This window comes from Corylus avellana, chromosome 5 (genome assembly GCF_965113065.1).
Source record: "Corylus avellana chromosome 5, dhCorAvel1.hap1.2, whole genome shotgun sequence".
Lineage (NCBI taxonomy): Eukaryota > Viridiplantae > Streptophyta > Magnoliopsida > Fagales > Betulaceae > Corylus > Corylus avellana.
Window position 1 is genome coordinate 18,392,689 of NC_142494.1, and position 65,956 is coordinate 18,458,644.

General features: G+C 34.4%; 2 protein-coding genes across 5 annotated transcripts; both read left to right on the forward strand.

Moving 5' to 3' along the window:
• Positions 1 to 5,319: 5,319 nt before the first annotated feature.
• Positions 5,320 to 16,239, forward strand: LOC132180362 (choline-phosphate cytidylyltransferase 2). The gene is made up of 8 exons (XM_059593155.2): positions 5,320 to 5,578; positions 6,332 to 6,445; positions 6,694 to 6,789; positions 7,149 to 7,191; positions 7,278 to 7,433; positions 7,549 to 7,629; positions 15,467 to 15,565; positions 15,715 to 16,239. The coding sequence occupies exons 1-8, from the start codon at positions 5,421 to 5,423 to the stop codon at positions 15,925 to 15,927; spliced, it is 960 nt and encodes a 319-aa protein (XP_059449138.2). The 5' UTR covers positions 5,320 to 5,420; the 3' UTR covers positions 15,928 to 16,239.
• Positions 16,240 to 23,299: 7,060 nt separating this feature from the next.
• On the forward strand, positions 23,300 to 25,633 carry LOC132180364 (uncharacterized). Of its 4 annotated transcripts, XM_088516421.1 has the most exons (3): positions 23,300 to 25,025; positions 25,065 to 25,097; positions 25,218 to 25,633. In XM_088516421.1, the coding sequence occupies exons 1-3, from the start codon at positions 23,315 to 23,317 to the stop codon at positions 25,535 to 25,537; spliced, it is 2,064 nt and encodes a 687-aa protein (XP_088372547.1). In that variant the 5' UTR covers positions 23,300 to 23,314; the 3' UTR covers positions 25,538 to 25,633. The 4 variants fall into 4 exon arrangements, with proteins under 4 accessions (XP_088372547.1, XP_059449139.2, XP_059449141.2 ...); XM_059593156.2 differs by having other exon boundaries at positions 23,300 to 25,400; positions 25,440 to 25,633; XM_059593158.2 differs by having other exon boundaries at positions 23,300 to 25,097.
• Positions 25,634 to 65,956: the final 40,323 nt, after the last annotated feature.

The window sequence follows — 65,956 nt, forward strand, 5'->3', positions numbered from 1 at the left end:
CAACATTATAGTACAGGTCCCTCGAGACAGTGCCAACCCTACTGAGAAGGGTTAATATCTCGGGTAGACCATACATGAGAGTTATGACCTATAAAAACATTATTCTTCTTGCATTAAAATGTTTAGGCGATTGCTACCGGTAGTACACCATACTTTTGGAAACCAAAATGCTATTTTATGGTGTATTAACGGAGATAACACCTCATTTTAAATGTTTACTAAACTGCACGTTTATTTATGTTTAACTGGACTCATATCATACCTAATTGTGAGGTTTACTTACTAAGTTGTTAGACTTACGTTGTTATTACCTTTTTAAGATGTTTGTCATTAGAACCCAGGAGTGGCCCGGTTGCCACTACGGACTTTGCTTAGAACCTACATGCAGTCAATAGGTTGGTATATTATTGTTATTAGTTGCTCAATGTCTTAATTTTGAGGAATATGCTTGTCCATTTTATGATTGAATAGTTTTCTCAGATTTATATCACCTTCCTATGCATTAACTCAGATAATGCTTAGAGGGGCGATTCTTCATTTAGCCACAAGTTGGTTTAATTAGGGTAATTGCCAGTAACCATGCCAGGTGAGCCAAGGCTAATTTTGGGGGCGTTACAGTACAGTATCAGAGCATTTGTTCTTGTCGACCGGAACTGCTAATCTGAGAATAGGACGTAATGCCTTACGGATGATCTTAAAGAATGGAGCATAGGATTGACCCAGAGTCTTTGATTGTTGTTTGTTTGATGGTGCGGGCTATAGTAACAGCCTTCTTGATTGCTTAGTTTAGAGTTGAATGGGATTGCATGTTCCACATTACAAGAACTTGATCCTGCTTCACACATAGATGCGTGATGGGTGTCACCGCTGGGCAATTGTTCAGGAATGGACAGTTGAGTTCGGGCCTTATGCGCCTGGATACAAGCCTCGCCATATCGAGCACAAGGTTTCCACTTGACCCTTTCAAAGGCCGAAGTCCCCATCACGGAAGATGGTTCAAGAGGAAAGAGCCCAAGCAGATTTCAAGGATGTCCAGACTACAACAAAATGGAAAGGACGCAGCGTGTCGGCTGTACGAGATGTTCCACCTATTCCCAGAAGATACAACCCCTACCCTAGCACGAAGAAGAAGTGGAAATGCATGCACTACTGACTGAGATTGCAGATGAGTACACACAGATGAATCTAGAAGAGATCTGATTGCTGAAGGAAGGAGCATTGCCCAAAGGGTCCGACTGACAGAAAGCTGCTTTCCTCGCCAACATCGATAAGGATTACGAGGCACTAGTCAAGGATGAAGATGACCCGTTAGAAGAATCAGACGAAGGGTGCTAGACCTGGGAGTTAGGTAGCTTTTGAATGAGTAGGGCACTAGGTAGTTGGATTATGTATCGTGTTTACAAGCGCGTTTTGTATCCATGTTTTTTTTTTTTTTTTTTTTTTAAAAAAAAAAGGATTTCGAAAGAAAATGAATTTTCACTTATACCTTGAGTTTGTGAAATCAGTTTATTGTGAAGATGGAGTTTATCTTTTTACTCTTGCTAATGAATGAAAATCATGGTTTTGAGTGACACTTGAATTTTGGATAGCATGAACTTGTGCATAATTCTTATGGGTAACATTTCTGGAAAACCCTCAAGAGACTTCACTCGTCCTTTAGGGAATTCCTAGGGGTTTGAAAGGCTTGTTGCATATGCTAAATGCAATCATACATCCCACAAAAGATGAATTTATCTTTTTGTTTTATGTTTTTTCATTTAGTTTTTAGTTTCGTATTGCTAAGGGACTAGTAATATGTAAGTTTGTGGGTGTGTTAAGTGCCAAAATATTCATATTTTAACCCTTAAACTTATATGTGTTAATTCCTTAGTGTTGTTAGTTTATGCCATTTTTATTTCCTTTTTGTATTTTCTGTGTTTTTGTAGGCTTCTGAAAGAAAATGAAGCAAATATGAAAGTATTGAGCTTAAAGAGCAAATTTGGGAAAAGCTGGAGGCTTTGGTAGTGCGATCGATCATAGGGGAATTGCTATCGAGCGCACTACAAGCAAAAGGATCAGATGAGCGCAAGGCGTGCGCTCGTGTGAACAAGCAGCATCCTCAACTGCACCTGCGATCGAGCACCCAACACCAGAGATTGATCGCAGTCCTGCGATTGAGCACACATAGGCTGCGATCGAGCGTATCCGTGCGTGAAGAGCAAGTCAGCTGGGGCCAGAATTCTTTTTCCTTCTATATTAGGGTATTCCAAGTCCTACTTGTAATAGGACTAAACTCTACGAATTTTGTAGGTTTACTAGTTTAACAAGGACTTTTAAAGGCCTATAAATAGACCTATTTGCTTCTAGGAAAAAGGTGTAGAGAAAGAGGCATAAGCTTTGGAAATGAACGGAAGGCTAGATCAAGAGGAGTTTGAGTTTTTCTTCTCTTCCACAATTTATTTTGTTATGTAGTTTATATTTTAATTGGGGCAAGATCGAAGCCCTAATCATGTCTTTTTAGGATTTCAATATTAGCGCCTTTACTACAATTATATTTTGGTGTATTTAACTTGATTAATTCCTGTTTTTTTGAATTTCTCATATGTATTTGCCTGATCAACATATGTATGTGGTATGGATTAGTTAATTAAATCAATTTGGATGACCGAGTCCTGGGTTTAATAAAAGTAACAAAAGAAATTCACACCAGGTTCTTGGGTTAATCAACATGGAAAACCGGGAGTATACACCCATGCCCTAAGTTCCGTGTGTTTGTTGATTTTCATATATTTATGTTTTCTTAAAAAACAACTTAGTATACACCCATACTAAATCCTTTAAGAAAGAAAACAGTTAGAGTATACACCCGTGCTTAACTTGTTACTTAGGGAAATCTATAGCTTAAGGAGTATACACTCATGCCCTTAGATTGGAAAACATTAAATATACCAGTGTGATTGGTGCATTGGCATATTGTTATCTTAATTGGTCTGATTAGTGGTGGATATCAAAACCCTAATCCTTTTTAGTTTTAGTTTATATTTTATTTTATTTCTTTATTTAATTCAATCGTGACAATTGAATTTTATCTATTTAATTAAATAGGAAATTACTTCTAAACATAATTTACCAATCCTCGTGGGAATGATCTCGTATTTGCCTGTTATACAATCTTGAGCACTTGCGAGTAAAACGTACCAAGTATTTTCCTATTAATTTAGGTGGGTATTTGACACAACAGGATCCTAGTAATTTCCCAATTCCTGCATCCACACGTTTTCCTCTTCAAATCAACAACATACTGTCTATTTTTTGCCTCTACTTCAAACAACCCATCCCCAACATATGTTGAAAGGCAGTGGATTGTCTCTTCTCCAATTACCTCAAGCTTAGCTGCAATTCTGAGGCACAACTTACCCTCTAATGTTTGTGCCCCACTTCTTTTCAGTTGATACCTCCTCATAAGCTGCTTTCTAATCATTTCCATCATTGTTAATATGGGCTTGAAAGCAGCTTTTAAACGCTAGAAAATACGATCCGAGCTTTTAATTCTTGAGATATAGTAATTGCCAAGAATCAAGTGTTGGGATAGACCATGTCGTATAACTTATGTGCCTTGAAGTTCTTCCTAGCACATGACTCATATCTAAACAAATTCTAAACACACCAAAGATACAAGTTTTTGCGCCAACAACACTAATATCACAACACTATTAGAGACCTATTCAAACCCACTCACATATCACATGAATATGAAGATAAACAACCTCATAAAGATAGATAGTTATCTTGTGATCATGTATTTGAAATCTCTTATATAGATAAGATAGATTGTTATCTCGTGATTGATAATCACCTTGTATTTGATAAGTCTTATGTATTGAGTTTCTCTCAAATTCAAACTCTTGTAATCATCTCTTTATAAATAGAACGTCTTAACCTGTATTACGGTAAGGTAGCAAAGATAATTACAGCATCTTATATGGTATCAGAGCAAATCTGACTTACGTCTTACATCTTTTTTCTTCCGATCCTCCGTTTTTTTCCTCTTGGCTGCTATTACCTCCAAACATCGCCAACCCCCTCCTCTAGTTACCTTCACAAACTTCAATCCCATCAAGCTTACTAGGGATAATTATCCTCTATGGCTTCCTTAGATTGTTCCACGTCTCTGAGGTGAAAATTACACTTTACGTTAGATTATTATTATTATTATTATTTATTTTAATGTACTTTTGTTAGTTTCAAATTCCAACAAATTAATACAAAGCTTGTGCTATCAAAACTTAGGGTTGGTCTGGCGTTTGCGATTTGGAAGCATAATTTTTTAAAACACAATTAAGTGTTTGACAAAATTTTAGTTTGACCTTTAAAGTTATACATTTTTAAATAAGCTTATCTTTACCTGTAATTTGAAAACGCATATTTTTTACGTTTTAAAAATGCAATCTTAAACAATCAATTTTTTGTAATTTGATTTAAAATCACACTTTTTTGTATATAAAATTGCAATGTCACACACGCCGTTAATATAAAGCTTATGCTGTTTTACAATTTTTTTTTTCTTCTTTTTATAGTATTGTTCACTTATCAAATATGAATTATCATCAAGCTGGAAACATACATAGATAAGACTTTGAAGCTTATACAGTATACAGAGATAAAATCACGGAGAAGTATACATACTTTATTCAAACTATTACTTTATTGTTAATGTTCCTTCACACAAAAAGATGGATAAAGTTTTGTTCTAAATTAGGTTGGAAAAACCTCCGCTAATCTAGTCTATAAAAATGCTGTATGTTTATTTTGGGTGTCAAAAACAAATGCTTTTTAAGTAGTAAGGATAAAGTTGGTAGAACTTTTATTATAAAAGCGCGTCTCTTCCAATTTTGTCTTTGCTATTTAAAATACATGTGTTTCTCACCTACAAAATAAATACATGTCATTTTTATAGATTAAGTTAAAAAGTCCCTTCAACTTAATTTGGAAGAAATCTTTGTCCTTTAGGCATGGCGTAACAAAATATATTGAGGATTAGATGATTGGTAACTTGTTATTGGTTGTGTCGGGCAATTTTATTAGGATTATGTTTGTTAATACATTTTAGATGGTGTTTTTTTTTTTTGTTTAAAAGAAAGTGTTTTGAGTGTTTTGTGATTGTTTTATATTTAAGGTTATTTATTATTATTTAAAAAAAAACAGAAAAAAAGTGAAGAAGAGTAGAAATTTATTGTTGTAATTTTGAGTTTTTGTAACCCATTCTTATTTGTTAAAAAAAAAACCTTGACCGACTTTCACAGTAAAAAGAAACAAAAGTAGCAAAAAATAGGAAGCGGAATAAGCGCAAGGTGTGAGGACCACACAAACGAGAAATACTCAACAAAAAACACTCCAGCAGCGAGGGTTGGCGCTGGTAATTGGTAATTCCAGCCATTCCAATGGAGGAGCCTAAGCCTAAGGATGCTGCCACCGTTTCCTATTCGAATGGGAACTCCGATGATACGGCGTCGGGCCGCCCTGTTCGGGTCTATGCTGATGGGATCTACGATCTCTTCCACTTCGGCCACGCTCGCTCCCTTGAGCAAGCCAAGAGACTGTCTCTCTCTCTCTCTCTGTCTCCTTTTCTTTTTTATTTTCTTTGCGGAATGATTGTTACGTTCTGTTTTGATCCATGAATTTTTGTGGGTTGCTCTTGTTTTCTCGCTTTTCTTTAGGTATGTTCGTGGAATTTGTCAAATATTTGATTGAATTATGTTATTTGAGGATTTTGAAAGTTTTTCTGATCTTATTTCTGGGTTTCTCTTATGTGGTAAAATTCATTGCATACTTGTCATTATAAATTGCATCTCTTCTTGGTTCGTATCAGTGTAATGGATTTAGTAGTCATCTATTATTATTCCCCCCACCCCCCCAGTTTTTTTTCGTTATGCTTGCTGAAATTAATTTTGGTGATATAGACTGGTATCAAATTATGCTTATTTCAAAATCTGGGCGTAGTTTGTAGTAGATCTTCTTTTCCTTGGTGGGTTTGGTCGGTCTTTGCTGTAAAATTCTATATATATATATATATATATATTTTTTTTTTTTATAGACAATATTCTAATTTGATTTGTAGCTAAAATATACAAGAAATTTCCATGTTAAAATCGTAATTTTGTTTTTTGTTTCCAACCTTTTATAAGTTCCCAACTGAGAAATTCTTTTTGTATTTCCAGTATTTGCCTTTGTGCCCTTGGCTATGTTCGATCTTCTGTTACACTGGGTTGGGTTTCTATGTATCATTTGCTTTTCTGTTTTGTGTGCCATGCTCTTGTACAACTTTCTTATATGATTGAATTTGTAAATTCAGGTTCCCAAACACCTATCTGCTTGTTGGATGTTGCAGTGATGAAATCACCCACAAGTATAAAGGCAAAACTGTTATGACGGAGGATGAACGCTATGAATCTCTTCGCCATTGCAAGTATAAGTTTTACCAATCACTTGAGTTTTTGATAAAGTTTGACTATACCTTGAAAGTTTGTAACAAAGATGAACGTATACTTGGCATTTTCTTTTGAAATAATTACGTCATGGAGATACTATTTTTTGGTTTGATCTATGGTTTTTTCAGTGTACCAATAAATGATTTCACTTTTTAGATGAGGGTATTGTGTATTCTTGTGTTATCAAGAGGATCAAATGTGGGGCTTTCTTGTACATTTTGTGCAGGTGGGTAGATGAAGTCATTCCCGATGCTCCTTGGGTGATCACACAAGAATATCTTGACAAGCACAACATTGACTTTGTGGCCCATGATGCTCTTCCGTAAGGATAATCAACCGAAAATTTCAAGCTTAAGAGTTATGATATAATTTTGTGGACTAAGGAGTTTTAGAACAATGATGAACTTGTTTCAGTTTCTCTTGCTCAATAATCTATTTGAAAAATATGGTATTTCCTATATCTTGTATGAGAGAACAGTATTGCTGATCTGATTTAACAGTATTTTTCTCTTTTATATATATATCTATATATATATATATATATATATATATATATATATATATATATATTTTATTTATTTCATGTTTCCCATTTTATCCATTTTGTAATGCTAATTTTAGTGGTTCAAGGAATTAGCTATATCGTGTGATCTTTTGTACTTTGCTGTAAATCTATTGTAGTTATGCAGATGCTAGTGGAGCTGGGAATGATGTCTATGAGTTTGTAAGTCTGAGAGACAATTTCTCTTCCATTGCGATTTCTACTTTTTCCTCTAACATTGAATTATCTGAAGCAAGCCACTATTGTAGGTTAAATCTGCTGGGAGGTTCAAGGAAACAAAACGGACTGATGGGATTTCTACGTCGGACATTATAATGAGGATTGTAAAAGATTATAACCAGTATGTGATGCGTAACTTGGATCGTGGGTATTCAAGAAAAGAGCTTGGTGTCAGCTATGTTAAGGCAGGATTTTTAGTTAAATTTGATTTATTATTTGATTTGAGGTTCTGAATACGTAGTTCTGTTTTAGTGATATCTTTTCCTGGTGAACTTATTCTGCTTCGGTTGATGTATGCAGGAAAAGCGACTGAGGGTGAACATGAGATTGAAGAAACTACAAGAGAAAGTGAAGGAGCAACAAGAAAAAGTGGGGGAGAAGGTATGTTGATGCTTAGCCTAAAACATGAAACTGTTGTTTATTACTTATCTCAAAAAAAAAAAAAAAAAAAAAATTTTATACTGCACTTTATTTATATATGATGTTATGGAAGATTCTTTAAGGACTTGTTTTGGTTTCATAGAATGGTGATAACATTATAATCTCTTCACCCCCCTTGTTTTTTGTATCACGTGATGGTTTGTTTCTTCTAGGCACTTTTGGTGTTGCCATTTACATAAAATTTTCAACTTTTGTTGTACAAATAACAGGAGCATGTGTTGGAAATTATCTTGACTTGTATTTGATTTTATAGATTCCCTTAAAATATATCTTTACTTCAAATAACATCATTAATGTTATCCGTTGCAAAGCTCAATTTTATTTGCAATGTTTATAGTTTAATTAGAGTTTGTATTCTAGGAGTTTTTGGAGTTCCATTGTTTCAAGTATAATTATGGAACTTTATTATCTATTATTTTGTTCTGATAAGTATGGAGCTCTTTCATTTAGATTTGTTTTTGTATTTTTTTTATAAGCAAAAATCTCTTTAGAGAGCGCAATGAAGTACAACTCAAATGCACAAGAAGTATGCAAGATAGACCTCCAATTAGGGAGAAAAAGAACGCAAGTTCAAAATATCAGTAAAACTAGAAAAGCGAGGCTAGCCACAATCCAAGCATAAAGAAATTTGTACATAACACCTTTTAACTCTAATACTGACATCTCGCATAAACTAGATTTATGAATTCAACTATTTAACACCTTTTAACTCTAATACTGACATCTCGCATAAACTAGATTTATGAATTCAACTATTTATTTGAGAAAGGAAAAGATTATAAAGAATATGATTAAATCCTTCCCAATATTTTAAATAAGTAATCAAATTCATTAAAAGTGCAAGGGTGTGCAACTCAAGTACACATGATATATACAAGAGAAATACCCATCCAGAAAAAGAAAAAAAGACTTAAGAAAATCTTGAAAACTAGAAAAAAGAAAGTGATTGTAGGCAGCTGTCTAGTGGTACAGAGTGTTAAAGAAAAAAAGCCTTTAATTCTACAACTGTCCTCGCTTGATCTTTAAAGCCTTAAGCATTTCTGTCTCTAGGTACACCACAGTATGCAGGATATAATCATCTTCCATAAAGCTGGACTATGAAAACTACCAAATTGACCTCTACAACAAGTGAAAAGATCTACCATCCGTTTGGGCATGCCCCAGTCTAACCAAAAAGACTAAAATTAGAATCCCATAAGGCACTAGCAACCTTATAATGGAGCAAAAGGTGATCAATGGATTGCCTACTTTTCTTACAACACCCATCTACTACTATGATATGTTGCTTCCTTAGAATATCCGTAATGAGTATCTTTCCTAATGTGGCTGACCAAGCAAAGAATGCCACTCTCAATGGAACCTTATTCTGCCAAAGACTCCTCCAAAGAAAAAGATTGCTATTGTTAACGTATTTGATTATATTATTAAATTTACCTTTTTTTATCAGTTTAAGTTTTTGGAATAAGTGGTGATTTAACATGGTATCAAAGCAAGAGGTTATAAATTCGCATGCGTGCATATGCGCATACACATGCATGCAAAAACGCATGTACATTCGTGCGCCTGTGCACATTAACTTACACATACGGAAACGTAAACCTAATCATTCCCAAATGGTGTGGTCAATGGTTCTAATTAGTTGTCTCTTGTACTTGATTGTTATTGCATTGAGCTTTTTGAAAGTCATTTCCTCTGTGAGGGGCAATCATTTAGAGCTGAGTGCTTATATAGAGGGGTATGGATTTTCATTACCATGATTTCTTTTGATTTTAATATTAATAAACCTCTACCTTTTTTTTTTTTTTTTTAATTTCCTTTTCACTCTTTTCCTTCATTTAGTTGGGTAGTTCATTTCTACTTTTTTTTTTTTTTTTGATAAGAAATTTAATCTCATTAGAAAAGGGCATTTGGGCACAACCCTAGTACAAATGAAGCATACAAGAAAAACCCATATTAGGTAGAAAAATATGAACAAAAGTCCAAAAACTGATGAGAACTAGAAAATAGCATACTATTAAATGTTGTAATCCATGTGTGAAGGGATTTTAACATAATATTTTTTAGCGCAACTGTCGAAATCTCTCGATATTCAAAGCTCTTTGCATTCCGCTCTCTCCAAATACACCACATTAATCACAAACGAGTCAACGACCAAATTTCCAAAACGTTATGGCCTACTGCCTGACCTCGCCAACTCACCTAAAACTCTCTTACCCTTTCGTACATAACTCAGTCAACACCAATCAAATGGAAAAGGGAACTCTATAATTCTGTTACTACATAGCGAAGTAAAAGGTGATCAACGAACTTTTCACTTTTCTTGCAAATACAACACCAATCCACCACTATGATGCTCTTCTTTCTCAAGTTATGGGGTATGTTTGCTAACCCTTCCCTCTTTCCTTTTTCATTTCTACCAAAAACTCAAAACATTAATGGACAACTTTCCTCACAAAGCACTTAAATAAACTCAAAACTCCTTTCACCTTTATGTCATTTCAAAACACTTTTTCAACAAAATAACATGATCAAGAGTACACAATAAGTACCCCTAAAAATGATCAAGTTACCCCTAAGTTTAGGGAATATGTCTAAAAAATCACAAAAAAATCTCACAGCAGACTCCCGAAATGAGCTCTAAACATTAGGATTGCTACAGTGGAACCCAATATTTTGGGTTCCACTATTACAATCCTTATGATTATTTAAAAAAAAAAAAAAAAAAAATTGAAATTCTCTTCTCTCCTCTCATGTCTGACAATTCTCTCTCATCTCTCCTCTCATATATATAATATAATTAAAAAAACAAATATTTTAATGATATAGGAAATAATTAAAGGAAGCTATTGCGGTATATTTTGACATAGGGAAATAAAAAGTAGTTTGGATCTTTAAATGTAGGGAAAATGACGAGGAAGCTGTTGGGAATGCTCTTATGTTTTGAGTATGTTTCAAGCTTGTATTCTTGGTTGTAGAGTTGCATCCTTGTTGATAAAGTACTTGAGTCTTCCTTTGGGTGCTTCTTATAAGACTACTTCTATTTGGAATGGCATTATTGAAAAAATTGAACACCATTCGGCTAGTTGGAAGAGGCTTCATCTGCCTAAGGGTGGTAGATTGACTTTGATAAAAAGCACTCTTTCCAATTTGCCTATTTATTATTTGTACTTGTTTCTGCAGGCATGGCTAATAGGCTTGAAAAACTTAAGAGGAATTTTTAATGGGGTGGAATTGGTGATGAGTTTAATTTTCACTTAGTGAATTGGTTGAAAATTTATACTCCTATAAAATCCAGTGGAGTGGGGGTATAAAAACCTAATTCAGTTTAACCGAGCTCTTTTAAGGAAATGGTTATGGCATTACGCTACAAGAAGTAGGCTTTGTAGAGATTGGTGTTGGAAACTAAGAATGATGGCTTAAGGGGTGGTTGGTGTTCTAAGGAGGTAGCATGGCCCTTAAGAATGGGAGTGTGGAATATATATGGGGGGGATGGGAAGAGTTCGTCTAGATCTATTAGATATGAGGTGGAAGATGAGTCTAAGGTTAGGTTTTGACATGATTTGTGGTAAGTGGAACAGTCTCTAAAGATTTCTTATCCATCCTTCTTTAGTATTGCAAGTTGTGAAGATGGGTGAGTAGCGGATCATATGCAGTTCTGAAATGAAAATATTCAATGGAATATATTTTTTACCAAGCCAATGCATGATTGAGAGGTGGATTTGGTCTCCGATAGACGGTTTTTGGACATATCCCTTTACACTCCCAATTAACATGATCAAGAGCCTTCTCCAAGTCCAATTTACATATCCAAGTTCCCTGGATCTTATTCAAATGTCTAGACATTCATTAGCTACAAAAATTGAATCCAAAATTTGTCTATGTTTGATGAACAAATTATCTGAACTTGAAATAATCTTTCCCAATATTGATTTAAGCCTGTTTGCCAAGACTATAAAAATAATTTTATAAACACCACCCACCAAACTAATAGGACAGAAGTCTTTTTTTTTTTTGGTAAGTAATATTGTATATATAAAAAAGCGTAAGGTGGCCCTAAGTACACAGTAAGTATACACAAGAAAACCAACGTTAGCCTACAAAGAGACCTCGATAAGAGAGCCCTAAACCCTAGAAAGACCCTAGGCCTGCAATACAGACCCCTGAAACCCCAAAAAAGCCCTAAACTCGCAAGGCATTCCTAAACCCTCAACGCTACTCTGCCTTTGCGACTTTTCCCCGACTGGATTCCCTATCTCGAGCCTTAAAATTAATGGAGTATTCAAAATTTTTGAGTTCCCTCTTCGCCTTAGTAGTTGAGGCAGAAATCCCGTATCTTCAAGAGACCGCTCCTCTTCAATGACATTTAGGACAAAAGTAGTATTAATGCTTTTCTCAAACTTCCTTCGACAATGAAACTCCTTGAAAACTTCCACGATGTCCTCTTTCATAATCTCCCAACCCAACACTTTTGGAAATAAGTCAAAGAATCTATTAGGGCCTTGAGCCTTGTCGTCTTCAAATCTCTCACCACCTCCCACACTTCACTCTCCTTAAAATGTCTTTCCAAGCAATTTCTCTCATCCGCATCAATGGAAAGGAATGAAAGGCGATTCAATTTGGTCGCCAACTAAACTGTTCAAAATACAACTGATTGTAGAATTGCACAATATGCAGCCTTATTTTTGTAAAATCAGAAGACATAGACCTGTTGACAATTAAAGAATCCATGGAGTTATTTCTTTGATGCGAAGTTGCCACCCGATGAAAGAATTTAGCATTTTTATCCTCTTTCTCAACCAAAGGCCCTTGACTTCTGCCTCCAACTCACTTCCTCAAGAAGGATAATCCTCTCCAACAACATAGAAATGTCTTCATTCCTCAACCTTTCATCCCCAGTTAATGTTCTTCCCTCTGCAAAACTCACAGATTCCATCCAAAAGATCATTTTTTGTTTTTCCCTACGTTACCAAATACCTCCTCATTCCATTTTTTCATATCCGATTTCAAGGCTTTAAACTTGTTCACCAGCACATAACTAGGAGATCCTTGATGTTCACCTACTCCACAAAGCCTTCAGAATTCAGCTACATATTTTCAAACTTAAAATACCTAATACCCCCACTAACACATCACAATCCAACATCAAAGGAAAATGATCTGAGAGGATGCTAGGAAGCGTCCTCTAGCAGACATCAAGAAATGGTTCTTCCCATTTCAGAGATAGAAGAAACTTATCAATTCTAGACCATGACTGAGAATCACGATTAAAATTCCCAGCTACAAGAGAGATTTCCATGAGGCCTTGATAAAAAATGAATTCCATAAAGTCCAACATAGTTTGTGATTATCTAGGATCACTTGATCTTTCACTTGGATACCGAACAACATTAAAATCGAGTAATACACCATGACACCTCCCACCAACTCATAAAGCCAACCGATTCGTCCCAAAGACATTTCTAGTCAACATCATCGTTTGGACTATACACACTCTCAAACGCCCATTCAAAATTATCCATAACATTCTCCACACAATCCTCAATCTTCTACACCACCCGCCTATCCCACATTAACAATACCCACCTGAAGCCTCTCTCGACCCTAAGTATGAGTCCACATGTTGGCAACCACATAAACTACGAATCACGTTCTTATAAATATCGTCCTATTTTGTCTCTTGTAAACAAATAATATTCGCCTTTCAATCTCTAAGAAGACCTTTAATCTTCAACCATTTCTTCCTCTCATTCAACCCTCTCACATTCCATGATACAATCTCAGGTTTCATAAGGAACAATTAGAACCCTTCCCCTTTTTTCACTCTCTATTTCATGGTTGTCTCTATTAGCTGACTTAGAACAATAATATGGAACACTAGTCGAACCGCTCTGATTAGAGGTACCCCCACCCCCCCCCTCCCCCCCTTTTCTCTCCCTCTATTTCATGGTTGTCTCTATTAGCTGACTTAGAACAATAATCTGGAACACTAGTCGAACCGCTCTGATGTCGACTTGCTTTGTTCACAGTAAATAGAGCCATCAATTAATCCTCAAAACCCTCACATGACAGCTCCACTATATGATAGAAAATTTTCACTCTCTCAGCCGCCCAGTCTGAAGACACTGAATAAGTCACTGTTCTTCAAGTACTGCAAGTGGTGGACACTCAACAGCTCACTTCCCTTAACCTCCTCACCATAATAAGTCAGCAAGGCCATAGAATTCTGATTCACATCCCCACCAGAGCAAACCGTTTTCAATCTCATCTCCATTCATTCGTTTCTACATTGAGCTAACACCAAATTTATGCCAGTCAACATTTTCTTGTGGTTGGTTGTTTATGTTTGTATTATGCATCCTGATGATGCTGTTACTGCTATAGTTAGCACTGCCTTGGGCAGTAGTCTTAGTTTTATGTATGCTGCTGTTTGTACCAATTTTGTTCATCCTTGTTTCTATTTGAATTAATGTGCTTGGTTCTTGTTGCTTGTAAGTGTGGTCAAGGTGAAGGAATAGTCCTTTACATTGATGTTATTTATTTAGGGGAGAATAAACTTTACTCCCTTGAAGTATCAATGCATTTGTGTTTTAGCGCCCAATGCTTAAAAATCGACGAAAGACCTCACAATGTATCTGACGTTGGCAAAAAACACCATCCGTCCATCAAATCCGTCTATTTAGACGGAAACCAAGTCACGTGCATGCCTTTTTCAACCAGAACTTTCAAAAATGCCCTTGTGGGGTAAAGTGTAAATGTAAATGACTTCGGAGGGTAAAGTATAAACCACCAAAAACTTAACTAAACAAAAACAAAAAAACCAAAAGCTAAATCTAAACTTAAAAAAAAAAAACCTCACAAAAAAAGAAAAGAAAAGTGGGGGATGGCCGAGCCATCCCCTTTGGCCAAACCACTCTGAGACCGGCTGAATGAGAGTGGCTTGGCCACCCTCGGCCACCTCGAAACCCATTTGGGTGGGGTGGTTTCGACCACCCCCATTTGAGCAAGGGGATCGGATCACCCTCATGGCACACATGGGTGGTTCGGTACTCCATACTGGTTGAATGGGGATAGTCGAGCCACACCCTTGGCCAAATCAGGGGGGCCGAGCCACCCCCCACTTTTGTTTTTTTTTTTGGTGTGAGTTTCAGGTTTAGTTTACTATTTTTTTTTTAATTTTTTTTTTATTTTGTATATAAACTTTTTTGTTTTAAGTTTAGGTTTAGTTTAGTTTAGTTTTTTTTTTTTTTTTCAGTTTAGGTTTACTTTTTGGTTTTTTATTTTTATATTTTGGATATAAACTTTTTGTTTTAAGTTTTAGGTTTAGTGTTTTTTTATGTTTATGTTTACATTTTACCCCCGAAGTCATTTATGTTTACACTTTACCCTCTGAGGGTATTTTCAGAAGTTTTGGTTGAAAAATGTCACGTGACTTGGTTTCCGTCCAAATAAATGGATTTGATGGACGGATGGTATTTTTTGCCAATGTCAGATACCTTGTGGGAGCATTTCGTCGATTTTTAAACATTGGGCGCTAAAACGCAAATGCATATGGATACTTCAGGGGGTAAAATGTATTTTATCCATTTATTTATTTAGTTGTGTTGATTGAATACTCATAATTCTGATATTGCTTTGTTGGTTGTGGACTCTCTCTCTCTCTCTCTCTCTCCAGTATTGGAATCCTAATTTTTATTTCATTTTTCACATTTTTGCCCATTTTTCCTCCAAGGATTATATAGAACAATGATGCATGTAACTTCCTGCCTGAATATTTTAGATTCAAACTGTTGCAATGCATCGTAATGAGTGGGTAGAAAATGCTGATCGCTGGGTTGCTGGATTTCTTGAAATGTTCGAAGAAGGTTGCCATAAAATGGTAAGGCAATCTATGCATATCTATAGTCTAGACATTTATTTTTATGCCTTTAAAAATTATACTTTTGTTCCAAAACTTAGGCTATGTATGCTTCTTATATACTTATTTATTACTTTGGCATCCTTTCCCACAATTTGGGTGTTCATCAGGGCACTGCCATCAGGGATCGAATTCAAGAGCGGCTTAGGGGTCAGTTGTCTAGAGAATCCAAATATCTACAAAATGGTGACAAGGATGTTGATGATGATGATGATGAAGAAGAATATTATGATGATGATAATTATGAACATTATTATGATGATGAAGAAGAGTGTTATGGTGATGATGGGGAAGATAAGAAAGATGAGAAAGAAAAGAAGTAAATGTGTTTTTCCATGCTTGGCAAGGAAAAGCTTGCAGGTAGTAGATAAATTACAATATTACTTAGTGTGCCTTGCTACTCTTGGTCTCTTGTGAAGTGCCATACAATAGATGATGAAACGTCGCTTTGAAGCTTCTAATTTCTTGTAATTTTTATTTTCCATTTTAGCGTGGTTGAGATTTCTGAGAACTTGTAAATTAGTTCATGAAAGTGCTGTTTCTGGATGCCGAGATTGGCCTTCTTCAAACTTGTGTTTTGTGATTGGTTGTTATTTAAGCAATGTAAAGAGGCACATGCACATCTATTCCCGGTAGCCTTATGTTGGCAATTTTTGACACAATGTGTAAACCCGACACTTGTTAGGGTTGAGGAGTATCGTTTAATTAAAAATAGGTCGAGTTAAGGTTGACCTATATAATTTTATACTTATGTCTTGATACGACACAACTTCAATACGAATTGTCATCCATAATTCCTTGTAACCCAACAAAATGATTCAAATGAGATAAACTCTTCAATTTCTTTCTTTCTCCAATTTCCTTCAATTTCCTTCTTTCTCCACCCCCATTTGGCCATAGGGGGGGCCGAACCACCCCCTAGGGCCGGCCACCCCTTATGGCCAAACCTAAAAATTTCAACTGTTGGGTTTGGCCTAGGGGGTGGCTTGGCCATCCCTTAGGACTATGGGGGTGGTTGAAATCTATACCCAATGGCCAGTTGGGGGTGGCTTGGGTGATTTGGTCATCCCCAACCGGCCTTGGGGGTGGCTTTCTTAGGTGGGGTGGCCGGCCACCCCTTACGGCCAAAATGGGGTGGCCAGCAACCCCATATATTTTTATTTATTTTTTATCATTATATATATATATATATATATATATATATATATATTTTAAATTTAAGTAATAAAATATTATTTTTTTAATTAGTGGACATGTGGCAGATTTTACACCATTGAATGAGAATCAATGGTCAAGTTTGAGCATGGAGAATATAGAAGTAGGGAAGGACGCTTCCAAGTTTGAGCCTAGATTCTTTAAACACACTATCTCAAGCCCTATTCTCTAGCATGTGAGAGCAGGGCGGAACTAGCAAGCGGTTTGGGGGCTTTACCCCACAAGCCTCAAAATATATATATATATATATTAAAAAAAGAAATTTCTATAATTATTTTAAAACAAGGAAGGAAAACAAGAAAAGTCAAGAACCAAGGGGGTCATTTTGTCTCGGCGGCGGAGCCAATTTTTACTTTTTATTGGGGTAGAATTAAAATAGAAAAAAATATAAAAAAGTTCTACAAACTATCAGCTGTTTTCAATAGAACCCCCAATATTTAAAAGGTACTAGACGTCGAGTAAAGTCTCTATCATCTCCAAAAGCGGGGTGGTTAGGTTCGAGTCTTCATCGATCGGGTGGTCAGACGCAATCTAATAGTATATATTGAAGAGTGAGAAGTAGCATCACAAACTACCAAAATGTATTAAAAATGCCACTTATTTTTTATATTCCTATAGTACCCCTATTCTTTTAACAAATAAAATAATTAAATAATTGTAAAAAAAAAAATCAAACAATTTTTTAAAAATACAAGAAAACCAATGGGCGAATAAAAAAAGAAAAGAAAGTTTTTTGGAATAAATAATAAATAATTAGTCACTGTAGTTGGCCTAAACTATAAATTGCTTCGTGTTGTATTAAAGTAAAATCAAAAGTACGATTCTTGAGATATTTCTAAAAAAAAAAAAAAAAGGGTACTAAAGTAGCTAATCAAACTACCAAATTGATTTTACTTTAGTACGACATGAAACAATTTGTAATGTAGGCCAACTATAGTGACTAATTATTTATTTATTCCAAAAAAACATCTTTTTTTTTTTTTTTTTTTTTTTTACAATTATTTTACTATTTTATTTGTTAAAAGAATATGGGTATTATAAGAATATAAAAAAATAAGTGGCCTTTTGATAATTTTTGATAGTTTGGGGGGCTACTTTAGTACCTTTTGAACATTGAGAGGCTCTATTGAATGGCTGGTAGTTTGAGGGGTCTTTTTATATTTTTCCCATTAAAATAATAAAATGTAATGACAAGATAATATATATATATATATATATATATATATATATATATATATATATATATATTCTCTTTATATGGTATTTTTTTGGGTTAAATATACTTAAGACTAAGGCGGGCAATTTAACTCGCAACTCGCGAACTCAACACAAACACAACACGTAATTTTTGGTCTAGGGTTTATGTTAAACAGGTTTGGGTCATAAACAAGTGATCCGTTTATGACCCGTTTAATAAACATGTCACACAGGTCAACCTGTGGGTTTGCGAGTTGACCCGTTTATATAATTTATTTTTATTTTTATTTTTTAAAGTAAAATTTAAGTTTAACTGGCAATTAAACCCCGACACGTAGTTTTAGGGTTATGATTTAGGTTAAACAGGTTCGGGTTAACATAAATGGTTTTGCGGGTTAACCGGGTCGACACGAAGATGACACGTGAACCCGTTTTGCTATCCCTACTTAAGACCCTTAAACTATTAGTCATTTTCAAAAAAGTCCCACAAACTATCGGATGCAACACTTAGATACATCAAACTACAACTTTGTTGCAATTAAGCTACTTTTTTGTCATTCTTCCAAAAATATCCATATCAATGCTAAAGGATTTATATGCATAATTTGGATACAAAATTGAACAAAGTGTCAAAAGTTTCATTGCCCCTTCATCAAACCTACTATCAAGCTCTTGCAATTGAGAGTATATGATCTCTTTGATGATGACCCCGACCTTTAAAATAACAAATACTCAAATCTGGAATGTCAATTTTAAATTGCTTCGAGAAAGAGACTACTTTCTCTAGAAAATTATCCTAATTTTCATTTCTCAACAATTTTGAATGAGTGCTTTTGTATTAGAATATAACTACATACCATTCAAGATTTTTAAACTACCACTTATCCTAAAATCTTAAGCTAATAGGAAGAGGTAAATTTAATCGCTTACTCACTACTTTAATACTCTTCTTCACGTGTGGGCTCAAACTCCCTTTTTAATAGGTAGGCCCAACACGTGGAATATTTAATTTAAATAGGAGGTAGGTGACAAAGTTAAGGTTTGATCCCAGGAATTTTAGCTCTGATACCATATTACATTACCGATTGTCACAAAAGCTTAAGCTAATAGGAATATGTAAATTTAATCACTCAATCATTACTTTAACAAAGATATCTTGAAATTTTTGCTGTAAATGTCGACAAAGGCTGTCAGTAATATCCATGATTTCCTACATTAAATGTAAGATGAATATGAATTGGAAGGATGCAATCATATTTTTAAGTAGCATTAACATCCTCATGTTGAGAGTAAGTGGATTCTCTTTTTATAATATTTTCAAGCACTGAAGAAATAGCTCTAAACTTCTTTACTAGGCTATAAATAAAATGAAAATGAGAATCCCAATGAGAATCACTAGCTCGTTGCAAAGCGACAATTTTTTTATTAGCTCATTTTTTCAGTTTTAAGTTCATTAATAGCTAGCACATAGACGATTTCTACTGCTTGAGTAGCTTGTAGTTCATCATGAAGTTTACATGAAGAACCAACTACATCGATAATGAAATTCAAATTTGAGAAGAACTCATTAACAAAAACTACCTCTCAAGATGCAGTAATTTATGTTAATTGTAATCGATGAGCAAAGTAATTAACATAGAATGCACAATAACAACCATTAAGAAATAATGTGTGCAATCATTTCTATTTACAAGGCATATTGCTAGCACCATTATACCATTGTCTACAAATATTTTCGATATCAAGACAATGCCAATAAAGAACAACATATATTTCATTCTTTAGGTCAACGCCGATCTATCTTTAACATGGACAAGATCAAAGAAGCATTCTTGTATAAAACAACATTTGTCAACAAATCTCAAAACAATAACCATTTGTTATTTTTTGGACTCATCTGATACCTCATCAACAATAATGCAAAATTTTGAATCACCAATTTCTTCACAAACGTATTATACTTGTCAAGACATGTAAAATATCTTTTTGGACATGCTGTGAAATATATTTAACATTTTGTGGAGTATTTTCTAAGACAAGCTCAATAACATTCTCGTTATACATGGATATTAGTTTGATCATGTAGTGTCCCGGGTAATTACTAGACTATGATTAGCTTAGTCAAAGGATTAGCAGGGTTCTCAGTACATTAGGACTCGTTTGGGGACATTTTGAGAGTTTTTCAACACCGGTCAAACGTTCGCCAGAAGAATCGTCGAACGTTCGCAAGCAAAACCAAGAAACCACTGGATAAAAAGTACACCGAATGTTCGCGGGGGACCACATCGAAAATTCGTTGACTCAACTTTGACCCAGTGGGTAATGACCGAACATTTGCTTGCAACTTTGAACCACTGTACACATAGTACACCGAACGTTTGACCGTGGACCATTGAACGTTCCCTGCATTGCAGAGTGTCACAACAACAGCCCCAGCTTTTTTTAAGTATATTTAAACCCCCTCCCACGCCCTTCATAACTTCATTCTGCCTTCTAAGCCCTAGAGAAACATTACTTGAGTGTTTGGTGAGGTTTGAGAGAGGATGAGAGCTTTTCTCGGAAGGTTTTGCTCAAGAGAGGTATTCTTCTTGACCAACTTCATGTTTTATATAGTTGTTACTCTGCTTAGATTTTATTCTATGGTTTGGTTGGAGTTTTTGAGGTTATAATGTCTTTCTAGGTTTTAACTTTGATTTTAGCATGATTTAGTGTTTTATTATCATTTTGCGTATTTCTTGATGCATGGTGATGTTGTTTTGGGCTAGGATATGTTAGAAATCATTTTTGTAGCCTTGGAACGAGTTTAGAAATGCTTAGAAGCCTGTTGGACCAAAATGGGATTTCTACTTGAACATTCGGCCTCAAGCTTGAATATTCGCTCATTTTAGTCAAACGTTTAGACAACAACTGCTGTTTTTAAAGTTTTAGGATTAGGGTTCGTTTTAGCTCAAACATAGAATTGACACTAGGCTTTTCACAGATTTGGAGAGTTTGAAACTACCGGAGAGACCTTTGGAAGAGCTTTATGACCAGGGTGAGTACAAACTCACATGATACTAGCTGTTATTTTTTCCACATTTTGTGTACCAAACATGCATTTTTTCAACTCATGAAACAATTTTTTTTGCTATGCTATGAACTCTACATTTTTGTGAAAATGTGCTCCTTAAACAAGATAATAAACATGATGAGATTGTAAGAGCATGCATGTAAAAAATGGATAGATTAATTGCATCGTATGACATGGTACACCAGTACGTGCGGGATAACGGCCATGAGCTTACTATACATGTTAACTCTATAGTCAAATGTGTGTGGTTGTATTATATGGGCATTGGATACAATAGTTGTTTCGTGATCGGCGCAAGCCTTAATTGGCGGGTTACTATAGGACGTACATCATTAGTAGTGTGGGCCACCTAAGGTTTGACTCGGCCGTGCTACTAGTGTTATGGATGGTAGCGTACAATGACCGGGGCACCGACATTGTATTATAGGTCTATCGGGACAGCGCCAACCCTGTTGAGAATGAGTAATATCTCGACTAGACCATACAGTTAACCTATCATTGATTACCATAAATTATAGCATGTATTATATTCATACTGCATTCATAAATAACTGTAATGTCACAATGCTGCATAATTTATTAACAACTGAGTTCACCATTAAAATGACATAAGTACCTACCATGTGCATTTTTACTCACTAAGTCTTTAGACTTACCCTTGTATTAATTTCTTCTCAATTTTGTATAAATTGCTTGGTTTAGCTAGCATAGCTGAAGATGGATATGGGGAACCATTTGGTAGTTATGAAGGACCTACTTCGGATAAGTTTTGAGGGCTTGGACCTAGTGTGGCTCAAGAACATGTGGGATGTGAATGAGTTCGTTTGTGGGGAGTTGCTGGAGATAGTCTTCATGCTTTATTTAGTTAAATGTAAGGTTTAGTATTCAGAACAATTATCCTGGCTTGTACTATTATTTTGATGATCGGTCTTTGACCGATGCATTTGGATATCCAGTTATGTTATGATGCTTTATGTTTACTCTGCTTATTATGGTTATGATTAGGATTAGGATTCTTGAGTCTTGTTCCAAGAGGAATAAGGTTGAGAGGCGAACCATAGGGTCAATTACCAGTTAATTGATTTCCACTGGGCATTATAGATTAACTCAAGGAAATTGCCATGCTTTTGCGAATTCAGGATTCTCATCATGACAACTAAGAGCACATATTTTATAGGCTAAATACTGAATATAATTGATTGAAGTATTCAATCACAATTGATTGTTCAATTTTTGTTTTGAGATTTACTTATCTATCACCTTATCAATATGTTGAGATTGGTTCATCAAAGCTTCACAACACTTAATTCCTATATGGACCAAAATAGCATAATTAATACATCACTAACCTTCTTTAAATTACGAAATCTTTCAATAGTAAATGCATTAGCTTTAGGTCGAAATCTCTAGCTTTTATTTATTTTTTATTTTTTATTTTTTTTTCCAGTTCCTGAAAATGGATATCCATAACTGTCATAAGGAGTGAGTCTATATGGACTAGCTTTAAGATAAGCATGTCTAATTTCATCTTATTGATTAACTAGATATTTCCATATTTGAGGACGCAACCCTGAATCACATTATAGAGTAAAAATTTCAACTCACTCAACTTCTAGAAATTCTATTCGTGGCATCTTAGAAGCGCATTGCTCATGAGTTGAAGTTTGAGGATTATATATCGAGAAAGACATTTTAGAATTTGAATAAGCAATTTTTTTTTCTTAAAAAAAATGCATAAATTGTTTTTGTCTTGCACATGATGTACTAAGAGTCACGGGAACTCACGTACGTACGTATGTACGTACTCCATCTATGTGTGCACGTGTGAAAGACACAGAGAGAAAAAGAAAAAGAAAGAGAGAGAGAGAGATTATGGTAAACTAAACGAAATTAATTAATAAACTTCTTAAATTCGAAATTATTGAAGTATATCGATTTGATGATATATAACGAAGAAGATGAAGGAAACATCCCATTGTTATTTTGATACAAATTGACATACGTCCTGCAAACAACACTATTACCATTACATTATTATTATAAACCTTTTGTTTTATTCAAAAAAGAAATACCAAAACAAGTGCAGGCAATAATTAACTGAAAAAGAGTAAAACGACGTAGTTTTCTAGGTGGCACATTTGAATCCTTCCGGCGGAGTTTTGCCACAGTCAAGGAGGACCTGAAGGGCAATTGGGAATATGATGTTGATATTTAGAAGCTTAGCCTTAATGGTGGTGCAAAGGCAAACGGCGGCGTCCAAGTCCACTAGTCCTTGCAGCACGGGACAACATGTGTCTTTTGCGCTGCTGCCAATCCCTATGTGCACAAGGCCACCTAGCAAGTCCACGCACGCACCTAGCTTGAGAGTATCAATGGGACATGTGCCTCCTATTGGTGGTGTTGGTGATGGCACGATAGGTGGTGACAATGGCGGTGGTTTAGGCACCACTGGTACTGGTGTAGGTGGTGGCTTTGGCACCACCGGTACTGGTGTAGGTGTTGGTGTTGGTGGTGGTAGCACTGGTGGCAATGGCGGTGGTTTAGGCACCACTGGTACTGGTGTAGGTGTTGGTGGCGGTTTGGGCTCCACCGGTACTGGTGTAGGTGTTGGTGGTGGTAGCACTGGTGGCAATGGTGGTGGTTTAGGCACCACTGGTATTGGTGTAGGTGTTGGTGGTGGCTTGGGCACTACCGGTACTGGTGTTGGTGTTGGCATTGGTGGTGGTAGCACTGGTGGCAATGGTGGTGGTTTAGGCACAATTGGTACTGGTGTAGGTGTTGGTGGCGGTTTGGGCTCCACCGGTACTGGTGTAGGTGTTGGTATTGGTGGTGGCAGCACTGGTGGCAATGGCGGTGGTTTAGGCACCACTGGTACTGGTGTAGGTGTTGGTGGCGGTTTGGGCTCCACCGGTACTGGTGTAGGTGTTGGTGGTGGTAGCACTGGTGGCAATGGTGGTGGTTTAGGCACTACTGGTACTGGTGTAGGTGTTGGTGGTGGCTTGGGCACTACTGGTACTGGTGTTGGTGTTGGCATTGGTGGTGGTAGCACTGGTGGCAAGGGTGGTGGTTTAGGCACCACTGGTACTGGTGTAGGTGTTGGTGGCGGTTTGGGCTCCACTGGTACTGGTGTAGGTGTTGGTGGTGGTAGCACTGGTGGCAATGGTGGTGGTTTAGGCACCACTGGTACTGGTGTAGGTGTTGGTGGTGGCTTGGGCACTACTGGTACTGGTGTTGGTGTTGGCATTGGTGGTGGTAGCACTGGTGGCAATGGTGGTGGTTTAGGCACCACTGGTATTGGTGTAGGTGTTGGTGGCGGTTTGGGCTCCACCGGTACTGGTGTAGGTGTTGGTGGTGGCAGCACTGGTGGCAATGGCGGTGGTTTAGGCACCACTGGTACTGGTGTAGGTGGCGGCTTCGGCACCACCGGTACAGGTGTAGGTGTTGGTGTTGGTGGTGGTAGCACTGGTGGCAATGGTGGTGGTTTAGGCACCACTGGTACTGGTGTAGGTGTTGGTGGCGGTTTGGGCTCCACTGGTACTGGTGTAGGTGTTGGTATTGGTGGTGGTAACACTGGTGGCAATGGCGGTGGTTTAGGCACCACTGGTACTGGTGTAGGTGTTGGTGGTGGTTTGGGCTCCACCGGTACTGGTGTAGGTGTTGGTATTGGTGGTGGTAACACTGGTGGCAATGGCGGTGGTTTAGGCACCACTGGTACTGGTGTAGGTGTTGGTGGTGGTTTGGGCTCCACCGGTACTGGTGTAGGTGTTGGTATTGGTGGTGGTAACACTGGTGGCAATGGCGGTGGTTTAGGCACCACTGGTACGGGTGTAGGTGTTGGTGGTGGCTTGGGCACCACCGGTACTGGTGTAGGTGCTGGTATTGGTGGTGGTAGCACTGGTGGCAATGGTGGTGGTTTAGGCACCACTGGTACTGGTGTAGGTGTTGGTGGCGGCTTGGGCACCACCGGTACTGGTGTAGGTGTTGGTGGTGGTTTGGGCTCCACCGGTACTGGTGTAGGTGTTGGTATTGGTGGTGGTAGCACTGGTGGCAATGGCGGTGGTTTAGGCACCACTGGTACTGGTGTAGGTGTTGGTGTTGGTGGCGGCTTCGGCACCACCGGTACTGGTGTAGGTGTTGGTGTTGGTGGTGGTAGCACTGGTGGCAATGGCGGTGGTTTAGGCACCACTGGTACTGGTGTAGGTGTTGGTGGCGGTTTGGGCTCCACCGGTACTGGTGTAGGTGTTGGTATTGGTGGTGGTAGCACTGGTGGCAATGGCGGTGGTTTAGGCACCACTGGTACTGGTGTAGGTGTTGGTGTTGGTGGTGGCTTCGGCACCACCGGTACTGGTGTAGGTGTTGGTGTTGGTGGTGGTAGTACCGGTGGCAACGGCGGTGGTTTAGGCACCACCGGTGGAAGTGGCGGAATAATAACTGGTGGCTTGGGCACATAAGGTGGTGGGTATACAATGGGAGGTTTAACAATTGGTGGGTTGGGTACATGAGGTGGTGGGCATACAATGGGAGGAGGCTTTACAATTGGCGGGTTGGGCACATATGGTGGTGGGTATACAATGGGAGGCCTCATAATTGGTGGTTTGGGTGGAGAAACATGAGGTGGATGGGGCGGCTTGATGGGAGGCTTCGGCGGCTGAACATGAGGCGGATGGGGCGGCTTGATTGGCGGCTTCGGCGGTTGAACATGAGGTGGATGGGGCGGCTTGACAGGCGGTTTCGGTGGATTAACGTGGGGCGGATGGGGTGGTTTCAAAGGAGGAATGGGTGGCTTAATATGTGGGGGATAGGGTGGCAAAGGATGAAAGGGAGGGTGTTTGCGTGGGTATTCTGGAGGAGGGTAGTAGGGTGAAGCAAGGGAGGTGGCGAGCAAAGTAACCAAGTTTAGTAGGAATAAGAGATTAGAGAGACCATGGCTCCCCATCTTGAAGTTATTTCACTGAGAATTGAGTGAATGAAGTCTCATGTCATGCTTTACCCTTCTTTTATAGAGAGAACAATCGACAATTGATTGGATGGATACTTTTGTGGGTCATGCAACTATTCTTTTTATTTGACCACTAGTGGTAGTGGTTTAGTGGTCTTAAGGAGATTTTCATGAGGTCTACATATATTAGGGCGTGGGTTCAAATCTCAATAATGAAGAATTACTCAAACAAACTTGATTAGTATTAGCCGTCTTAGAAATTCACTGATGTTCTGGTGGAGTTGAGTCAGACTATGATTCAATTGTCTTAAGAGAGTACCTGTGGTTCCCGTCATCTAAGCTCCTCCTAAGCAATTCATAATGGGTAGGTGTTACCATGATAACGCTCAAGTAGAGTAGTCATAGTTAGTTGCCTTCTCCTACCCTTTTGAATAGAAAAAAAAAAAAAAAAAAAAAAAAATTTTCTTTTTATTTAACTTTGTAGCCCCATTTCTCTCTTTTCCGGTTTTTTTTTTTTTTTTTTTTTTTTTTTTAATATCAACTAGAAAAAAACATAAAATTCATAGCCAAAGAGCCAGAGATAAATGGGTTTCAGCAATTATTTTAAATAGGGTACTCATTTTTCTCAATATTACCTTAAAAAATAAAAATTGTGGTCGTAAAATAACACAATGGGGGTCTTTGTCTTTATTTTTTGAATTTAGAGGCCAAGACGGATTCTTTTTTTGGATTGCGTAATCAAGTTGGAATGGGTACGACAATGTTTTGTGTAAAAAAAATAAAAATAAAACTGTAGGTGGAAAAGGAATAAAGAAAACGCGGTTTGTAGCAGCAGACGTTTTATCACGTAGTGACTGTAGAGCCCGTGATTGGGGTTATCATGCATATAGGCCGCATCAGGGCCTGTGGTGGGGGCAGTGGCCCCACAAGCCTTTCAATATATATATTTTTTTTTACACATTTGTCATTTTAAAAAAAAAAACCTTTTAAGAGAGGCCCACTTGGTCTTTTGAAAATCAAAGTATTTTTTTTTTTTTTCCTTACTCTAAAGTTTTTTTTATCGACTTATTGGGAGCAATCTTCTTTTCTCTAGTGAGTAAATAAGGCAAAATGATGTATTATTTTGGTTGCATTACCCATGAAGCACTATTTGCTACTCAGATAATATTATAAGATTCATATAAAATCAGCTTGTAGAAAATTTCGAAAGATATAAAAAATAAAAATAAAAATATAAAAAAATTATTGGATAGTGTTCATAATCGAAGCAGAAAAGTTGGGTTGTGTGTGTTTGTTTTTACTCTATGATTGTTTATTTATTGTTTATCGATGGTTGTTTCTTATGTAATTGTAATTTTAAAATTTAGGTTCTTAAATCACATTTCAAAAAATAATAAACTGTTAGATTTTAATGACGAAACTTCAAATCTTAAAGGGTTGCTAAATAATGTCTTTCTAAAACTCTAGTTGTAAAAACCTAACCGTTGTAGTTAAAAAATATTTATTTTTTTATTTTAATTTTTTTATTATATTTTTAGTTTGGCCCTTACAATATAAATTTTTGGCCCTCACTCATAAAAGGATAAAACTATCCTCACATTTCATCCATTGCTTAGTAATGAGTAATGTTATAAGTTCTTCTTAAATCTCTAAAAAATTGATATGGCTATTAAAATTATTATTGGGCTTGTGATTAATTATTATTAAATTTTGATTAAATGATAATTTTAATACTTACATTATTCTTGAAGAGACTAAAAAAAAAAAAAAATACAAAAAAGACTTTTAAAATTACTCTACGTAATGATTCTAAGTTTTCGCTTCTACTCCACTCCACCTCTCTAGTCAAGATGTCGGCCACTTTTATGGCAACTATTTCATTTTAAACTAATTTTGAAAATCATTGTGAATGTACGTCAGTAATGATATATATCATATTTATTATTATTATTATTATTATTATTTTTAACGTTTAGATGTTTATTCCTATATATTTTTGTTGACTTGACGTGCTCTATCTACTTTTAATTTTTTTTCTTCTTATTTTTCTTCTTATTATTATTATTATTTTAAATATCAATGGTTGATAGAAGATGCCAATTACTCAGTGGAAATGAAGGGTGTACAAGCTTTACAATATCTGCAACACATCTGAAAAACGTATATATTCATTTTAGATATATGTATTCACGTCATGTTTTTCCTAACCGCATTTGTGCAGTTATTGCGGTTATTATTTACTATGAGCATATTAGGTAATAGGATTTTTGTGCTTATTTTATTCTTTTTGGCTTCTTTGGGTCTCTATTATGTCTTATTTTAAGCGATTTTAAAAATAATTTGGTTCGTTTTTATTGTTTTTGGCCTGTTTTAATTTTTTTAAGCCTTAATGTTTTGAAAATATATTGATTTTACATTAGTTTTGAAAATAATGTAAACATAATATATACCTAATTCAAAACAACCTCATTTTGGTAAATTTATTAAAATAATGAAAAAAATTAAACCAGACTCCAAACACACCTAAAAAATTAACAACCATAACCAAACTCAGTCATGCAACAAATTAACGAGTAAAAATTATGCAGCAGTGAAATAAAATCAAGCCACAAAATATCAATTACCATACAATAACCATAAGGATTTTGGTGATGGAGTGGAAACTTTATGAAGAATGATTCAAAAGTAAAATCACTCTAGTGCAGCCAAATCTAGAAAATCAATCTATTATAAAATAAGGAAAAATTACAAGTTGTTCACACTAACTAAAAACCTAACATATAATATATAATTATATATAGAGGGTATGCGGATGCGGTTATTAAGTGCATTCGCATGCTTTAAAACAGCTATTTGCATCTGCATTTGCGGATAGTGGTTTTTGCTAACTGCATCCTTATGTACGGATAGTGGATAACGGATGGTGGATAACAGATAGTTGCGAATAGCGGTTTATGATTATTAATATCCGCCTGCATGAACATCCCGATGGACACCATAATGTAAAGAAGCATTTCTCATCTTATAATGTTGAGTGTTTTTTTTTTTTTTTTAACAAGAGTAATGCTAAAAATTACATTTTTATCTTATAATTATGCTTCCCAACCAACCCTTGGATCAATCCTAATTAAAAAAGAAAAAAAGAAAATCCAACGATTGTTTGAAAGTGTCACATCAGCGTTGTAGGATATGTGTGAGATAAAAATGCGGTATATACCATTTCTTTTTTAAAGGATAAATGCAAAATTAGTCCCTGTGATTGGCTTAAATTATAAATAGTTCACTGTGGTATCAAAATGAACTCAAAGCTCCCTATGGTATGCCAAAAAAAAATTAAGTCATTGGAGTCAAATTCCGTTAAAATATTTGATGGATTCCGTTAAGTGCCACGTCAACGCTAATAAAATAATGACATATGTTACTCTTGATAAAAAAATATAAATATATTAAAAAAATAAATATATAAAACTAAAAAATTAAAAAACTAAAAATTTAGTTTTTATATTTTATATTTTTTTTATTTTTTATTTATTAAAGAAGAAAAAAAGAAAAGGGGATGGCTGCCGGTTGGCCAACCACCCCTTTTGGGGCAACCACCCTAGAGCTAGGCTGCAACCTAAACTTGACGTCGACCTCACCAACCTGACATCCTCCCTTGCCAGTGAGAGAAAGGCATTATGACTACTTACATTTTCTGGTTCTAGATCTAAACTGTAACCCTAGTCGTTGGATTCTCAATGTCATTCTATCGGTTGCACTGGATCTTGTTTTGTTGTCTGTTGGGTTCTCAAATGGATTCAAAGGCTGCCTTTCCTCCATATCCAAATCGTTAACACTAATAAAATGAAGAATTATATCCTTAAAAATACTACTCTTCAGTACTCTGTTCACTTGTTTAAATCCAAACTTGTTCGTTGACGTGGGTGATTCTAAGCTCAGAAGCTATGGGGTTCTTGTTCAAAGAGGCGCTCAAGATGTAGTGCAATCCAAATAAGCGCTCCTATGCTGTGTTCTGGAAGTGGCCGAGGGTGGCGCACAAGCCACCCCTACCACATCTGTGGCCAAACCCTCAAAGGGGTGGCTGCCCAATCGACAGCCACAACTTTTATTTTATTTTTTTAACCAAAAAATAATAATTTAGTTTTTTAGTTTTTTGAGTTTCATATATTTTATATTTTTAATATATTTATATATTTTTTTATTAAGAGAGACACATGTCATTATTTTATTAGCGCTTAATATGGCACTTAACGGAATCCGTCAAATATTTCAACGGAATTTGACCCTAGAGAGTAAATTGCTTTTTTGGCATACCCAGAATCCTTTGAGTTCATTTTGATACTATAAAGAGCGATTTGTAATTTAAGTCAACCACAAAGGCTAATTTTGCATTCTATCCCCATTTTTTAACAATAACTGATCCAAGGAGTTTGATTGAGAGTGCCATGTAAGTATTGTGGGATAATTGAGAAATAAAAATGTAATTTTTAACATTACTGATCATATATTTCTTCTCAGAATATATGGATTCACAACAATTACCTGCTAAATTTATTAGTGATTTGGCTAAAATTTGAACAATTAATTACTAGTAACTTGAGCAACTAATAGTTAGAAATTCCTATCCCTCACAGAAACCCAAAATCACATCTAAATAACCCAAAGTACAAGTTCCATAAATTGACTTATCAAAGTGTTGATGCATACCCTAATAATGATCAGTGAAGGGATTGATAATGCCAAAGTACAACAAAACAAAAGCTTATTTAGCAACTATCTTTATCAATCTATTCAAGTTCATCGTATTGAGTAGCGTAACCCTTAAGTATTAGGCATGCGCGCAGTCACACTCTTATTTCTTAGTGTCTTTTTCTTGGCTTCATTAAATATCATGCTGATGGTGGGCTAACCCTTCTTCTATAAAAATCCATTTCTTTCCAAGAGTTGAACTAATTAAAATTTTTCCAATAAAAAATCATGAGGTGGGCAAAATCCCTGACAATTGACTTCACTTGAAGAAATAGACAGATCTCAACCTAACAAGGTCAATTACTGTCATCCATTTTCCATAGTAAGTTTTTGGAAAAACTTCATTTATACCCATCGAAGAATAAATCGTTCTGTAATATAATTATAACTTAAATTATAATTTAAAAATTTGTAATGTCGGTATTTAATATTTTGGCCTCTTTTAATTTCACAATTTTTTTTTGTTAAAAAAAGAAAAAGTGTTGGATGACTCACACATGGCCAACTATGGATTTCGATTTTGGACTGAGGTCGTGGGTCACTTGAATTTTTACCTTTTTTTTTTTTTTTTTGGTTAAAAAAAGATAAAGAAAAAAAAGAGAGGAAATAAAAGCCCTAATTTAGGATTAGGTTTCAAATTAATGTCTCTTGCAATTCAAAAACTTTAGACCATTCATTCAAAATGAACAATTTTAATTTAGTCACATAAGTAATAAAATAATGAGAAAACAAAAAGAATTAAAAGAAGTTGATGGGTAGCTGAACTACCCCTTAATGTGTTCGACCACCCCCTCACCCTAAGGCGGTAATGACAACCCAAAATGTGGTTGGGGTAGATTGAGCACCCCCTCAAAACGTTAGGGCGTGCGACTAGCCCCATTTGTGTTGGGGGGTGGGGGGTTGGATGCTAGGCAAAATTAAGATTATTTTCACAATGTATGAAAATAAGCATGAGTTAAAAATCGAAGACTATAAGTAGTTTAAGATATAATCATCATTTAGACACATTTATGAAATTTTTATTGTTTTATGAGAATTAAGAGCTGTAGTGTATTTGTATTGAGTTATGGAATAAGTTAATTTTTTTTGCTACTGTTGCTTCCGTGAGATGTTTAATTGTTTATTATATGTTACTTTCTGCTGAGTAATTAAAAGTTGGTGTAATTAGTAGTGCCCTTGGTTAGTAATTAATATAGAGATTGAATAATGCTATAATTTTCTCTTGTGTATTTCTTGTATCACTCTAAAAATTAGATAGCTTTAAAAATCACAATTTGATCAAAATTTAATAGTTATTAATCACAAGTCCAATGATCATTTTAAAAGTCGCATCATCTTTGGAGTGACGCTACAGACACACCAGAAGAACTCCTGCCATTACTCTATAGAAATTAGATTTTTGCCGGGAAGGGGAGCGTTACAAAAGGCTCAATTAAAGTTCAAATATAAATACTCATGAACAAATTTTATCCATTCTCTATTGGAATTATATCCCAAAGACAAGACAAATAACACAAAAATGCAAAAACTAGAAAAAAAGAAAGTGAAAAAGAAAAGAGGAAAAATCATATTTGACCCCTAAGTTTTCATTTGATATGGATTTAGTCATTGTGTTTGTTTTCAATATCAAGAACAAAGTCCTTAGGTTTTGCCCCAAGTTTTAAATTGGTTCCTTTATTACTTTACCGTCAAAGTTGGCGATTTTATATTTGTCATGTGTGTCTCATTTGACACGGCAGGGTTCATCTCACCTTCAAAGTTAACGGATTTTCCTCTAATGCTACAAATCTAGAAGATTAGGATGACAAAGAATATGATTTTTTTTTTTTCTAGAGTTGGGTTTTTGTCTTGTTTTTTGTTTTTGTTTTTTTTTTCTATGGAAGACTTGTTTTTTTTTTGTCTCTTGTAGATTAGGATGACAAAGATATATATGGCTTTGATGTTGTTTGTTAATATGAACGCTGGTGTGTCAATTAAGAGACATGTGATATATGAGAAACCATTCATTTTGACGAAAAAATAATAGAGGAATGTATTTAAAATTTTCCACAAAACCTAAGGATTGTACTCATAAAATTAAAAATCCAAGGATTAAATTTACATCAGATAAAAACTTTAAGAGCTAAATAGGATTTTTTCTAAGAGAAAAAATAGAAAAACCCAAAAAGAGATGTAGGTTGAAGGAGTTGGTGGGCCACCTACCCCAAATCTTTGAGAGGGTGGCATGGGCCCCCTAATCTTTTGAAAGGTCGACCTCAACACTAACCCTTTATTTGACGTTTGCGAAGGGTGGTAGACTCGACCCTCCAAAACAGGGGTGGAGAAGAGTGGGTGGCCACCACCCCTTGCAGATTTTGGAAGGGTGGAAGCTGCCATCCCTAGCAAATTTGTAAGCTACAAGGTAGAGGACAACATGTCTCTCCACCCCTTTGGCCTCTTTCATTAAACAAGCAAGTCTATTAAAATGTTTTAGGTAATTTGGATGGCATGATTTATTTGACAAAATTTTCATCTACATGATTTTAGTTTGTCTTTGGCAAAATTGAAAACTCAGGAAGTTTTTGGATAATGAGTAAAAGCATAGGTTGCAGTTAGGGACGAAGCCATAAATTTTTATCGAAAGGGGTCAAAACATGAATAAGAAATAGAAAAAATGAAAATCAGACCATATCGTTTACCTGATTTGCAATTAGCTCCATGTGGTATCAAAAGAGTTATTAATGCTGTAGTGCCGTTTTTATTGTAGGCGCACTACCCAAAACTCTTGTAGTTCAAAACTGTACCGTTTTGAACTACAACATCTATGTGGTAGTTTTCACTACCGCATAGAAGCCGAATACCAAAATGAATACAAAGGTCCTTAATGTATGCCAAAAAAATAATTTACTCACTATAGTCAAATTTTGTCAACTTAAACAAATTTCAACAGTGTTGCACGTCAAAGCCAATAAAAATGTGACATGTCTTATTTAAGTCAGTGTCACACTAACCGAATCTATTAAGTCAGTCAACAAAATTTGATTGTAGGGAATAAATTATTTTTTTGGCACATACCTTATTAGGAACTTCTGAGTTCATTTTGATAATACTGGGAGCTAATTGTAATTTAAATAAACTACAATGACTGAATTTACATTTGTTTCCTTAAGAAATATGTTAAGATAGGGAGGCCAAAACATGAATGAGAAATATATTAAGATTAATGATTAAATTAATATAAAAAAAATAAAATCAGTATCCATTCAATGTTAAAAAAAAAAAAAAAAAAAAAAGAGAAGGGAAACAAGATAATTTTTTCTTAATATATTTCAAATTTCGTGATAAACACCGTCATCATCACTATACACCATATTATAAGTTGATAAATTTTATTTAGTATACTGTTATATGACATCTATACAATTGAGATGATGTAGTAGTGAAAATTAATCATTAATTTTTTCTTCTTATAAGTCCTTATTGATCTAAAAGTTGATTTTTACTACCATGTTATGTTATCCAAATTGTATGATAGTCGTATATATAATAAACAAAATGTTTATCCCCTTTGTCATAACCGTTGACAGCTGATAAGTAAAATGTTGAAGTATTGATTAAATGATTAAATTTACTTATTCCTATCAGCTTAAGTTTTTGAAATTTGGGATAAGTGGTGATTTAACATAGTATCATAGTCAAAAGTCTTGAATTCGAACGCTAACTCCATCATTCACCTCCCATGTAAATAAAATATTTCACATATTGGCAAAAGTTTGAGCGCACAAGTGAGGAAGTATGTTGAAATATTGATTAAATTATTAAATTTATTTCTTCATATATATATAGTTTAAGCTTTTAGGACAAATGATGATTTAATATAAAATAATGTATTGTAGGTAGTTGATGGCTTCATCTTTTTACTCCTGAGAAAATATACAAATCATAAACAAAAGATTACAAGGGAATCCTTACTATCAAGATTAAAATCAATTAAAAAAACAAAAGAGAGTAAAAATACCATAAAAAAATTGATTAAAAATTAGTACAAAAATTGTTTATGAGCTAAATTAGTATATGGAATTGTCTTGTTGTAGAAGTCATTTAACGACAAATGCTTTCTATCTCTCTTGAAAATGAAATGGGAAACTAAAGTTGGTCTGGTCTGGGTTTTGTTTTGTTTTGTTTTTGGGTATGTTCTGTGATGGAAAATATGGAGAGCTACTTGATAGGGTGCATAGTGTAAAAGATACGGGAAATGGCTAAGGGAAAGAAGGTGGGCTTCTTTTTGTCCTCTCCACTGTCTCTTTGCCTTTCAATTTGCAATTCAGAGTTTCACGTGTGCCAAGCTTATAATAAGGCCAACAGGCAAATTCTTTTAGGGCCAAGCTTTTGATACGAAGGACTCAAGCTTTAACGGATAGGTATAAAACTTCAAATACATTATATTCTTGTCTACTCGAAGGGATATTTCAAAAGGGAGGGATGGGGCATGGTCCATGCCAGTCCCCTCTCACTCTGTTTTTGTAAGGGACGGAGTCAAAATTTTTTATATGGAAGGGTTAAAGTATGAGCGGAAGTCAAACTTATTTTTGATAGGGCCAAACTTAACTTTTTAATTAATCCACATTTCCTATTAACAACAATGGATTGGAATGTTAAATGTTAGTATATTTACCCTTGTTATAATACTACCATGAACTCCACAAATTCAATGATGATTTTAAAAAGTGAAACGATGAAGGAAAGAAAAAAGATGGAAATGAATCATTTCTCATTTTCATAATATTTTCAGCATATTATCGTAATATTTTTTTTCCGTAGTTCTTTAGCTTGTCTTCTTCTGCATTATTTACACGGCATTTTTTATTGAACTAGAATTAATTCAAAAATCAGTGTTGTTCGATTAATGTTGGATAAAATATATCATAAGTTCTATTGAGCTAAATTAATTAAGCATATTGATTTGGTTTCTAAATTTGTTGATCAGAAAGTCTTACTTCAACAATATTGTCACTACCAACTATGTTTCCAAAAATAAAGATATATGGTGTATAATTTATTTTCTACTCAATTTCAGAATTAAAATTAAAAGATTGTAAGAGCTCTTTGGCTATGGGATATATGTGGAAATAACTACGATCAGGGACGGAACTACATATAGATGAAGGGGAGCTATGGCCTAGATTTTATTTTTTTATAAAGTTAAATATACATGTACTTTAAGGTTTAAAAAATTAGGATTTGACCCCTATCAAAATTAAGTGTAATTGTCTACAAGAGGTAGTTCAATCGGTTGGAGACCACGCCTTATAAAGCGGAGGTCTCTAGTTCGAATCTTCTTCCCCCCTCTTGTATGGACATGTCAAAAAAAAAAAAAAAAAAAAATTAAGTGTATTCGCCTGCTCATACTTTGGCCTCTAAATAAAAAATTATGATACCGTCCCTTTACCGTTGAATATCTTTGCCTTCCCTGTCAAGTCATATAAAATATTTCTATCCATTTGATTAAGTTTTTTTGTTCATTTCTTTTCCATTTTCACATTAGACCTAGAAGTTGGAGTGTAGTGTACCAATACAAGGTACAATTTGAGGAGAGAAACATTGTCACAGACACAGACACACATAAGAGGAAAAAAAAAAGGCACTGATAAGACTTACTCTATCTCAAGAATTTCACAGGGATATATATGGAAAGGGCAAAAATATTCTATATATATCGATATTGCAAGAACTCTAGCTATTACCAAATTCCCTGTCATACAAATCGGTCGGATCGATGTAGCCAAAGTATAGAAGCCTCTTAATTTGCATAATTCGTGAAAGACGAAAACATTTTGTCTGTAAAATGAAGTAATGTCCCCACTCTTTCCTCAATCAATTGCAGATAAAATGGCATTCATCAAAACCTGCCAAAATATATCATATAATGAATTATTAGTATCAACAATTACATGAAAGCACTTCATGAGAGGGGTGGGGTTGCGGGAGACTGGGAGAGTATATTATAGACATTGGAAGACTTGGTATATTTTAAGTTACTTCCCGTATTAGTCACTTCAAAAAACATGTCACTTATAAAATGAGTATGAAAAGCAACATTACTTTATATGTAGAGTTAAGAATAATTACATTGTACCAAAAAAGAGGAGTCTCAATAAGAACATCAATAATCACATATATTTTATTCCGAACCATCATGCCAGAGAGATCTGAAAGCTTAATGATATAGGTAAAGAATTACCAAATACTTTAAAGTATTTATGCTAATCTAGCATATCATAGCTAACACAAATGCTAGAGACTATTTCTTATTTGAAATAAATGAATCAATAGAGGGTCACCGCTTATCAGATACAAAATTCATGTAATTATTAAATTTTGCACCAGCTTTAATTCAATGGAGTACCTTCATAAGTTGATTATTTTTTATTTTTTATTTTATTTATTTATTTTTTTTTCCATTTTAATAAACGAAATTTTATATCATGTCTTAGAAAAAATCAAAAACTATGAATCAGAATTTAAGAACTTACAATGGAGCCAACAATTTTACTCAAGATCCTCGAAAATAAATTGTCACCAGCACACACCAACTAGGTGTCATGGACCCCAATAGATTTAGCATGCACACCACATTTCTTCTTCCTACCATGTGCTTACCTGCAAGAACCTTTAGTAAAGTAGTATTCTCTATACACAATTAGCAATGTCTATGTATTTTCTCCATGGTTGATAAAGCATGCCAATTACTAAGTGGAAATTAAGGTTGTACATGCTTAGCAATATCCGCATGCACATATGCAAAATGTAGACATTCATTTTCGATATACGCATCCACATCATGTAATTACCAACCACATCCATGTAGTTACTAAATGCGGTTATTATCCGCTATGAGCATATTAGGTAATAGGCTTTTTGTGCTTAATTTATTCTTTTTTGGCTTCTTTGGGTCTCTATTATGTCCTGTTTTAAATGATTGTGAAAATAATTTGGGCTGATTTTTTTTTTTATTTATTTATTGTTTTTCGCTTGTTTTAATTTTTTTAAGCCTTAATGTTTTGAAAATATATTGATTTCAAGTTACTTTTGAAAATAATGTAAACATAATATATACCTAATCCAAAAACAACCTTATTTTGGTGAATTTATTAAATATAATGAAAAAAAAAAAAACAAACTAACTAACAAACAAACTCAAACACACCTAGAAGGGAGGGTTGAATAGGTATTGACAATATAATGTAAAATTTAAAAATTAACAATCATTACCAAACTCAATCATGCAACAAATTAACCAGTAAAAATTCTGCAGCAGTGAAATAAAATCAAACCACAAAGTATCAATTACCACACAATCAACACAAATATTTTGGTGACGATTGATGAAGTGGAAACTTTTTGAAGAACGGGTCAAAGTAAAACTATTCTAGGGCAGCAAAATCTAGGAAATCAATATACTATAAAAGAATGAGAAAGTATAAGCTGTTCGCACTTACAAAACTTTTGTGGTTGATATACCTTTGTACTAGACAAGTCATCCGCTTTCCCACTAACACAGTAGTTCTCTCAAAACTTCTGGACAATTCTTCTATTTGATTTTCCTTACCAGAGCAATGATAGGTTTTAATTGTTATTGATGAACGGTTGTGGTTTACAACAAATACTCTAAGAGAGAAGCAATTGAAAGCACAAAAAGATGAGTTTTCTCTCTTAGCACATGAAGGAATAGACTTTTTTTTTCTTTTTTTTTTTCTTTGAAAATATTGCATCCAATACCTCCAAAATTCGTGCTCCAAAAGCCCTTAAATAAACTTGAGAAAGTAGCCCTAAAATTATAAAGGCAGTTCCCAAAACGTGTAGAATTTTTGACTTCTATTTACGGCCTGTTTTGATCTAGTGAACATTGGAATTAGAAATTTTTCATGAAATACAAAGTTGTATATTTTGCGTTCGCTTTCTACGCAATCAAGTTTGGCTTAATTGGAGCTCGAAATCAAAAGTTATGATCATTTTAGTCCGACTAGGTTAGTATTGACAATATACACAAACTCTAAGAAACTTGTCTTTGATCAACTTTTTCACTAACTTAACCTAAACTAAAACTTATAATATATTTTGACACTGAATTTTTCAACACTAAATACCTAATATACCTAATATATAATATATAATTATATATAAAGGGTATGCGAATGTGGTTATTAAGCGCATTCGCATGCTCTAAAACATCTATCTGCATCTGCATTTGCGGATAGTGGTTTTTGCTACCTGCATCCGCATGTGCGGATAGTGGATAACGGATGGTGGATAGTGTATTATGATGATTAATATCTACTTGCATGTACACCCCTAGTGGAGATGGACGCCAAAATGTAACGAAGCATTTCTCATCTTATAATGTTAATTTTTTTTAAAATTTTTAAAATTTTTAAAATTTTTAACAACAGTAATGCTAAAAACTACATTTTTTATCTCATAATTTTGCTTCTCAACCAATCCTTGGATCAATCCTTATTTAAAAAAAAAAAAAAATCCAACGGTTGTTTGAAAGTGTTAGGGGTGAAAATGCGGTTTTTATTAATCGCCTTCTAACCGCTAACCGCTAGTGGTTAGTGGGTTTTTTAAAACCGCTAACGGCTTTTTTTTTAATTTTATATATATATATATTACTTAAGCTAAAATGACATAGTTTTACCCTTCCATATATTCATCTCTTTCTCAAACCCTAAACCTATCTTCTCAATCACTCGAGACTCAGCCTCTACCTCTCACGCTTACGCTGTCACTCGTCGCTTGCCGACTCGCCTCGCGGTCTCTCGTCGCTCTCTTGGTAAGGAACCATCCTTGCCTCATCGTCTTTGATCTTGACTATACTCTTTGGCCCTTATACCGGAATCGATCTTTTCTCCCCTTTCCCACCTTTGCTCGTCGGCCTGAGTACGAAGACTAATGTGGTGTGCACTGGTTTTTCCCTTCGGCAGTCCGTTGGTGCTTAGCAAGGCGATTTGCAATTTTGTGTATTTTGGTGAAAGAAAGGGGGTCGTTTGGTTGCAGGCTCAATTTTGTGTATTTTGGTGAAAAAAAGCAGTTAGCTATTTCCGGATGGGGTTAATCGCTAACTAGGCGGTGACTAGGCAGTTGCGGTTAGTGGTTTTAGCCACTAATCACTAACCGCAACAGCCTCTTCAGGCATAAAAAGTTCCACATCAGCGTTGTAGGATATGTGTGGGATAAAAATACGATATATAACATTACTCTTTTAGAAATAATTGAGCAAAGGAGTTTGATTGAAAATGCCACATCAGTATTGTGAGATAATTGTTGAATAAAAATGTAATTTTTAATATTACTCATCATATATTTCTTCTCATAATATATGGATTTAGAACAATTAACTACCACATTTATTAGTGATTTGGTTAAAATTTGAACAATTAATTACTAGTAATTTGAACAAGTAATTGTTAGAAATTCCTATCCCTCACAAAACCCAAAATCAGATCTTGGTAACCCAAAGTACAAGTTCCATAAACTGACTTATCAAAAGTGTTGACGTATACCCTAATAATGATCACTGACTGGATTGATAATGCCAAAGTAGACCAAAACAAAAGATTATTTAGCAACTAGCTATCTCATGATATGTTCAAGTCCATCGTACTGAGTAGGCTAACCCTAAAATGTTAGGCAGTCACACTCATATTTCTTAGTGTCTTTTTCTTGGCTTCATTAAATATCATAGTGATGGTGAGCTAACCCTTCTTCTCCACAAATCCATTTCTTTCCAAGAGTCGAACTAATTAAAATTTTTCCAATAAAAAATCATGAGGAGGACAAAATCCGTGACGATTTACTTCAATTGAAGAAATAGACAGATTTCAACCTAACAAGGTCAATTGCTGTTATATATCCATTTATACTTCTAGAAAGTATAAGCGGTTTTCCAATTATAATCTCAAAATTTGTAATGTTGATATCATATTTTAGCTTGTTTTAATTTCACAATTTTGGTTTTGGTTAAAATGCCAATGTTTTTTTTTTTAATAAAAAAAGAAATTGAAAAAAAAAAAGAAGCCTTGGACTCACACATAGCTAATTGTGGATTTGGACTGAGGCTGTGGGTCACCAGGATTTTTACTCCGTTTTTTTTTTTTTTTTTTTTATTCATTACTTTTTTTAAGCTAGGAAATAAAAGCCCTATTTTAGGATTAGGTTTCTAGCTAGGAAATATCATTTTTTTTTTTTTTATTAACTGTGGATGAAAGGATCTATTTGACAAAATTTTCATCCACATGATTTTATTTTGTCTTTGGAAAAATTGACAAATCAGGAAGTTTTTGGATAATGAGTAAAAGCATAGGTTGCGGTTAGGGATGAAACCATAAATTTTTATCCAAAGGGGTCAAAATATGATAAGAAATAGGAAAAAAAAAAAAATTAGTCCATATAGTTGACCTAATTTGCAATTAGCTCCATGTAGTATCAAAATGAACACAAAGGTCCCTGAATTATGTCAAAAAAATAATTTACGCCATATAGTCAAATTTCGTCAACTTAACAAATTTCAACAGAGTGACACGTCAAAGCCAATAAAAATGTGACATGTCTTACTTAAGTTAGTGTCACACTAACTGAATCTGTTAAGTCAGTGGACAAAATTTGACTATAAGGAGTAAATTATTTTTTTGGCATATACCTTAGGAACTTCTGAGTTCATTTCGATACTACTGGGAGCTTATTGTAATTCAGGGAAATAACAATGAAACCCCTTGCAGATTTCGGAAGGGTGGAGGCTGCTATCCCTAGCAAGTTTGTAAGCTACAGGGTAGAGGTCAACACGTCGCTCCACCCCTTTGGCCTCTTTCATTAAACAAGCAAGTCTATTAATTTTTTTTTAGGTAATATGGATGAAATGATCCATTTGACAAAATTTTCATCGACATGATTTTAGTTTGTCTTTGGCAAAATTGAAAAATCAAGAAGCATTTGGATAATGAGTAAAAGCCTAGGTTGCAGTCAGGGATGAAGCCGGAAATTTTTATAGAAATGGGTCAAAACATGAAAAAGAAATAGGAAAAAATGAAAAATCAATCTATATAGTTTATTTGATTTGCAATTAGCTCCATGTGGTATCGAAATGAATACAAAAGTTGCTAAGATATGCCAAAAAAATAATTTACTCCCTATAGTCAAATTTCATCAACTTAACAAATTTCAATAGTGTGACATGTCAAAGCCAATAAAAATGTGACATGTTCTATTTAAATCTGTATCACACTAACTGAATCTGTTAAGTCAGTGGAGAAAATTTGACTGTAAGGAGTAAATTATTTTTTTGGCATATAACTGAGGAACTTCTAAATTTACTTTGATACTAGTGAGAGCTAATTGTAATTCATGTTAACTTCAATTGCTGACTTTACATTTTTTTTTCTTTAAGAAATATGTTAAGATTGGGAGGCCAAAACATGAACAGAAAATATATTAAGATTAATGATTAAATTAATATATAAAAAATAAAATTAGTATCCATTCAATGTTAATAAAAAAATAAACAAAAGAAAGGAAACAAAATAATTTTTTTTTAATATATTTCAAATTTCGTGATAAACACCTTCATGATCATTATACACCATATTATAAGTTGAGAAATGCTATTTAGTATACTGTTATATATAACTACTGTACAATTGAGATGACGTAGTAGTGAAAATCAGCTATTGATTTTTTCTTCTTACAAGTTCTTATTAATCTAAAAGCTGATTTTTACTATCATGGTCTGTCATCCAAATTGTATAATATTTGTAATTTTGTATATATAAGCAAAATGTTTATCCCCTGTTCCATAACCGTTGGCAGCTGATAAGTAAAATGTTGAAGTATTGATGGAATGATTAAATTTATTTATTTCTATTAGCTTAGGTTTTTAGGACTTGAGATAAGTAGTGATTTAATATGGTATAAGAGGCAAAAATCTTTAATTCGATCCTTGACTCCATCAACCACCTCATGCTTAATTATATACATGATAAGAGAGCTAAATTAAAATATGAATACCATACGGATGAAGTCATATATATGGAATTGTGTTGTTGTAGAAGCCATTTAACGACAAATGCTTTCTCTCTCTCTTGAAAATGAAATGGGAAACTGAAGCTGGTTTGGGTTTTTGTTTTTTTCTTTGTTTTTGGTGTGTTCTGTGATGGAAAATATGGAGAGCTACTTGATAGGGTGCATAGGGTCGAAGATATGGGAAATGGTGAAGGGAAAGAAGGTGTGTTTTTTTTTTTTTTTTTTTGTCTTCTCCACTGTCACTTTGAATGTTTCATAGGGCTTCTCTGCCTTTCAATTTGCAATTCAGAGTTTCATGTGTGCCAAACTTATAATACGGCCAACTGGCCAAGTCTTTTAGGGCCAAACTTTTGATATGAAGGCAAATAGGTTCAAATACGTTATATTCTTGTCTATTCAAACGATATTTCAAAAGGGAGGGAGGGGACATGGCACATGTCAGTTCCCCTTTTGCTCTCGTTTTGATAGGGTCAAACGTAGTTTTTAAGCTTTATATATATATTAAAAGAAAAATTGAAGGGAGCCATGGCCACTCTTGGTCTATTAATAGTTCTGTCACTTCTAGAAAGTATTTGAATAAAATTTGTGTAGCTTTGAGGGTATGGTTATTATTTTTCTTTCCAGTATTTTTTTTTTCTAAAATATAATTTGTAGTTTTTTTTTTTTTTTTTTTTTAAAAAAATTTAATAATAAAATTATATTTAAATACCTGTTGTCTTAAAAACAATGTAGAGTATTTAAAAGCCAAGAACAAAATTCTAAAACCTTACTCGCGAATTTTCTAAATAATAATACCAATGAAATCGCTTTTCATTTTTTTTTTTTTTTTTTTTCATTTGCTTAGTTTTTAAAATTATCATTAAATCATTTCTCAACTTAAAATTCAAGACAGTGGATGTAAAATAATTTGCCATATTTGTTGTGATTCCTACCTTTTTAATTAATCCACATTTCCTATTAACAACAATTGATTGGAATGTTAAATGTTAGTATATTACCCTTGATACAATGCTACTACTATGACTCTACAAATTCAATGGTGATTTTAAAAAGTAAAAGGATGAAAGATAGACCAAAGAAGAAAATGAATCATTTCTCATTTTCATAAATTTTTTAGCATATTATCGTAATATTCTTCTTAGCTTGTCTTCTTCTATATTAAATGTACATGGCATTTTTTATTTAACTAGAATTAATTCAAAAATTAGTTGAGATTGTTGGGTCAGTGTTGTTGGATTAATGTTGGATAAAATATATCTAAAGTTCTATTGAGCTAAATTGAGCATATTGATTTGGTTTCTAAATTTGTTGATCAGCAAGTCTTACTCAACAATATCGCCACTACCAACTCTGTTTCCAAAAATAAAGATATATAGGGTATTATTTCTTTTCTACTCATTTTCAGAATTAGAATTAAAAGATTGTAAGAGGTTTTTGGCTATGGGATCAGGGACGGAACTGCATATAGATGAAGGCGAGCTATGGCCTCGATTTTATTTTTTTTATAAATTTAAATATACATGTACTTTTAGGTTTAAAAAATTAGGTTTGACCCCTATCAAAATTAAGTCATGTATCGCCAGTTTATACTTTGGCTCCTCTAAATAAAAAATTCTGAAACCGTTGAATATCTTTGCCTCCGATAGCAAGTTTTCTCCTTGCCTTCCCTGTTGAACCATATAAAATATCTATGCTCATTTGGTTAAGTTGTTTTCTTCTTTTCTTTTCTATTTTCACATTAGACCTAGAAGTTGGAGTGGAGTGTACCAATACAAGGTACAATTTGAGGAGAGAAACATTGGCACAGACAGAGACATACATAAGTCGAAAAAAAATGGCACTGATAAGACTTACTCTATCTCAAGAATTTCAAAGGGATATATTTGGAAAGGGTATAAATATATATAGATATTGCAAGAACTCTAGCTATTATTAAATTCCTAGCTAGTCATACAAATCGGTCGGATGTAGCCAAATTATAGTAGCCTCTTAATTTGTAAAATTCGTGAAAGACGAAAACATTTTGTCTGTAAAATGAAGTAATGTCCCCACTCTTTCCTCAATCAATTGTAGATAAAATTGCATTCATCAAAACCTGCCAAAATATATCATATAATGAATTATCAGTATCAACAATTACATGAAAGCACACCATGAGAAGGGTGAGGTTGGGGGGGACTGGGAGAGTATATTATAGATCGGAGTAATAGTACTCTTTACATTGGCATGACTTGATATATTTTAAGTGACTTTCTGTATGAGTCACTTCAAAAAACACGTCACTTATAAAACGAGTGTGAAGAGCGACATTACTTTATACGTGGAGTCAAGAATAATTACTTTGTACCAAAAAAAAAAAAAAAAAAAAGGAGGCTCAATAAGAACATCAATAATCACATATATTTTATTATAAACCATCATGACAGAGAGATTTAAAAGATGAATGATATTGATAACGAATTACCAAATACTTTAAAGTATTTATGCTATTCTAGCATGCAATAGCTAATATAAATGTTAGATACTATTTCTTATTTAAAATAGATGAATCAATAGAGGGCCACCGCTTATCTGATACAAAATTCATGTAATTATTAAATTTTGCACCAGCTTTAATTCAATCAAGAAGCACTTTCATAACTAGATTTTTTTTTTCTTTCTATTTTAATAAATGAAATTGTATATCATGTCTTAAAAAAATCAAGAACAATGAATCAGAATTTAAGAACTTACAACGGAGCCAACAATTTTACTCAAGATCCTTCAAAATAGATTGTCGCCACCACACACCATCTAGGTAGGGGCGGATATAGGTATAGCCATGCAGGGGCTGGCACCTCTGCTTAAGGTTTTTCAAAAAAAAAAATTTCAAATTTTTTTTTTTTTAGAAAATTTAACCTAGCCAATTTTTTTTTTTTTTTAATACCTAGCCCTCCATTTTTTTTTAAAAAATAAAATAAAATAAATAAACGTAACCTAACTCAGCCCCTTATCGTTTCTTTCTTTGTAATCTGTCAACGCGGTCAACGGGTTCTTCACTTCTTCTCTTGCTTCTATCAGCTCCTCTACTCCAGCCTCCTGAGTCCTGAGCTATGTGGGTTTTCTTAAAGAGTAATGATCAAGTTATGGGGGGGGGGGGGGGTGGCCACATAACTAATAAGTTATGTGGGTTTTCATCAAGGCTCATGGCCCATGGGGTTTTGCTAGCTGGTTTTGGGGAAATTTTGGTTATTTGGTATGTTTGGTTGGTTCTGGTTATTGAGTGTTTACTGTGTTTATTGTTTTGTTGTTCTTTTGAAGGGACGGATTTGTGCTTTACGGGTGGTGTTTTTTAACGAATTATACTTAATTGTATTTACAATATTATAATAAAAATATAATATATAAAGAGAACAAAAAAAAAAAATTTATCATTATATTTTATTATTTTATTCACGCCCCTGCATGAATGAATTCTTTGATCCGCCACTGCATCTAGGTGTCATGGAACCAATAGATTTAGCATGCACATCACATCTCTTCTTCCTACCATGCACTTACCTGGAAGAATTTTTAGCAAAGTGGTATTTTCTGCACACAATTAGCAATGTCTATGTATTTTCTCCTTGGTTGATAAAGCATGCCAATTACTAAGTGGAAATTATGGGTGTACATGCTTTGCAATATCCGCAAGCACAAAATGTAGATATTCATTTTAGATATACCCTTCTACATCATATTTTTACCAACCCGTCCGTGTAGTTATTAAATGCGGTTATTATCCGCTATGAGTATATTAGGTAATAGGCTTTTTGTGCTTATTTTATTCTTTTTTGGCTTCTTTGGGTCTCTATTATGTCTTATTTTAAATGATTTTGAAAATAATTTGGGCCCATTCTTTTTATTGTTTTTCACTTGTTTTAATTTTTTTTAAGTCTTAATGTTCTGAAAATATATTGATTTCACATTACTTTTGAAAATAATGTAAACATAATATATACCTAATCCAAAACAACCTCATTTTGGTGAATTTATTAAATATAACGAAAAAAATAAAATCAAACTCCAAACATACCTTGAAGGGAGGGTTGGATAGGTATTGACAATATAATGTAAAATTTAAAAATTAACAACCATTACTAAACTCAATCATGAAGAAATTAATGGGCCTAACTCATCTCATAAAATCGGTTCAATAAAAGAGGGTTGCACACTCCTTATAAACATGCCAAAGATCTTATCCACAAGTAATGTGAGATTATTCCTCAACACCCTCCCTCACGTGTAGGCCAGTATTATTATTATTTTTTTATGGTCCTTGTTCCGAGGTAAGTAGTGTGGGTCACATTCATTCTGTGGTAGGCTCTGATACCATATAGAAACACATAATATAATAAATAGAAAGCGGAATAATATGGAATAAAGGAAAGAGAGAAAGACAGCCTACATCCATACACTAAAGCCTTATAGGCTGCATATTTCATTGATGTATGATTTGAGTAGATAGCTCTATTTATAGAGTTTTAACATAACTTCAAATACAAAACAATTCCCTTGAATTAAGGGTAATTAATAACAAATCAAATCAACAATAATCACAAATCAAATCCTCATTAATAAAAAGGATTTATATCCTTAACATGCCCCCGCAAGATGAACGGTTCGTTAGCGATCGTTGATCTTGAACATATCGAGTGGCTGGAGTTGATGGCGCTTGATTTGAAACATCAGTTGCTATTAAACTTGAATTTTGACGACTGTGATCGGGACTTGAACATCGGCAACTTTTTTGCCGGCATCGATTACTTTGACCGGAATTTGGACATCAGCAACTTTTGGCCAGAATTTTGACATCGGCTACTATGGCTGGAATGAGCCAACTATGAACTTGAAATGTGCCACAAGGGCCAAAACATTTGGGCTTTTTTTTTTTTAAAAAAAAATTTTATTTTCTTTTCTTTTCGCGTGCTAAACCAAACAAAGAATATAAGATATCATTGAACCACAAAACAAAAAACTTCATTTCTCAAGCAATGGACCTCATAGATCGTTTTCTTTCCTGATACATGATAAAAGTAGAGAGAAACTGATTAGAGTAGAAAAATGAAGCAAATAAAAAAAAAAAAAAAAAATTGCAATCAAGGATTTAACAATTGGGGTTAGTTTGTTAGCTCTGATGTCATATAGAAACACATAATATAATAAATATAAAGCGGAATAATATACAATAAAGGAAAGAGAGAAAGACACAAAAAATTAAGGTGGTTCGGCATATAGCCTACATCCACACACTAAAGCCTTATAGGCTACATATTTCATTGATGTATGATTTGAGTACATAGCTCTATTTATAGAGCTTTAACATAATTTCAAATACAAAACAAATTCCTTGAATTAACGGTAATTAACAACAAATCAAATCAACAATAATCACAAATCAAATCCTCATTAATCAAAAGGATTTATATCCTTAATAAATCATGCAACAAATTAACCAGTAAAAATTCTGCAGCAATGAAATAAAATCAAACCACAAAGTATCAAATACCACACAATCAACATAAGGATTTTGGTGACGATTGATGAAGTGGACACCTTTTGAAGAACGGTTTAAAGTAAAACCTCTATGGGGCAGCCAAACCTAGGAAATAAATATACTATAAAAGAATGAGAAATTACAAGTTGGTTACACTTACAAAATCTTTCTAGTAGATATTGTAAGAATTCAATATATATTAAATGCTAATTAACAATATAATTAGCAGCGGAAATAATTTAATATATATATATGTCCCTCCAGCCATTGCTTTGCCCAAGCAGCTTGAAGAACAGCTCCACATGTAACCAAACTAAAAACTAAAAATATTGAGAGATTCTTCTGACCTATGCCTACCAGTGAGTGCCAATTGATGGAATACACATGCCTTATTTATAGGTAGGCCAGGAGACCCTCAATTAGAGCTGTTACCTTAATTATTCCTCCCATCAAGGAATAAAAAATCAATCAATACAGCTAATTGATTCCACAAACATTAAATCATTAATTAAATCAAATACTTGTTCCACAAGAATTAAATCAGTGATTTAATTCAGAATATTTGATTGAAATCAAATACTTGTTCCACAAGAATCAAATCAGTCATTTAATTCATAATATTTGATTTACATAATAAGCTTCAAATTGGAATAGAATATTGAACACCGTAATTTTATAATTACAATAATATATGTGACATAAAGGGACATACTTAAATGAAATTTCTTACATTCTCCCACTTGGCCCTTATGACACATAAATTCCTTATGGTGTTCAGTTCTATGATTTGGCCAATACTTTATCTATTCCAACCATTCATGAAATCCTCCCGCTCACTCAAGGAATACCACACACGAATCATGGCGGTAAAGCTTTTATATGGTAAGCCGTCCCTTCCATGTATCACGATGTGCAATACCTTCCTAAATGAGTACCTTATGGATAATGTACTTTATGAATGAACTTCCTATAAGTCATTCGGGTCCAACTTTAATTTTATCCCCACGGATAAGAATGATATATATGTGCACAAAAATCTTTATAACATAACCTTTATGTCTATAGACCAATTAAAGAGAAACTAAGCACAAATGAATTAATGAATCTCATATATTCCACATGACTTTATACTTTCTTTACCGGTAAACCTTTAGTCATGGGATCCGCAATCATTAATTCAATACTTATATGCTTAATAGACACTTATTGTCACTTAATGTTCTCTTTCATAGTGATACTTTATGTCGATATACATACTTCTGCTTCTACTCAGTTTATTCTTAGAAAAATAACTGTAGTAGAATTAACCCAGAAGATCTTTATGGGTCTAACTATAAAATCGACAATCTTGAGACCTTTAACAAAAATGTCTCAACCATAATGCCTGTGTAATTAATTCACAGCATGTAATGACTTTTGCTTTCATGGTAGATGTAGCAACTGTAGTTTGCTTACTGCATCTTCAGTACATATATACTGAAGTTGATTCTCTACTATCTACACATTTAGCAAAAATCAAACCTGAATAAACACCACCAAATGGTAAGTGTATCTTTAGGTTAAACTGTAGTTCTTGGTTCATTGCATATTTCATAATACTATATTGACCCAATAATCCAACTGCTATTTCAATGTTAGGTCTAATGTAGACCTGTGTATACATATGGAATATTTTTCATTTGCCTTTGTTCCAATACATTTTGAACATTATCCCTTTTAATAATAGGTGCTACTGAAGATTAGTAGTTCTTCATTCTGAATCTCTCCCAAAAAACTTTAGTGAGAGGAACTGTATGTAGCAAACCTAAATTAGTGCTTGCAAGCAAAATATTATCTATACATAGGACTAAAAGAAATGTAATTTTACTCCCACTGACCTTAAGGTATATACGATGATTAACAAGGTTCTCAATAAACCCATGTGAGGTAACAACCTTGTATTATATACCACTAGTGAGAGGCCTATCTTAGTCTATTAATAGATATCCTTAATTTGCAAGCTTTCTGACTGTTATTAATAAAACCCCTTAAGTTGTCTTATGTACACCTCCTCCTTAAGATCTTTATTCAAGAAAATTGTTTTTCACATCCTTTTGATATAGCTCTAAAACAAAATGAGCTACTCATACCATGATAATCAATACCTTCCTTTTGAGTAAGATCATTGGCTACAAGTCTAACTTTATATCGTTCAACATTACCCGGAAGCATCCTTTTAGGTTTTATAAACCCATTTGCAGCTTATGGCTACAACTCCCTTTGGTAAGTCAACAAGATTGCATACTTGAATTTTAGCCAAAGATTTCATCTCCTCCTTTATGGCATTGAAACACAATGTGAAGTTATCTCCACCCAAAAAGATGTGAAAACAAATTTTGGATCGTCCTTAGGTCCGACATAAAAATCAGACTCCTGAAAGTATACAACATAATCACTAGAGATTGTTGGTCGCCTTATTCTAGAGAATCTTCTTAATCCTACTTCATTTACTTTTGACAAAGTCTGAGTAGGTTCATTCTGAACTTGTTTCTTATGAGTTGACTGTTCTGAAACCAATTGTGCTTGAAGATAATCAATTTGATTTTGCTTAAGCACAGTCAAACACCCTTCATGTGAAGCGGCTTCAGTCAACTCTTGTGCTTCCTCTAATTCAATCCCTTGAGAATAAGCACTCCTACTAAGTTCAGTGTCCTCTAGAAATTTTGAATATTAGACTCAACAATTCTAGGATTAAATGAAGAACAGTAAAGCCTAAACCCCTTGAAGTTTACTGTATAACCTATAAAATTTCGCTAGTTGTCCTTGAAGCTAATTACCTTAGGTGTGGATTATAAATCCTCACTCCAGCAAGACAACCCCATATGTGTAAATAATTTGAACTTGGTTCCATTCATTCCTTAATTTAGGTGTCTTATGGACAATTCTGAATGGAATCGAGTTAAATGTATACACAGCGGTTTTCAAGGCTTCACTCCATTAGGAGAATAGAACATTACCTTTCATGTCCCCTTTTTCGTGTACCTGCCATGATACTATCTGCCTCCATCAGATCTTACGATCATGATTTTCTTTTGTTTTGTTTCTCTACTTCTACCTTATAGGTACTGGAAGCATTAATGCCCAAACCTTATGATTTAGAAGATAGAGATACGTAAACCTTATATGGTTATTACCGAAAGAGATAGGATATCTCTAACCATTTAGGCAAGAAGTATGGAAAATGTTACACTTGTACATGATCTCAAGAATTTCAAAAATCCTTTTGTTGGCACCTTTAATGGTATAGTTGGTCTGCTTTTCCTTAATGCAGTCCACATAAATACCAAAGGTAGTAAATTTCAAGAGTCGTAAAAACTCTATCATTTATCGACCTTTTTATTCTTTATAGAGATATATTCCAAATGCCATAACATAAATGATTTTCTCATTCATAAAACTCTGCTTTATGTCAACATTTATATGCAGGGATTAATTTTCCAAAAAATTGGGATCTATATCAATTTTAAATAGACCATTAATTTAATATTCCACCAAAAAATTTTAACAATATTCAAATTTGATTTAACAAACTAAAATAGAAATTAAATTTCTAAAAGAATTGTGGAATATATAAAAAATACATTATTAAGGTCAAAATGACATAACTGAATTTTTTTTAAAATTAATCTATAGATCCCAACAACCTCCAATTATAAACAAGTATTATTTAGAAAACCCTGCATTATGTTGACAACGTGGACCGCTAAACCAAATTCAATCCACATAGTCCTTAGCAGGGTCAATAAAAGAGATTCATGACACATTAGGTGTATGAGATTACATTTATTTCAAGTCATTTATGATACTTTATGCAATCATTCTTTATATGCCCATAATTTTTCTTAGTGTGAGAGAAACAAGTATCTTAATTGCCATAACACTTTGTTGGCACCTTGTTCTCATTCATCAACTATTGGACATGGTTGCCTATAAAGGTCTTTCCCTTAACATGAGTAACTTTCTGGATTCTCATGTCTTAATCTCTCATCTTCTTGAACACACATGATCAGAAATTTCTTAATTGATCAGTTATCCTTATGTGTGCCACAAGATATTTGAAAAAAATATCATATTTAGATGAGAGAATAAAATTGACCATAATGACTCAAAAACTCAACCTTTAGGGACTTTATAATGAGCTGTTATGTCCTTCATTTCCATAATGTGCTCAAGCACATTTTGAAACTATAAAAGGTTTTACTTTAAAGCTTTTCTATTAGGGTGCAGGCCAAAGCCTTATTGGAACTCACTAAATGTTCCTCAATGACCTTTCTTTGGCCTTAAAACATTAAGGAATAAAATCATAATGCTTTCCTTGATATGAGATTTTATGAACGTTGAAACTTAAGCGATTTAAATCACTACAATCGTTCATGTTTAATAATCTCATGTGGCGTACTTGATTCCGTGGGAGAAGGTGATTCTTCCACACGAAACGCCAATTCAGTCTCCAAACACCCCAAAGTGAAAAACACATTTTTCTTTTCAGTCAGGAAAAATTACCACTAAGAATTATTGGAACATAAAATACTAATAATTAAAGCAGTAGGAATACATCCATTAACCAAGAAAAATTATATACTTTAATACTATGAAATAACCTTATTTAAATTAACCAATGTTAATTTAATAGTAAATTTCAACCTACCTGTGGGCAAAGGTGCATCACGCATGAAATTTACTCTTTATTAATAAGACTAATAAATTTAGCATTAATAAATAAAATTTTCCGTACCTGTGGGCCTAAGAGAAATTTTATTTTCAATGTTAAATTTACTATCTTATTCTAATTAACTCATAAAAATAAAGACGTCCCTGTGGGGATTGGCAAATTAAATTTATGAATTAATTACAACACGATGTTAATTTTCTTTATGAAGTTCATATACATAATCTTGATGCAATTATCATTATAAAATCGGGATGCTGTGGCTCTCCCAAAAATTATTATGACAATTACGACTTCATTAACATCGAATTTATTTAAATTAACCAATGCTAATTTAATAGTAAATTTCAACCTACCTGTGGGCAAAGGTTGCATCACGCATGAAATTTACTCTTTAATAGGACTAATAAATTTAACTTTAAAAATAAAATTTCTCTTAGGCCCACAGGTACGGAGAATTTTATTTATTAATGTTAAATTTATTATCTTATTCTAATTAAATCATAAAAATAATAACGTCCCTGTGGGGATTAGTAATTAAATTTATGAATTAATTACAACAGGATGTTAATTTTCCTTATGAAGTTCACATATATGATCTTGATGCAATTATCATTATAAAATCGGGATGCTGTGGCTCTCCCAAAATTATTATGATAATCACTACTTCATTAACATCCAATAACTGTATAGATGCCACAAATAAAGTTTCCAAGAATAAAAGACAAAACCATCATATTAGTGGGTAAATAGTATTTTTCCAAAGTACAATCGGATAGTGTCCCAGATAAGTGAGGGGGCGCACAACGGCACACTTAAGTCCCAAGACTTACCTTGCCAGAGCTTTCCGATTGCAATTTTGGATAGTACCATAAACAGTCACATATATGATCTTGATGCAATTATCATTATAAAATCGGGATGCTGTGGCTCTCCCAAAATTATTATGATAATCACTACTTCATTAACATCCAATAACTGTATAGATGCCACAAATAAAGTTTCCAAGAATAAAAGACAAAACCATCATATTAGTGGGTAAATAGTATTTTTCCAAAGTACAATCGGATAGTGTCCCAGATAAGTGAGGGGGCGCACAACGGCACACTTAAGTCCCAAGACTTACCTTGCCAGAGCTTTCCGATTGCAATTTTGGATAGTACCATAAACATGCACCAACACATGAGGCTTAGTTAATTATTCTCAGGTCCAGGCATCAAACAATTTATATTTAAACAATTAAAAGAATAAATATATCCTTAAGTTCATGCATTAAAGAAACAATAATTTAGTACTGAACAATTTAAATCATAAGATGAATAAAAATGCAACGTAAAAGCATAATAACATGAATAGCCTAATGGTCTTGAAGTGACTTTAGGCCCTTTATACCTTAAGAACCCAAGTTCTAAACCTAATAAGCCCAAAACTTGTTTCTCCCCTTTTTTTTTTTAACTGAATGGGTTATCGGGTTTGGCTTCCTTATTGGGCCAGCCTTTGGTTTCTGTATTGGGTTGGCCCAATCAGGTTAGCCCACTTAATAAACCTTTTTTTTTTTTTTTAACTGAATTTGGTTTGGGTAAAATAAAGCCCATACCCAATGGCCCAAAACCACTAGACCCGGTTTCCTTATGGGTTTGAAACCCTACCCGGATCATATTTTCCCCAATCCGAAAATACCCAACCCTAGCGCCGCCGCCTTCCCCTTCACCATGTGCTGCCGCCGCCCCTTTAGCCTTCCTTATGCGTCGGCCACGCAGGGCTGCCGTTCAATGGCCAAACGGCCACGGTGATCAGCAAGGTGCCGCCGCCCAACCAGCTCATAGGCAGCCCCATACGGGCTGCCATTGCTGTCCTCACAGGCAACCGTGTGGGGCTGCCACCGTCATTCTTCATGGGCGACCCAGCAAGAGCCGCCGTTGTTATTCTTTCACAGGCGTCTGTGATGGGCTGCTGCTTGCTTCATGCGGCAGCCGTGCAAGGCCACTGCACAGTAGCCCCATACGACGCAGACCGGCAGGAAACGCAGCGCCGTTCAACTCCCTTAATACGCCGCTCCCCTCATGCGCCGGCCACCAAGGACCGGCGCCCTGACCGGACGACAGCAGACGACCGTCAGCAGGAGCTTCGGCTCCGTTACCCACAGGCAGCCCGTACAGGGCTGCCGTTGCTTTGAGCCATAGGCGGTCCTCATCGGGCCGTCGCTCACTTTATGCGGCCAACGCCGCTGCTTCCTTTATTCGGCAAAAACGCCGCTTGATGGTGGCTGGGCAATGGGTCTCTGATCTTGGGTTACCCATGGTGTCCGTGAGTTTCAGTGGTTTCTTGTACTCGTGGCCATTTGTTTTAACAATATAGAAATAGAATATTATTGAAACAAATATTAATAGCAGGCATATTTCAAAAATTAAACTGAGCAAATATGGCCTAGAGGAGGCTCTGATACCACATGTAAGAATTCAATATATATTAAATGCTAATTAACAATATAATTAGCAGCGGAAATAATTTAATATATATATATGTACCTCCAGCCATTGCTTTGCCCAAGCAGCTTGAAGAACAGCTCCACATGTAACCAAACTAAAAACTAAAAATATTGAGAGGTTCTTCTGACCTATGCCTACCAGTGAGTGCCAATTGATGTAATACACAGGCCTTATTTATAGGTAGGTCAGGGGACCCTCAATTAGAGCTGTTACCTTAATTATTCCTCCCATCAAGGAATAAAAAATCAATCAATACAGCTAATTGATTCCACAAACATTAAATCATTAATTAAATCAAATACTTGTTCCACAAGAATTAAATCAGTGATTTAATTCAGAATATTTGATTGAAATCAAATACTTGTTCCACAAGAATCAAATCAGTCATTTAATTCATAATATTTGATTTACATAATAAGCTTCAAATTGGAATAGAATATTGAACACCGTAATTTTATAATTACAATAATATATGTGACATAAAGGGACATACTTAAATGAAATTTCTTACAGATATACCTTTGTACTAGACAAGTCACCCAATTGCTCGCTAACACACTAGTTCTCCAAAAACCTTTGGACAATTCTTCTATTTGATTTCCTTTATTGGAACTCTGATAGGTTTTAATTGTTATTGATGAACGGTTGTGGTTTACAACAAATACTCTAAGAGAGAACGAATTGAAAGCACAAAAAGATGAGTTTCTCTCTTAGCACATGAAGGAATAGCCTTTTTTTTTTCTTTGAAAATATTGCATCCAATACCCCCAAAATTTGTGCTCCAAAAGCCCTTAAATAAACTTGAGAAAGTAGCCTTAAAATTATAAAGGCAGTTCCCAAAACGTGTAGAATTTCCGACTTCTATTTACGGCTTGTTTTAATCTTGTAAACATTGGAATTAGAAATTTTTCATGAAATGCAAAGTTGTATATTTTGCATTAGCTTTCTAATGCACTCAAGTTTAGCTTAGTTGGAGCTCGAAATCAAAAGTTATGATCATTTTAGTTCAACTAGGTTAGTGTTGACAATATACAAAAACTTTAATAAATTTGTCTTTGATCAACTTTTTCACTAACTTCTCCTAAACTAGAACTTATAACATATATTTTGACACTGAATTTTTCAACACTAAAAACCTAACATATAATATATAATTATATATAAAGGGTAGCAAATGCGGTTATTAAGTGCATTCATATGCTCTAAAATAGCTATTTGCATCTGCATTTGCTGATCGTGGTTTTTGCTAACCACATCCGCATGTGCGGATAGTGGATAATGGATGGCAATTAGCGGATAGTTATGGATAGAGGATTATGATGATTAATATGCGCCTACATGTACACCCCTAGTGGAGATGGACGCCAGAATGCAAAGAAGCATTTCTCATCTTATAATGTTAACTTTTTTTTTATTTTTTTTATTTTTAACAAGAGTTATGGTAAAAACAACATTTTTATCTCATAACTATGATTCCCAACAAACCCCTAGATCAATCCTTATTAAAATAAAATAATAATAAAAAAACCAACGGTTGTTTGAAAGTACCACATTAGCATTGTAAGATACGTGTGTGATACACATATGATATATAACATTTCTCTTTTAACAATAACTGATCAAAGGAGGTTGATGGGAGTGCCACATCTGTATTGTGGGATAATTGTGGAATGAAAATGTAATTTCTTACATTACTCATCATATATTTATTCTCAAAATATATGGATTCACAACAATTAGCTGCCAAATTTATTAGTGATTTGGTTAAAATTTAAACAATTAATTACTAGTGATTTGAGCAAGTAATTGTTAGAAATTCCTATTCCTCACAAAACCTAAAATCACATCTTAATAACCCAAAGTACAAGTTCCATAAATTGACTTATCAAAAGTGTTGGCGTATACCCTAATAATGATCACTGACCGGATTGATAATGCCAAAGTAGACCAAAACAAAAGCTTATTTAGCAACTAGCTATCTCAATATATTCAAGTTCATCGTAGTCATGAGTAGACTAACCCTTCAATATTAGGCAGTCACACTCTTATTTCTTAGTGTCTTTTTCCTGGCTTCATTAAATATCATAGTGATGGTGGGCTGAACCTTCTTCTCCACAAATCTATTTCTTTCCAAGAGTCGAACTAATTAAAAATTTTCCAATAAAAAATCATGAGGTGGACAAAATCCCGGGGGATTGACTTCACTCGAAGAAATAGACAAATCTCAACCTAACAAGGTCAATTACTGTTATCCATTTATATTTTTGGAAAGTATAAGCTATTTAATTTACAATTATAATCTCAAAATTTGTAATGTTGATATTCCATGTTTTAAACTTTTTTTTTTTTTTTTTTAATTTCAGAATTTTCTTTTCTTTTTTTTTTGGGTTAAAATGACCATGTTTTTTTTAATAAAAAAAGAGAAATTAAAAAAAAAAAAAAAAAAAAAAAAAGGCCTTGGACTCCAACATAGCTAACTGTACGTGGATTTGGACTGTGGCCGTGGGTCACAAGAATTTTGACTTCCTTTTATTTATTTTTTAAGCTAGGAAATAAAAGCCCTATTTTAGGATTAGGTTTCAAAATAAAGTCTCTTGCAATTCAAAAAATTCAGACCATTCATCCAAAATGAATAATTTTAATTGAGCCACATAAGTAAAAACAAAAATAATAATGAGAAAACAAAAAGAATTAAAAGAAGTTGATGGGTAGCTGAACTACCCCTAATGTGTTCGACCACCCATTTAAAAGGTTAGGGCGTGCGACTAGGCCGATTTTGGGTTGGTGGGGGGCACAAAGAGGAGGGGGGGGGGGGGGGGGGGGGGGGGGGGGGGGGGTGGGGGGGGGGGGTGTGTTTTGTGGGCTTGTGACTATGTGCTAGGCAGAAGCATGAGTTAAAAATTGAAGACTATAAGTAGTTTAAGAGAACTAAGAGTTGTATGAGAACTATGATGACTACGATGACTATGATAATCATCATTTAGACACATTTATGAAATTCTTATTGTTTTATGAGAACTAAGAGTTGTAGTGTATTTGTATTGAGTTGTGGAATAAGTTAAATTCTAGCTTACTCTAGATGTTTATTAATTATATGTTACTTTTCGGCTGAGTAGTTAAAAGTTAGTATAATTAGTAGCGCCCTTGGTTACTAATAGAAAGATTAAATAATGCTATAATTTTTTCTTGTATTACTCTAAAAATGAGGTAACTTTAAAAATTATATTTTGATCAAAATTCAATAGTTATCAATCACAAGTCTAATGAAATGTCTATAGAGGCTCAATTAAAGTTCAAATTCATCATGGATGAAAGATCATGGAGAAAATATAAAATTTGCATCTTGTGCTTTGGGTTATTATCAAAATTTCATACTGTTTTCAGTTTTATCAATTAGCTCCTTACTTTTTTTACGATTATAAAAGATATACTCATGTACAAATTTTATCCATTCTCTATTGGAATTATATCCCAAAGACAAAACAAATAACACAAAAATGCAAAAACTAGAAAAAAAAAAAAAAAAAAAAAAAGCAAGGAAAATCATATTTGACCCCTAAGTTTTCATTTGATTTGGATTTAGTCATTGGGTTTTCAATATCAAGAACAAAGTCCTTACGTTTTGCCCTAAGTTTTAAATTGGTTCCTCTATTACTTTACCGTCAAAACTGGCAATTTTCTATCTGTCACGTGTGTCTCATTTGACATGGCAAGGTTCATCTCAGCGTCAAAGTTAACAGTTTTTCCTCTAATGCTACATATCTAGAAGATTAGGATGATGAAGAATATGATTTTTGTTTTTAGTGTTGGGATTTATTTTTTGTTTTTTTTTTTTTTTTTCTATGGAAGACTTATCGCTTAATGATATGGCTTTGATATTATTTGCTAATATGAACGTCAGTGTGTCAATTAAGACACATGTGATATATGACAAACCTTTTTTTTTTTTTTTATTCTATTCAAAGCGGGAGAGGGGGAAAAGAGGTTTGACGAAAAGGTGATAGAGAAATCTATTTAAACTTTGGACAAAACCTAAGGATCGTACTCATAAAATTAGAAATCCAATAATTAAATTTATATCAAATAAAACCTTAAGGGGTAATTATAATTTTTTTTCTAAAAAAGCGAAAACCCAAAAGAGATACAGGTTGGAAGAGTTGGCGGGCCACCTTCCCCTTATCTTTGAGAGGGTGGCATGGCCCCCTAATCTTTTGAAGGGTGGCAAACTCAACCTTCCAAAACAGGGGTGGAGAAGGGTGGGTGGCCACCACCCCTTGCAGATTTTGGAAAGGTGGAGACTGCCATCCCTAGCAAGTTTGTAAGCTACAGGGTAGAGGTCAACACGTCTCTCCACCCCTTTGGCCTCTTTCATTAAACAAGCAAGTCTATTAAATTTTTTTTAGGTAATATGGATGAAATGATCTATTTGAAAAAAATTTCATCCACATGATTTTATTGTCTTTGGCAAAATTGAAAAATCAGGAAGTTTTTGGATAATGAGTAAAAGCATAGGCTGCAGTTAGGGATGAATCCAGAAATTTTTTTCGAAAGAGGTCCAAACATGAATAAGAAATAGGAAAAATTAAAAAATCAGTCCATATAGTTGACCTAATTTGCAATTAGCTCCATGTGGTATCAAAATGAAGACAAAAGTCCCTAAAGTATGCAACAAAAAAATAAAATAAAATAAAATTACTCCCTATAGTCAAATTTCGTCAACTTAACAAATTTCAACAATGTGACATGCCAAAGCCAATAAAAACGTGACATGTCCGATTTAAGTAAGTGTCACACTAACTGAATCTGTTAAGTCAATGGACAAAATTTGACTACAGGGAATAAATTATTTTTTTGGCATATACCTTAGGAACTTCTGAGTTCATTTTGATACTGTTGGGAGCTAATTGTAATTCAGGTAGACTACAGTGACAACCCTTGTAGATTTTGGAAGGGTGGAGGCTGCCATCCCTAGAAAGTTTGTAAGCTAGAGGGTAGAGGTCAACACGCCCTCCACCCCTTTGGCCTCTTTCATTAAACAAGCAAGTCAATTAAAATTTTTTTAGCTAATATGAATGAAATGATCTATTTGACAAAATTTTCATCCACTTCATTTTATTTTGTCTTTGGCAAAATTGAAAATCAAGAAGTTTTAGGATAATGAGTAAAAGCATAGGCTGCAGTGAGGGATGAAGACAAAAATGTTTTTCGAAAGGGGTCAAAACATGAATAAGAAATAGGATAAAATGAAAAATCAGTCCATAAAGTTGACATGATTTGCAATTAGCTCCATGTGGTATCAAAATGAACACAAATGTCTCTCAGGTATGCCAAAACAATAATTTACTCCCTATAGTCAAATTTTATCAACCTAAAAAATTTTAATAGTGTGACATGTCAAAGCCAATAAAAATGTTACATGAAATGTTTAAGTTAGTGTTACACTAACTGAATCTGTTAAGTCAGTGGACAAAATTTAACTATAGGAAGTAAATTATTTTTTTGACATATACCTTAGGAACTTCTGAGTTTATTTTGATACTAGTGGGAGCTAATTGTACTTCTGGTAAACTACAATGACTGACTTTACATTTTTTTCATTAAGAAATATGTTCAGATTGGGAGGCCAAAACATGAATGAGAAATATATTATGATTAATGATTAAATTAATATATAAAAATAAAATTAGTATCCATTCAATGTTAATAAAAAAACAAACAAAAGAAAGGAAACAAAATAATTTTTTTCTCAATATATTTCAAATTTCATGATAAACACCATCATCATCACTAGACACCATATTATAAGTTGAGAAATGCTATTTAGTATATTGTTATATAACTACTATATAACTGAGATAACATAGCAGTGAAAATCAGCCATTAATTTTTTATTCTTACATGTCCTTGTTGATCTAAAAGCTGATTTTTATTACCACATTCTATCATCCAAATTGTATGATAGTCGTTTAAATAAGCAAAATGTTTATACCCTGTTCCATAACCGTTGGCAGCTACTAAGTAAAATGTTGAAGTATTGATTAAATGATTAAATTTACTTCTTCATATTAGCTTAAACTTTTGGGACTTGGAACAAATTGTAATTTAACATGGTATCAGAGCCAAGTCCTGAGTTCGAACATTGACATTATCATACCTCCCATTTAAATAAAATATTTCACATATTAGCGGAAGTTCGAGCCCACACATGAGGGAGAGTGTTGAAGTATTGATTAAATTATTAAATTTACTCCTTCCTATAGCTTAAGCATTTAGGACAAGTGGTGATTTAATATAAAATGATGTATTGTAGGTAGTTGATGGCTTCATCTTTTTACTTTGTCATATACAAGAGAAAGTATACAAATCATAAAAAAAATGATTACAAGGGAATCCTTCCTACTATCAAGATTAAAATCAGTTAAAAAAAAAAAAAACAAAAATACCATAAAAATCAGTACAAAAATAGTTTATGAGCTCTAGTTTTGACATGCCTAATTATATACATGATAAGATAGCTTATGAATACCATACGAATGAAGTCCTATGGGAAACTAAAGCTGGTCTGGTCTAGGTTTTGTTTTGTTTTTTTTTTTTTGGTGGGTTGTATGATGGAAAATATGGAGAGCTACTTGATAGATGCATACGGTCAAAGATATGGGAAATGGTGAAGAGAGCTACTTCGGCATCGGAATTTCCCCAGCATAGACACTGGCGGATCTTTTGATGCTGTTATTCTTTTGCAGCTATTATGGGAACACGAAGGACGTATTCCAGATCTATGACACCCCGAAGAATGCTGAATTCATACCATACTAGAAATTGTTAGACAGAAAATTGCTCTAACAGTTTGATGCCGTCTGTGGGGACAATTATTTGTTTCTCATAAAAAATACATTCATCATGGTGGTCAACACACGATCGGGAAACATGGCAATTCGGCAGGGAAAGTCACAGCCGGATCCAGCCAACCACATCAACCAGATTGGTCTAATCATCAAGCAGCAGCCGGATCCAACCAACCACGTGAACTAGGAGGATCCGGTAATTCAACATGGATCGGTCCAAAACAATCTGCCTACCCCTTAACCAGAATAGGAAGACTCTGAACGCTTTGCGGTGATAGCGGCGCAAATTGAAGCTCTAACACAGCAAAACGTAGAGCTTTTGCTGTGAGCACCCTAGCAATCTCACCAAGTGGAAACCCGCGGTAGGCGGGAAGAAGAAGAGCACAACAGCCGGGTTGGCGCTCATAGTCAACCGGGAGGAGGACACCAAGAAGACAGCTTCTAGGAGCATGTCAATTGGGAGGAGGACAACCGGGTGCATAATAATCAGAACGGTGGCACCTAGGACAAAATAACAAAGAAAGCAATACCAAAGAGTTAAATCGGACGATGGCTGAGTTGGACAAAAGATTCACCAATATGGAGATGGAGAGGAAGGATAAACGGAAGGATACCTTTGTAGAAAGTCTGTTGCAAGGGACTGGCTCACCTTTCTTATGGTGAGTGGAAGAGTAGAGGTTGCTTGAAAAGTTCAAAGCCCCTCAAATGACGAGTTATGTTGGCATCGGTGTAATGCCCCAAAAAACTGGCCTTGACCAGCCTGGCAGGGTTATTGACAATTACCCCAGTTTAACCAACTGGTGGCTACATGTGGAATCGCCCCTCTAAGCATTATCAGAGTTAATGCATAGGAAGGTGAAATAAATCTGAGAAGTATATAAATCATTATAGGGACAAGTATAATTCTAAAATTAGAAGACATGGAGCAACTAACAATAATATAAAGCAAACCTGCTAACAACATGAAGATTTTAAGGCAAAGTTTGTAGTGGCAAATATACCTGATAACCGCGTAAGTGTTGTGCAAATATCAACCTAAACTATAGAAGAATAATTGTATGTTTTACTCGCAACTGCACAAGATCAAAACGATAGTATAGAAAGCAAGTACAAGATCATTCCCACAAGGATTGCTATAAATTATGTTTAAAAGAATTGCCTAAATAAATAACTGAATGAAACAAAATAAAAGATTGATTTTAAATAATAAGAATGAAAGGTAGGATTTTTGATATCCATCACTAACCATACTCGAATAAGACAAACAATATGCACAATGCTACAACTATATCTCGATACTCAATGTTTGCCAACCTAAGGGCATGGTATCTACTCCTTAGGATATTGATCCCCCTAAGCAACAAATTATGCATGATATCTACTCTAATTCTTTTCTCTCTCGAAGGATTTAGCATAATATCTTCTAAGTTGTTATTCAAGAAATCACAAATCTATGGAGATCGACACAAGACATGAAGCCTAGAGCATGGTATCTACTTCTGGTTCTCCATATTGATTAATCCAAGAACCTGTGATGTGGGTTCTTTTGTCATTCTAATAGGCCCAGGACTCGGTCATCCAAATTGACCTAAATAACAAATCCATTCCACATGCATATGATGATCAAGCACATTCGTGTGAGGAATTCAATAAAACCAGAATTAATCAAGTTAAGTATGCAAATATGAATTGAAGCAAGGGCGCTAATATTGAAATCCTAAAGAGACATGATTAGGGCTTTAATCGAGCCCTAACTATAGTATTAGTTACACATAGTTCTGATGGAAATCATCCTTATAAGAAAATAATAAGGAAAAGAAGAAAAACCCAAAACTCTTGATCTAGCCTCCAATTCTTCTCGTAAGCTCTGCTTCTCCCCTTCTATTTGGATGAATTGATGGAGTATTTATAGAGTTTGGAACAACCTTAGACGGTTTTGTGCAGCCTAAAAACTCAAAAATTGAGTTGGAGTTGGATTTGAAGACTCCCAAACCGTGTCTGCCGACTTCACTACTACTCCAACGCACGACTGCGCTCGATCCCTCTAACTTGGGCGCTCGAGCGCACTTCCTTCAGCTTTTTCCCAAAATATCTTTTAACTATGGAACTTGCCGGAAATGCTTGCTTTTCTTCAAAATCCTAAAAATGCACCAAAAAAAAAAAAAAAAAAACAAAACAAAACAAAAACAAAAACAAAAACAAAAACAACAACTTATAGCAAAACTAAGAGATTAACATGTGTGAATTAAGGGGCTTGAATGTGTAACATTCAGCACTTATCAGTAAGTCTAACAACTTAATAAGTAAACCTCACAATTGGGTATGATATGAGCTCATTATTATTAAGCAAAAATAAAAGTACATTTTTTGGTAAACACTGAAAGTAGGTGTTGTCTCCGTTAATGCACCTTGAAAATATTGTTTGGTTTGATAAAGAGTGGTGTACTCTCGGAGGCAATCGCCTAAGTATTTTAATGCAACAAAATTAATGCTTATAGGTTGTAACTATCATATATGGATATATGGTCTACTCGAGATATTACCCTTTCTCAGTATGGTTGGCGCTGTCTCGATAGACCTATAATACAATGTCGGTGCTCCGACCATTGTACGCTACCATCCATAACACTTGCAGCCCGACCTAGTCCGACCTCGGGTGGTCCACACTACTAATGATGTAAGCCTTGTAATGAACATCAACTATGCAACACGAATAACCATTGCCTCCAAGGCCTATATAGCAACACACACATTTGACCATAGAATTAAGTCTATATAGTAAGCCTATGACAATTATGCCACACAAACCGGTGTATGATGAGAATGCAAAATGTTAAACTTTTCTCCCTTAATGTTTAGTCTTTTATACTTATTTGGTGCCTAACTGTACTCATTATTCTTTTATTTTGATTTAGGATGCAAATGGAGGCATTAAATGCAAAAGAAAGCTAATTGGGCGGTTTTGGACAGTTTCGACATCGCTTCGTAATCTAAGCCTAACTCTCTCATCCAAGCTCATATTAAGATGATTCAAGATTCTATGGAACACCAAGAAAAAGTTCTACAACTTTCATGTTTTGAGTTTTGAGAGATACTGACCACATCAAGGTCGAAATCGGGCTTGAAGTTGCGGCATCTACACTGTTGACGTTCTGGAATGTTCCTTAGCATGCAAATCTAATATGTGGATCTGATGCAGTTTATTTGCGGAAGTTTTGATCTGGTGCACGAAAATTCCAGCTGCAAATACCACCTTCTTAGTTATATTAGTACTTTATTTTATTTTTAATATTTTCCTTAATTAGTCAAATTTGGACATTGTTATTTTAGGATAATATTTAGAATATTTTTCTAGGAGATTTTGGAAGCTTCTAGTATAGGGCATAAACGTGTATAAATAGGGGAATCATTAGACTAGAAGAGCATCTTCTCCCCTCTTCTCTAACTTCTCCTTTGAGTTTTAATCATGGCCTTGCGCGGCTAAACTTTCATAATTGGTTGAAGGAAACGGAAGCCTCGGAATCAATAAAACTGTGAGATCTAATTTGTTTTTGTTGTTCAATTTATGCTT

Bases quoted from the DNA above. Each gene is read 5' to 3' on its own strand.
- LOC132180364 (XM_059593156.2), top strand. From the start codon at position 23,315: ATGGTGGTGCAAAGGCAAACGGCGGCGTCCAAGTCCACTAGTCCTTGC. The intron at 25,401-25,439 runs GTGTTGGTGGTG...GTACTGGTGTAG, and splicing joins TGGTACTGGTGTAGGTGTTG to GTGTTGGTGTTGGTGGTGGT.
- LOC132180362 (XM_059593155.2), top strand. From the start codon at position 5,421: ATGGAGGAGCCTAAGCCTAAGGATGCTGCCACCGTTTCCTATTCGAAT. The intron at 7,630-15,466 runs GTATGTTGATGC...TGAATATTTTAG, and splicing joins AAGAAAAAGTGGGGGAGAAG to ATTCAAACTGTTGCAATGCA. The intron at 15,566-15,714 runs GTAAGGCAATCT...GGTGTTCATCAG, and splicing joins AAGAAGGTTGCCATAAAATG to GGCACTGCCATCAGGGATCG.